Raw genomic sequence first — 72,089 nt, 5'->3', positions numbered from 1 at the left:
TTTACACTACTACCCTAAGGATGAAACAAGACACTGCTCCCCATCATTCTCTCTCTCTCTCTCCCTCTCTCTCTCTCTCTCTCTCTCTCTCTCTCTCGTCCCTTCCTTATCTCAGTCCTTCCACTAACCCCATCTTCCGTCTCAGGTTCAGCTCCACTTACTCTATGTCGCGTCCCATTCTTGTCTTGAGAGAGAGAGAGAGAGAGAGAGAGAGAGAGAGAGAGAGAGAGCGCGCGGACGATGAGGTCGAAAAAAGAGAAAATCCACTCGACATTTTCCAAACGTCTTTTCAGCTTGTCACGTTGAAGAGGCAACACATCAGACAAGCCTTGTACTCTAATGTGTGTGTGTGTGTGTGTGTGTGTGTGTGTGTGTGTGTGTGTATTTTCTAACACCGTCATCTAGAACTTCCTAGCCAAATATTTTTGTTGTTACCACGATGCCTAAGTAAACACGTTTGGCCGACGCTCAAAAGGTTACTTCATCTGAAATTCATCCCGGCCAGGAATAATATTATGTAGAGTTGAGGAGGTAAGGGATGTAAGGTAGGGTAGGCCTGGTTAGATTGTGGTGTAGAGCGACGCGAGAATTTCAGGCCTAATCAGAGTTGCTGTACGTATATAGAGGAGGGAAGTGGAGTGGGAAGGGGGTAAGGAGAGGGAGAGTGGAGAGGAATGGGGAAACCGGAAGAGGATTGGAAGAATCAAGGTGGAAGAGAGTTGAGGAAGAGGGCTATGTCGAGGAAGAGGGGATGAGTGGAGGAGGAGGGGGCGAGTGAAGAAGGGGAGGGAAAAGTGGAGGATGAGGAAGGGGGTGAGTGAAGGGAGGAAGAGGAAGTAGAGGGGAGCAATGGAGACTGTTGACAAAGAGAGCTGATTTCTCATGGGCTTTTGAGATGTAACAAACTTTCCTCTGCGTTTTATTTTGCACATTACACCTGAGTCTCCTTGCCGGTGATGAAAACTAGGCCTGTATCTATACTGAAAAGATATTAATGACATACACTGGGAGAATCAAAGTAAGCAGAACAAATCACTACGGAAAATGTGTTACGGTCTTTTTTTTTTTTTTTTAGTAGGTCTTAAGTGAATGGTGTGGGAACGATGGCGTGGATCATTTCATTGGGATGCTGTTGATAGCTCTCCTGTTTTAATGCTTTTGTCGTTTGATCCTACCTCGCCCCATCTTTTTCTAGGCGTAAATAAGGTTGTCGTGACGATGATAATGATGATGATGATGATGATGATATGCAGGGTGTCATAATACCCAGAGTACTACCTTTGCTGTGTATACCAGCTTTGTTTATATTGTCTGTGTACTCTGTTTTGAATACATAGGTAAGAAGGTCTGTGTGTGTGTGTGTGTGTGTGTGTGTGTGTGTGTGTGTGTGTGTGTGTGTGTGTGTGTGTGTGTGTGTGTGTGTGTGTGTGTGTGTGTGTGTGTGTGTGTGTGTGTGTGTGTGTGTGTGTGTGTGTGTGTGTGTGTGTGTGTGTGTGTGTGTGTGTGTGTGTGTGTGTGTGTGTGTGTGTGTGTGTGGGCGGGAGGGAGGGAGAAAGAGAGTGATAGACAGGGCAAGAATATTCACGGACATAAAATATTTGCACAAGAATTGCGTAAAATGCGGGGTGAGTCCGGGAAGAATACGGAATGGCGTGCTTCAAGTCTCTCTCAAACACTTCACAGTCCAAAGTCTTGTTTGTGTACCCTGACAGCTTTAGCCTTCTTTTCTGTCTGCCTTTTACCTTGCCTGCTTTTCTTTTATACCTGCTGCTTTTCGTCTTCTGTGCTTGCTGTTTTTTCTCCCGCTGCGTCTGTCTTCTTTCCTGTCGTTTTTTCTTTGCTTGCTTCTTTTCTCCCGCTATGTTCTTTTGTCTGCATGCCTGCCTGCTTGCTTGCTTGGTTTTCTTTATCTGTTTACGTCTCGTTTTGCTTGCCTGCCTGCCTGTCTTCCTTTCTGTTTCCCTTCCCTGTCTGAATGTCTTTCTACTTATGTCTCTTTCTTTCGTTTTTTTCCAGCTTCATGTACATTTTCTTTGTCAGTCTCTTTCTATGCCTGTCTGCCATTCTGTCTTCCACCTCGCCTGTCTTTCTTTCTTTTTTTTTTTTTCTCCTTTAATATCTGTCTCTAGTTTCTGTTGCTTGCCTGCCTTTTTTCCTGATGCCTGCCTTTCTCTGTGCCCATCTTCATCATTACCTGTGTCCTTCTCTGTCTTCCTTCTGTTTCCATCCCTTTCTCACTCAGTCCCTGCCTTCTTGCCTGCCTTTATGCCTTTATTGATTTTCTCTCAGAGCCTGTCTGCATCTTTTTCTACGTCCATGTCGGCCTACATCCCTTTCCCCTCCTCGCCCTTTCTACTTCTTTTCACTTTTCTTTATAGTACTACGTATTTCTCTTCCTTCCTCCCACTTATCTTTCTCCCTCCCTACTTAACTGATTCCCTGCCTACCTCTCTCCCTACCTATCTACCCGCTTACCCACCTACCTACCTACCTCCTTCCCTTTACTCTCTCCCATCCTCCCCTCCTGCCACCCACACTCACTGCCGTCTTCTGTCTCTTTATCCTCCTACCAACTTACCTACCTGCCTACCTACCTGCCTCCTCCTCTCCCTTACAGTTTCTCTCCCTTTGTCTCAGCTTACCTACCTACCGTGTTTGTTTGCTCTGAAAAAGCCAGGTATTGTGAGTAGTCTGTATGCTTGTCTACAGTCTCGTCCTTTCATCTTTATGTCTTCAGAACAAAGTCTCTTACTGGGTTAGGTAAAGTGCGTTGACCTGTGTGCACCGTTTTAAATGTTTTTTTGTGTTTTTTTTTTCTTGCAACCTCTAGATGAATTTGTTTGAGTTGAGGGGAGACTGCTATACTCTTTCTGTTTAAACTTGGTCTAAAATTGCTTAACCACCATCTTGAATACTCAGCTGTAACAGTAGATTAGCTCTATAATATGGTGCCAGTCACGAACAAGTACTGTGAAGAGGATGAATAACTGTAGAAGTTTTTGTCATTCACCAAGGTGAAGCAATGCACAAAGGACAAAATCTGGGTCAAGGCTTGTCTAGAATTTCACTCTTTTCCAAGTTATGTCACGGAACTCAGTAGAAAAAAAAAAAAAAACTCTACTTCTTTCTATGCGACGTTTTCGTAACTAGCAGTATATTCTAGTGTTAATCAATTGTTTCGACCCATCATTCAACATAGGAAGACAACACTTTTAGCCCAAGTTAAAGTAAAAAGTGGACATTATTTCAGTTAAAAAAAAAAAAAGGCTTTCCAGGTGAGCACTTGCATAACAGGATATCAGAATATAAAAAAAAAACAAGAGAGATTTAATCGCAGGCTATACTGGATAATACTTTTTTTCTCCAGAGTGATATTTACGGTTTGTTACGTGAACCTGTAGTCTGTTTTTCTCCCTTTAACATCCAATTTTTCAGTCGCCTCATCCACTGACAAGCAGATATGCAAACTAGTAGACAGAGACAGACAAATGGATCGATAGATAGACAGGTAGATAGACAAATATATAATAGAGAAATTAATGGAAAGCTGGACAAATAAAGAAAGTAAAATAGATAAAATTATATAATACCGCGGAAGAGCTGAATTTGAAGTGACAGTGTTGTATGTCGTGTCCTCGGTCAGTCCTACACCCACACCCACACCAGCCTACAGCAAATACCTCTCCCTGCCTTCCTGCTTCCCTTCCTCCCTGTCCTCCCCTGCCTACCTGCCTTCTTGCCTCGTTCCCTCCCTACCTGACTGCCTCCTTTCCTTCCCCCCTCCCTCCTTTCCTTCCTTCTTTCCTTCCTGCCTCCCTGCTCCCTTGTCTACGTACCTCCCTGCCTGCCTTGTTCTCTGCTTCCTCCCCTGCTTACTTGCCAGCCTGCCTACCTCCCTTCGTGCCTGCCTCTCTCCGTCCACCCACCTTACTCTCCCTCCCTCCCTCCCACGCTCCACGCCTACATGCATTTTTCCTGGCTGTTTCTTTATCTGGTTGTTGATACTTTCCTCTTCCCTCTCTCCTGTTAGACCCCCCCCCTTCCTTCTCTCCCTGCTTACCTCCTTCCCTACCTCCCCGCGTACCTCCTTCCCTACCTCCCCGCGTACCTCCTTCCCTACCTCCCCGCGTACCTCCTTCACTACCTCCCTGCAACCTTCTTTCTCTTCCCTCTTGTTCCTCCCGTCCACCCTCTTTCTCTGGCTGTATCTATCCTCCCTGTCAGCCTCTTCCCCCACTCTTCTCTCCCTGGTTGTCTCCTTACTCCCTTTCTTTCCTTCCTTCCTTTCCTCCATCTCCCTTTCAACGACCCTCTTTCGCTCCCGATTTTTATCTCTCCCTCCTGCCATTCCCGTCTCTTCTCACGATCCCTCCCTCCATGCCTCTCGCTCTTCCACCATCCCTCCTTCCCGCTTACTCCCTCTTCACCTCCATCCTTCCCTCTCTTTCCTGTCCTTTCTTTCCCTTTCCATCTCCCTCCCTGTCTTCCCTGCCTAACTTGCTTTACTATCCTTATCCTTCATCATGTAGAGTTAGTTCTCGTAGTCATAGTCTACTCTGTAACAAACAGCCTCGAAAGGACCATAAGGTCTGTTGCTGTTTGCTTTCCATTGTATTCCTTTGTACTTTGTACTCCCTCCCTCCTTCTCCCTCCCAGCTCCCTTTCCCTACCATCACCCATCCCTCCCTCCCTCCCTCCCTCCCTTCCCCTCTCCCTCCCTTCCCCTCTCCCTCCCTTCCCCTCTCCCTCCCTCTCTCCTTTCCCCTCTGCCTCTCTGCCTTTTGCCAGCCTCTCTCCCTGCACAAAACATTTTCTGGCTTCGTTGTCCTAGAGTTTGATCCAACATAGGAACGAAGGGCGGGGCCAGGCTTCACACGCAGCATGTTATTATTATTATTATTATTATTATTATTATTATTATTATTATTATTATTATTATTATTATTATTATTATACCTACTAACATTAAAGCCTTTGTACAATGATTCTCAAGCTCCCATGACGTACTTTGTTTATCTGTTTATTTTTTTGCAACCTCTTCAGTTCGTATAGCTTCGCACTCAGACTTCTATGACTCACGTATCTATTTTATTTACAGTGTGTGTGTATGTGTGTGTATATGTGTGTGTGTGTGTGTGTGTGTGTGTGTGTGTGTGTGTGTGTGTGTGTGTGTGTGTGTGTGTGTGTGTGTGTGTGTGTGTGTGTGTGTTTTATTAATTTGTGTGCTTGTGTTTGTGTTCTGGTTTTGGTGTTTCTTTTTTGCTTCTGGGCATACATTTTTTATAATTCTGGAAATGCTTTTGTGTCAGTTTCCATGTTTGTGTTTTTGCGCCTATTTGTCTTTGCATTCGTTTTGTTTATTTGCGTTGTGGTGTAGGTAGGGGGGGGGCAGGCGTGTGCACCTCTCCCTTCCAGCAATATTCTAATTCATTTGTTTCCCGTCTCTCTAAGCCAGACTGTTTCCATAAATAAATACATCCTGTTTGTTTTAGCCACACGGCACGAATTTGGATGCTCAGGAGTGTGTGTGTGTGGGGTTGGCGTGTGCGTGCGTGTGCCTGCGCGCGTGTTTTATCTAGAAGCACGGATTTAACACAAGATGATTACTGTACGAGTGTATGTGTACGCCTAGAGGGATTACAACGTATTAACAGTTTTAAGCTTCTATAACTCAGAAAAAAAAAAATACTCTAGCATTAGATGGAAAACACTTGAGTCCCGACCATGAAAAGATTTATGGTATTAGTATTAACTCCTTAGATGGGGTTCAGTCATATTGTACTGTAATCTTGCTACCCAAAGTCGAAAGGTTTTATATTGGAAGTGTTTAGGAGAGGTCCTGTATCTAACCCCTCCAAATTCATATATCACTTTAAGCTGACTAAAATCTTGTGGAAAAGGGACGTTCTCGGGCTGAAGGAATTAACACTTCGACTCAGCGTTTGGATGACCTGTTAGTGCGAGTAAGGTTGATGGAACCTTCTGTCCCACATGTTCAGTATAGTTGGTCCACTCTGAGAAAATCGTCTCGAGGCAGCAGGAAAAAATATACACGGTCGTCAATAGACCTAGTCCAAATAGGTAAGTCGAGATGGTTTGTAATTCCAGTAGCATCAGAGAATTTTTTCCTACTCTATAAAATCGTATGATGGTAGCAAGAATAAAAGTGAAAAAGAGGGGAGAGTAGCAGGGTAACAAAAAAATCGTGGCATTACTTTTTTTTATAATCGTCTGGAGTACAAAGACTAAAATGAGAGAGAGCGATGCGAGTAGCAGCACAAATGGCGCTGTTACTGTCGGAGTAAAATCATGTAAAGGTAACAAGAATAGAAATAAGAAAAAAGGGGGGGGGGGAAGTTGAGGGTGGCCGTTTAACAAAAAAAAAAAAATTGTTTTACTCCCGACCCGCTTGGCCCATTTTTGTCAATAAATGGGAAATTGCATGTGAAACCCTCTCTATCCCGTCTACTTTTAACAGACCACTCCCCTCAGCCTTCCCTTCACTCTCCCTTCCCCTTCCCCTGTTCTCTCCCTTCCTCTTACTCCCACTCTATCCCTCCCGTCTTCTACTGTAGTTGAGCCTTCCTCTTCCCTTCCTCTTCCCTTCCCTTCCTGTCTCATTCCTTTCCTCTCTTTGCTTCTCCCTCATAGCCATCGCTGACCTCCTCACCTCTCCCATTTTCTTAATTTCCTTCCTCCCATAATTCGACTTACTCCCATCCCTCCTCTCTTCTTCAACAATAAAGCAATAGACGCACTCCTTCCCTTTCCCTCACTCATAATCACTTCATCCCCATCTCTTCCCTCAGTTTTCTTCCCCTCTCTTTCCTCTCATCCCGACCCTTCCCTGACTTACCTTACCTCTCTCCATTCCCCCTAACATTCATTTCATCTTCTCATTTTCCTCCCCTTTCTACATTCTTCCCTCTTCCATCTTTTTTTCCTCCGTCTCCCTTCTCTCTCCCCTCTCCCTTTCCCTCCTCCCTCTCCTCTCTTCGCTACCTTCATCCCCTCCCTCTCTTCCCTCCTCTCTTCCCTCCTCTCTTTCCTCCCCTCTTCCCTCTCTTCTCCCCTCCTCCTTTCCCCTCCCCTCCCCTCATACCGTAACACAATAAACTCCCGTCTTTCTTTCCTTCAGTTCGCTCATTCTGTTCTTTACATTCCCTTCCTTCCCTCCCCCTTGCTCCTTTCCCTTCCCTTTCCTTCCCACTTCCCTTCCCTTTCCTTCACTTTCTTCACGATCCTTCTTTCCCGTCCTCTCCTTTTGTCTCCTCTCCCCCTCATCCTGCTTCCACTCTCCCCTCGCCTATCCACACCCTATTCCATTCCCTCTCCCTCTCACCGTGTCCGACTTTCCCTTCCCGCATTCTCCTCCCCTCCTTTCCCACTTCCTACACTTTCCTTCCTCTGTCCCCTTTGTCTCCCCTCCACTCTCATCACATCTTCTCTGACCTTTCCTATTTTCTTCTCATTTCCTCCCCTCCCCATCCCTTCCCTTCTTTTCTCCTCCCTTCGTCTCGCCCTCCTTCCCTTCTCCTCCTTATCCCCCTCCACCCTTCTGTCTCCCTTTCCCTATCCCATTGTTCCCTGTCTGTCCTTTCCTTTTTTCTCCCTTTCTCCCCTTTCTTTCCCCTTCCATCCCTTCCAACACACTCATCCCTTCCTTCTCTCCTCCCTTTTCCCCTCTCTCCCTTCCTCTCGCTCCGTAACGCAATAAACTGAGCCGTGTGTGTGTGCTTCCCCTCTTCATGGTTTTCCCGGCACTGTTGTTTAGTTGGACACGGCAGGGCAAGGTTTATGGAGACTGGCGTAGCGGTCATGAAAGCGACACGAGACGACGGATTGGCAGGGCTACACGAGATGCCTTGTTCCTGGGTGTGATGGGCTAGTATATTAATTAGGTTAGGCACTATTCGAGGTGGTATAGTAGGCTTCGTGGTACCTGTTCCTTTGCGATTTGTTTTGCATACTACACCTCCCTGTTCTCTTCCTATATATAGTTGTAATATCGAGGTAATTTGTATAAGAGACATATAAAAATATTGAAGTGTAACGGACAAAATAAATCGCTAAGGAAGAGATGCTACGGAGCTTCCTATGCCATCTACAAATAGCTGGTACAAGTCTGACATGCCTGCCATTTCACCTTCATGCTAAATACTAAAATAATATAACATGATGCCACTCTTGAATACCTCAATGAATATAGGTGTAAAGTTTTGATGATGAGATTTTCCCCGTATGAACTGAATAATTTGACATAGGGCAGAGTGTCATAGTTATCTCATGGAGCCCTTGGATGTTTGCTTCATTTTATTCCTGCCATCTCCGGACGATTTTATTCAGCTTATGAGTGGGTTATGTAACAGCCTTAATAAATCTCTTCAATGCAAAAGATCCATCCCAAGCTGAATAGAATCGTCTGGCAGCAGCAAGAATTAAAATGGCGTGTCGCTGATTCAAAGAGTTGAATATGACACCACTCCTGTCTGATTCAAGGGGAGAGGTAGGTGATACGGAGGAAGTAAAAGGAGTCATGACTCCCTGGCTCGTCTTTTCGTGGGTGAAGAAGGCTCCCTAACACTTGTTTCTTGTTTATTTTGGCATACAGCTGGTGTGATGTCCTTCTCTACAATATTTTATGCAAAGTATGTCGATATATGAATGATTTAAATAACACAGTTGATGTCAAGGTGTAATGTGCAAAATAAATGGCTAATGGACAAGTGTTGGAAATCCTCCGAGCCTCACCATTATACAACCTCCTGACTAAAACTCTCTGGATATATGTTGAGGTTGGAGCTGCATTAATGGAGCCACTGCTCGACCGCGATTACTTTGCTTGGCTCTTAAATAATTTCATGAAGCACAGGATAATACTTCGTGAATCATGAGGGTCATTATGTCAGTCATGGTGAATTTAGTGAATGTCGAAAGTTGTAAGTGATTTTTTGCAAGAACAATAGAACGTTTTTTCGTGAATATTAAAATTTATATCGTCAGCACCGGAATACCGTTTCGTAAAATATGATACTGAATTGTCAAAAGTTAGTGTCGTAAGTGGTTTACTGCTTAAACCATAGAACATTATATTAGATTTATACGTATTTCGTAAACAATAGAATAAAGCTGGTCAAATATGAGACTGAATTTCACGAATGTCCAGCCAGTCAGCGTGAATGGCACCGTAGTATTTCTGTGCAAGGCGTAAACTTAATTCACGAAAAATCAATCTCGCTCCAGCCAAGGTGGAGACAGGAACCCGGAGCGACTACATGGCCTTCGCAAATTTGCAATGGGAAAATGTTTTTGGGGGGAGGATTTCTAAAAATGCATTTTTCGTGTCGCACCCTGGCGTAAAAAATAGAGGCAGGCATGAGGTGTGAAAGCGACTACGGCGCGACGGACATATACCAACTATTATACATGCAGGAACTTTTAAAACTTGAAATTCATATGTAAGCTAACTTGTAAAAAATATAATTCTCTCTCTCTCTCTCTCTCTCTCTCTCTCTCTCTCTCTCTCTCTCTCTCTCTCTCTCTCTCGCCATGTAAAAAATGTATAGCCATATCATTTTTTTTCCTGCCACTGAGTTACGGAAAACAAGCTACGAAAGGACAACAATCTGGACCAGGTTAGAATGAAAAGGCAGAGTTGTTCCGATCATGAAAGGCATAAGCGTTTGGTGATGACCCATATAAGCCAGTTAAGTGCGTCCATAACAGCGGTAAAGAGCTAACTGACCTCATTATTACTTTATGTGTAGGGGGAGAGTGATGGACGGCCGGTGACAGGGTTGGGAAGCCATCATATTAGCCCATTAAAATTTCCCCCTCATCATTTTTCTACGCATTAATTCATCTGGTGATAGGCTCAGGGCGATAGTGTTAATCTGCTTAATATGGTGACCTATTTATCGTTTTATTTTTGTTATTTCTGACGATTTCTTTCAGCTTGAGTGATTCTTATTTTTCGAACGGGATGAGTTAGAAGCCAGTCTCCATTAGTCCTTTCACTACCAGATTCCCTGCATTCTAAAACAGAAAATCTTCTGGTTGCCGCAAGAGAGAGAGAGAGAGAGAGAGAGAGAGAGAGAGAGAGAGAGACAGGCAGAGAAAGAGAGAAATATGGAACCGTGGGCGTTAAAACCTAGAGCGCGAAGGTGTGGACAAGGCCCATTTTTTACGATAAATCCTGATGCATGTGATGATAATAGAGAACATGTGTGACCTCTTTGCATCGTTGCTGACTGCGCTGTGTAATGAGGGATGCAGGCTAATCACATCCAACAGTTGCAGATGTTTTGTAAATGACCGTCAAAAATTAGCGATTTACCCCTTCTCCCACGAAGCTCTTATAAAATGACCGTTTCTTCATTTCCCTTTTTTATAAATGAATACACACCTTTACCTATGTTCGCATTCATTATACATACTTATGCACATTCTGTTCGTTCTATAATCATACAGGCATCTTCCTCATGAGTTCCTAAATACTCAGTATGATAGGCCTTTTTTATAATGAGTAAAATTATTAGCCGGCACCAAGAAATAAATTTTAAAATATGTCCTTATAATTTAGGGATCGGTCAATGACTTGTAATAATAATAACTGCAATTTGTAAATAGAAGCTAAAATAATTCTGTGAATATTGCAAAGTATAACCAGAATTCTGATATGTAATCTTTAACAAAAGTACGGTAAATATTGCAAAAAATACCTAGAGTTATGATATGTAAATTGTAACGATTTATCATGTGAATATTGCCAAATGGACCTAGAAATAACGTAAACTGTATCAGAAATTATCCTGTGAGTATTGTGAAGTGTACACAGAATAGTTGTTATATGATTTTACATTGTGCTGTCTGTTCCTCAGGCAAACAGATCAAGAATTTAAGGTCACAGGTCATTGTTCCCTGAGAGACGAGAGTACGAAAAAAAAAAGGTTAGCGCTAGGGTTGCAGTAAAGCCTTAAAACTCGACATCAGCTAATGGAATTCGCTAGATTAGGAAGAAGCGCAAATTCAGCATATTCAGAAATCATGAAGCCGAGCGATCTATGTGAAGCTCTACTGGAAATTCTGGAGTAGGAGTAAAGTCTGTGGAAGCAGAAGTGCAAACCGAGAAATTTGGAGGCTTGACTGGTGAGCGAATGCAGAGAGTGGTGCTTTATACTAGGGCACTGTGGTAATGCTGTTCGTGGATTTTTATTATTATTATTATTATTATTATTATTATTATTATTATTTTATTGTTATTGGTGGTGCTGTTGTCGTCGTCTTCGTCGTTATTATGCCAACCCTTTGTACAATTCTGGCTTTACTCCTCCGATTGTCTCAATTGTCCCCAAAGTCCTGTTCATGGGAAACTTGCATCTTCCAAGAAACAGGTAACGAACTGTGGACGCTCTCAATGGCCTCTCAGCGAGGTGATGTTGCCCATGCATCTTTGTTGAGTGACGTTTGGATACAAGACCAATAGATGTTCAGTGTTGTCTGTGTGGTATTGATGTCGCTTGTATGCTGAGTTGTGTGTGTGTGTGTGTGTGTGTGTGTGTGTGTGTGTGTGTGTGTGTGTGTGTGTGTTAAAGAGGAGTGATGGAGGTCGGAGTGAAGTCTTGAACGTCACTCGTGTTGATATGGGGAATTAATTTCTTCCTGTATATGTCAGATACGATCCTGCTAAGAATGTTTCTGCCTGCTTAGGAGAGCTGACTGAGTAATGTGTGTGCGGATGTTTTTTTTTTTTCTGTGTGTATTATCGTAAGTTTATAGTAGGCTGTAGAATTGCTGGGAGTAGTTAGAGAGAGGATTTTTTTTTTTTTTTTCAGGCTGGATTTGATGGAACGGTACGTGGAATCTAATGCTTTTTGTGCACAATAGAGTTCCAGCCATATTCAGGCGATAAATAGTGGCCAGAGCTATGGTTTTTGCACGTAGATGACCTATACAGTATTTGTGGTCGGTGTACATGCTGTCGTAGTGCACAAGGCTTTATTTTGCGTGGTCAGTTTTGTTCTGTTGGGTATTTTAGTTGAGACACAAGCTGGAGAACGAGATTTTAGAAATATACAGTGGTTGATAAATGTGTGAATAAACTATATGCATATATTATTAAACACACCAATACCATTAAAATTGACGCAAAATCCATGAGGCAAGCGGCACCTCACAAAACACCCTCCCCACCCACACACACACACACGCACGCTAGCACCAACCACGAGGCCAACGACAGCATTATGAAACCCGACGAGGCAGATACATTTCGCCTCGTCACAAGCAAGCACTCCCCTCTCTCCACAAGCCGTCGAGGGGCAAGAATAGGTCTTGGAAGGGAGCTGTGGGTAGGTAGTCAAACTCCTTAATACGTCCATCAGCTTCTCCCGTGTCAACTTTTTTTTTTTTTTTTTTTTATGCGAGGAAGAAGGAACCAAAGGCCATGAGCCCGCAGTAACAGTTCCCTCCAAGAGAAAAACAAAATACAATATACAGCCAAATTCAAGATCCGATCATTTTGAGATGCCTGGACACACTGCGTTTGAAAGACTGGAGATCATAGGCAGCAGGAAATACAGACAGAGGGAGACAGTTCCAGAGTTGACCTGTTGCATAAATGAAGGACTGGGAGTAACGGTTAATTCTTGCATTAGAGAGTTGGACAGAAAAAGGATGAGAGTCTGCTGCCAGACGGGTGCTACGCGCCCGTCGTAGAGGTGGAGGAATGCAAGCAGACAGTTCAGAAGAGCAGTGACCATTAAAGTAGCGATAGAAAAGAGATAAAGATGCAACAGTACGGCGAAGAGACAGGGGTTGAAGGGAGTCAGTAAGAGGAGGAGAGTTAATGAGACGAAAAGCCTTTGACTCCACCCTATTGAGAAGAGCTGTATGAGGGGAGCCTCCACGCACATGAGAGATGTACTCCACACAGGGGCGGATAAAACCCCTGTATAGAGTCAACAATTGCGCAAGGGTAAAGAAAGAGCGGAGTCGGCTTAGCACACCCATTCTCTTGGAAGCAGATTTTACAAGAGATGTAATATGATCTTTCCAAGATAAGTCCCGAGTAAATGAAACCCCAAGCATGTTCAAGGATGATGTAGGATTAAGCTGAATATTATTAAACATTAGTGGGTATACCTGTGGAAGATTTTGTCGGGTTGAAAGGTGTAAGAACTGAGTCTTAGATGCATTAAAGACAACCATATTATTTTTACCCCAGTCAGAGATACGAGCCAAGTCAGACATTAGGTGTGCTATAGCCTCATCCCTTCTTTGTTGAAGTAACTGTTGAGATGGGCGTTGCGGGAACCGAATGGAAAGGTGAAGGGTGGAGTCATCAGCATATGAGTGGATAGGGTTAGATGTACAGCTTAGAAGATCATTGATGAATAAAAGGAAGAGAGTTGGTGATAGGACAGAGCCCTGAGGAACACCACTGTTGATAGATCTAGGAGAAGAACGATGGCCGTCTATAACAGCGGCTATAGAACGACCAGAAAGGAAGCTAGCGATGAAGGCACAGATAGAAGAATAGAAACCTTGAGAGGGCAGTTTGGAAATTAAAGATTTATGCCAGACTCGATCGAAAGCCTTTGAGATGTCAAGTGCAATGGCAAAGCTTTCGCCAAAGTCCCGAAAGGAGGATGACCAGGAGTCTGAAAGGTAGGTGAGAAGATCGCCAGTGGAGCGTCCCTGACGGAACCCGTACTGACGATCGGAAAGAAGGTTGTGATAGGAAAGATGCCTTAAAATTTTTCTATTAAGAATTGACTCGAAAACTTTTGAAATACAGGACGTTAAAGCAATTGGACGATAGTTGGAGGGTTGGGAGTGGTCACCCTTCTTTGGGACTGGCTGAATGAGAGCAAACTTCCAGCAAGAAGGAAAGGTACAAGTTGACAGACAAAGACGAAAGAATTTGCCTAGGCAGGGTGTAAGCACAGAAGCACAGTTCTTGAGAACAACAGGAGGGACCCCATCAGACCTATATGCCTTGTTAGTACTGAGGCCAGTGATGGCAGAAAATACATCAACTGAAGAAATTTTTATGTCAGCCATGAGGAAGTCAGAGGGGGGAAGTGATGGAGGAACAGCACCGGAATCGTCTAAGGTAGAATTGGAGGAGAAACTCTGTGCGAAGAGATCTGCTTTATCAGTAGAAGAAATAGCTACAGAACCATCAGAGTAGAAAAGAGGAGGGAAGGATGATGAGGTAAAGTTGTTAGAAAGATTTTTGGCAAGATGCCAGAACGAGCGGGAAGAATTCGAGTTGGAGAGTTGAGAGCATTTAGTACTGATGAAATTATTTTTAGTAGAGCGAAGAACAGACTTAGCACGATTCCGGGCAGAAACGTAAAGATGATGTGATTCAGGGGTGGGTTGGCTCCGGTACCTTTTGTAGGCCCTCTCCTTGTTGCGGACAGCATTAGAACAAGCGTGATTAAACCAAGGCTTTCTTGCATTAGTCAAAGGATATGAGAAAGGAATGTATGCTTCCATGCCCGAGAGAATAACCTCCGTAATGCACAAGGCACACTCAGATGGCTCCCGGCCATGGAAGCAATAATCATTCCAGGGAAAATCAAAGAAGTACTGCCTGAGGGCCTCCCAGTCTGCGGCTCCAAAATGCCACAGACGACGTTTCTCTGGAGGGTCCACAGGCCGTACCGGAGTGATAGGAAAGGTTAAGGTAATAAGGTTGTGATCGGAGGAGCCCAACGGAGAGAAAAGATTAACAGAGTAAGCAGAAGGATTAGTTGTGAGGAAGAGGTCAAGTATGTTGGAGCTCTCTCCAAGGCGGTCAGGGATACGGGTAGGGTGCTGTACAAGCTGCTCTAGGTCATTAAGGATAGAAAAGATGTAGGCTTGTTCACCAGGTGGATCCGTGAAAGGAGAGGAGAGCCAAAGGTGGTGGTGAACATTGAAATCTCCAAGAATGGAGATTTCAGAGAAAGGAGAAATGGATAGAATGTGTTCCATCGTAGAAGTAAGATAGTCGAAGAATTTTTGATAGTCAGTAGAATTAGGGGATAAGTAAACAGCACAGATATATTTAGTCAGAGAATGACAGGAAAGCCGAAGCCAGAGTGTGGAGAATTCAGAAGAATCAAGTTCAGGAACACGAGAGCAAGATAAGTCGTTGCGTATATATACACAACAGCCACCTTTGGCTTTGAAATGAGTATAGAGAAAGTAGGAGGATACAGAAAAGGGTTTGTTGTCAGTTGCCTCAGACAGCTGAGTCTCCGTTAGAAAAAGAAGGTGAGGTTTAGAGGAGGAGAGGTGGTGCTCAACAGAGCGAAAGTTAGAGGAAAGGCCGCGAATGTTGCAGAAATGAAGAAGAAGAGAGTCAGACAGTGGTTCCAGGCATCTTGAGTCATCACCGGGAGAGGGGCAGATGGTGGGGGCATTTATGGTCCCCCCCCCCTGGGGACTCCGAGGCTTGGTAAAACGACGCCATTTTGGGTAAATTTTGAATAGGATGTGTAGTGTGTACTGTGCATGTAGTTTGGTGAAGATAGTTAGAGAAATTTGTACTGGAGAGCATGCTGGCCTACTCTCTGTGTAACTGAGACACTGAAAACGTTCAGCAAAGGTGGATGGTCAGGAACTAGTCCTGAGGGCTGATGAAACGGGAGCTCCAGCACTCTCTGTCATCAGCTTTCCATCCACCTCGGGAGTACTGCCCTGCTCGACTGGTGCTACAGTCTACTCCTCTTGCGCTAGGATACCTCAAGATTCTGTCTCCTTTTCACTCTCCCTACTGCGTCGTTCCAAGTCGTCCTCTTCACCTATTTTCGGTCCCATCTGTGTCGTTTTAGGTTGTCCCTCTCCTTTTTAAAACCATCAGTGTCGTGTCAGGTTGTTTGCTCCCTTTTCAACTCCATCTCTGTCGCTTCAGGTCGTCCCTTTTTCAGTAACTCATTTTTCTGTATCTTGTTCTTAGTCATTCCTCTTTCGCTGCTTTAAGTCTAATCCCATTCTGTCTCTCGCTGTATCTCACCAGTCCCATGTCCCTCCCCATGTTGGTTCCACGTGTCCTTCTTGCAGGTGCAATAGTGTCCCCGTCCTCTTTTTCCATGTCGTTCGTCTAGTCATCTCAACCCCTCCGTGTCGTTCCAGGCCTTCCCTTACCCCTCTCCATCTAGGTTCAAGTCGACCCTCCGTCACTCTGCCCTCCTGCATCTCGTTCCAAGTCGTTCCGTCCGCCTGCATCTCGTTCCAGGTCGTTTCCCCGTAGCCTGTCACCCGCAACCTGAGAGAGGCGGGAGTTAAAAGTGCGACGACCCGAGAAATGTGGAGGGTATTGTGATTTGGAGAGTACCCGCCAATATTGTGCTCGGGAGATTGATTGCAGGCTTTCTCATTAGACCCCCCACCACCCACACTCCTCCAGACACACCCACACCCACACACACACCCACACACACACCCACACACACACACATACACACAACCTTTCCCTCTTTATCCCCTCTCCTCCCTTCTTCCCTCTCTCCTCCCTTCCTCCCCCCTCTCCCCTCCCTCTTCCTCCTCTCCCCCTCTCCTCTCCTTTCCTCCCCCTCTCCATTCCTTCCCCACCTTCATTTTTACCCCCTCCCTTCCCATCACACACACCCTTCCTTCCTTCCTATTCGCCTCACCCTTACCCTCTCTCCTCTCCCCGTTTGTCATTCCCACCCTCCTTTCACACAAGATCCTACCTTACACTACCCTATCCCCTTCCCCTCCACACTCCACTCTTCAGGGTAAAAGATATATGCGCTGGGAGAGAGAGTTCCACGTCCTAAGCGAAACCAGATTAAGGGAGACGAAGAAAGCACACACACACACACACGCACACACACACACACACACACACACACACACACACACACACACACACACACACACACACACACACACACACACACACACACACACACACACACACACACACACACACACACACACACACACACACACACACACACACACACACACACAATATCAGGAAGGCTGCAGTTTTTATCTATATTTGCGTTTGGCTGGGAAAGTGGAGCGACAGACAAATGTGCCTTAAGAGATTGCCTTTCTGTGATATGCATAACCAAGGAAATGGAATGGAATTTTGACGTTTCCTCTGACTCGGTTCACTTGAAACGAATATAAAAGTGAGGCATAATGATTTGGAGTACGCAGAATCGAGCCCCAAAACCGCTTTTCCAAGAACAATGTATTTATGGAATGCATCGGCTGAGGTATGTGTTTGTGTACATATGGAAGTATATCGGGGTTCCCAGTTGGAGTCGTAGCATCTTTATCTCCTCAGCTCTGTGTATATGTATCTCGTGTCTGGATCCTACCCACCTCAATTAAAATTCTTCCTAGAGCACTTCTTCATGACTAGGTTGATATTCGAGTGATAAATCTCTTCTTGAAGCAAGACATTGAGGATGGAGAGGTGGTAATTTTAGTTGAAGTTAAGGTGAAAAGGGCATAGTGTGATGAACAACAGAGTTGAGTGGTGAGTAAGGTTCCTTGTTACCGCACGTATGAGTGACAGCCTCATGATGTTTTCAGTGGCTTGCCCTCATTAGTGGATGCCACTTCAGATATCCCATTCTCTCTCTCTCTCTCTCTCTCTCTCTCTCTCTCTCTCTCTCTTCAGGCATTCCATCCCTCTTCATCTTGTTCTTTCACTTCCTTCCCCCATGCACGTAACATACCCCAGCTTGACCCCTTTCTCTCTATTACTCTTTCCAGTCATTCTGACCTTGTCTTACTCTTCCACTCACTCACTCACATCTCCTCAACTTCCCACTTTCCCTCTCTTTCTTCCCCTTCTCCTTCCCTCTCTTACTTTATACCAACACTCTCTCAATCTACTGTTATTCCTTCCCTTCTCGATCAGTCACCTGTTCCCTGTCATGGCGCCCACTCTATACACATCATCTTCCCTATGTTTTCATATGTCCTCCTTCTCCTTTCTCCCCTTCCCTCTTCTTCCCTTCGCTAGCTCTGTCCCTCTCTCCTACTTCTTATTCCCTCAGTTAAATCCTGTATCTTTTTTCTCTTCCCGTCCCTCATTTGCTCCCATTCTCTTACCTTACGAGTACCTCTTTTATCCCGTCCATCTTTTCCTCTCCTCTCCTCGCTCCTCCTTTCCTGTATGCTTCCCTTCCAATACCTCTCCCGTCCCTCCTCTTCCCTCCCTCTCCTCTTCTCTCTTCACCCCCTTCGACTCTCCTCTTCTTCCATCCCTTCCTTCCCCCTCCCTTCCTTCCCCCTCCCTCCTCTTCTCCCATCGCTTCCTTCCCCCTCCCTCCTCTTCTCCTCCCTTCTCCACCCTCTCCATCCTTCCAGCCTATCACCACCATCGATTCAGCTGTCGCTATGTCTCTTAAGCGCTTCGTGGTTATTCCTAATTACGTTTTTCCGAAGGCTGTGGAGATGAGGAGTAATGTGAGGAGGATTATTTGTTTTTCCTATTGCTGTGATTTGGATATTTATTTTATTATTACTGTTATTACTGTAATTGTTGTTGATGCTGCTGTTGTTTGTAGTTGTGGTAGTAAAGGTATTAGTATTAATATTTCTTATCGGCATCATTTTTATTATTATTATTATTATTATTATTACTATCATCATTACTTAGTGGATAATGTACCGGTAACTATGATTCAAGTAAAGAAACCAAAATACCTCTAAAATACCTGCAATGCACATAAAACACCAGAGATACATAATAAAGCAACCAGTATACAAATAAGCATCTATAGTAACTTGAATCCATAACAGAGTAATACAAATTCATATATATTATCTTGAATGGAAAACAGAGAATCTACAATGCGTTATACAGTAATTAGAAAGAAAGATTAATAAGTCAGAGAGGCAGGATGTCTTGTGAGGAGTTGAGAACCTTCCCAGAATTAATGGGCAACTTGGGAGGTGCTCGCGAAGAATAGGCAACTTTTGTGGGAGTAAGTTTGTTTTGAGTTTGTTTGGCATGTGAGAGTCGGTGTATCTGTGGACACACACACACACACACACACACACACACACACACACACACACACACACACACACACACACACACACACACACACACACACACACACACACACACACACACACACACACACACACACACACACACAAGCATAAAATAATCGACACAGCATCCGCACCAAGCCACATATAATTACACATGCAAACACTCTAATAACTTCCTCATACACTCACATGCTTTGGGCTATATTGCTTCCCGGTACATGCTCGCTCGGTGAATGCTGGATGCAATCGAACCCCCGGGATGATGGAAGGACGATTAAACGATCCTCCGCCTTGTGCCGACGCATCACTGGGGACTCTGAATGTGTGGATGGGATTTGGACGTTTGACTGGAGACATTGATTAGTATCTTGACCCCATTGTGCATGAAGCGCAAACTAATTGGCTTGGAAACAGATACCTATGTACATGGATACACATGCATATTCACACCTACAAATTCCATTTTCATTTATGCACACACACACACACACACACACACACACACACACACACACACACACACACACACACACACACACACACACACACACACACACACACACACACACACACACACACACACACACACAGCTGACAGGAGTGAAGTCAATGGCGTCCATCAGAGTATCGACAGAAAGCCAGTGTAGCCTATGTTGTGTCCTGCCGTTAGTGCACCCTGCTTTTCTCCATCACCCTGCCACACGCTGCTTCCAACACACCCTGCTTCCAACACACCCTGCTTCCAACACACCCTGCTTCCAACACACCCTGCTTCCAACACACCCTGCTTCCAACACACCCTGCTTTCAACACACCCTGCTTCTAGCATACCCTGCTTCCAACATACCCTGCTTCCAACATACCCTGCTTTCAACACACCCTGCTTTCAACACACCCTGCTTTCAACACACCCTGCTTTTCTGCACACCGTGACACACACACCATTTTTGTACCATGCATCACTCTGCATTTCATCACTTCTGCTAACCACATTGCTTATTGAGGTCTGTCACACATGTCTCCGATTACCCCTGCAAGCTACCTTGTTTAATAACCTCTCTGCCACACACCCTGCTTTCTACATACCGGTAACTCTCCCAGTCATCCTGCTTCCTTCACACCCTGCCACACACTTCTGCTTTACTTGCCCTGAAAACCACCCCGTTATATGCACACCCTGTCCTACACACACCATACAACACATTTTGCACCCCTTATCAAATATCATGGGTTTTGCACGTCCTCACACACACACACACACACACACACACACACACACACACACACACACACACACACACACACACACACACACACACACACACACACACTCTCTCTCTCTCTCTCTCTCTCTCTCTCTCTCTCTCTCTCTCTCTCTCTCTCTCTCTCCATAATCACAGACTGATGTGTACACTGTCACTCACATCCACTCCACATCCTCACCACATATCATCCACATTTTGCCATCATTTCCACAACCTAACATACCTCCACACAAAGCCACCATTCTCTCTCAATACCTTTCCACATATCCCACGAACTCTAATTTGTTATTCAGCTACATTTAGGGAGGTGGATGAAAGCGAGCCACAGATAGGCAGGGTGAGAATAATTCACTTTGATGAGAGAGAGAGAGAGAGAGAGAGAGAATGAGAGAGAGTGGAGGGACAAGGCTGGTGGAATTAGTATAGCAGGTGTTACTAAGGCCCGAACCGTGCCGGCACTAGTGGCCATCACATAAATGAGCTTGTTCGATAGCAAGAGAGAGAGAGAGAGAGAGAGAGGTAATACCCGCTATCACTTTTCACCTGGCCATCATAAGGCCATTAACAGGTGGCACTACTCTCGCCAGGCACCTAATTAGAGGGGGAGGGTAATTACTGTGCTTGTTTCACAGTGATTAATGAAGGGTCAGAATGGAGGTGAGAGGGGAGGGAATGGGGAAGGGGGAGGGAATGGGAGTGAAACAGGGGGAAAGGAAATAGGGGATGGAGGAGGGTGAAGGTAGGGGAGGGAGGGGAGGTGAGGAGAGAGAGAGGGGGTGAAGAAATGGGAAGGGAAGAGGGAATGGGGGAGGCGGAAAGAATGGGTTGGGGAGGGAGAAGGGAATGGGGAAGGAGCGAAAATGAAGAGGAGGAGGCTGTATGGGGGACACAGGAGACATTGGAGAAGGTAGGGAATAGAGGAGGGGAAGGAGTGGACGGACAGGAAATAATAGAGTAGGGTAGGGAATGCGGAACGAAGGGAGAGGGAAATGATGTTAATGGAGAGGGCATAAGGTAGACTCGTTGTCTTTGTTTCTGAGAGAGAGAGAGAGAGAGAGAGAGAGAGAGAGAGACCATATATCTAAAGAAATTAGTTTGTTCTTGTATTATTTTTCTCGTTTTCCCAAATTGCCTTAGCGTATCATTCTCTCTCTCTCTCTCTCTCTCTCTCTCTGTCCTGGTAACACCGAACTAGTTTATGTATCTGTGACTCAATAATAATAGTAATAATAATAATAATAGTAATAGTAATAATAAAACTACTTTCACTGGGAACTGCTTGGCTCTCTCAGGGTGATTGCAGATTTAAATATTGGATCTGACCGAGTAAATATCAGTCACCCTTGATTGATATTCCACGAAGGCGTAATGAACGACTAATTAAGCTGCTTTTGTTGTTGCTGTTCTTGTCGTCATTGTTGTTGTTGCTGCTGTTGTTTTCATGACGTAGAGCCTGTCTGTTCTGGACGTGTGCTGGTGGTGAAAAAGTGGTGTGTAGGTGGGTGAGTATTTTGCAGTTGTGTGTGTGTGTGTGTGTGTGTGTGTGTGTGTGTGTGTGTGTGTGTGTGTGTGTGTGTGGTGCGCTATGTTTTTGTTGTTGTTATCGAAGCTCTGGTATGGTGTTGGTCAGTAATGTCAAAGGAAAGGTTGCAGGGGTGCCGGGAAAGGTCAATCGTGTAGTTATTTTTGTGATTGTGTTCTGAAGGCTTAACTGTATTCTATTGAGTTTTGTATTCTTTCTGATCCCATAGTATTTCAAGAGGTGAAAAGTTGCAGAGTTAGTGTTAGATGATGATTGTATAGTTGTATTGCAGTCGTGATTGTGTTTTGTGGACTGAACGTATGGTGTGATGCAACTAAATCTTCTGTAAATATCTACATTGTTGATGCCGTATCTGTATTGCTGCTGTATTTGAGCGTTGTGTCAGTGTACGGGTATTATAACCTTTTTCACTTGACGGAACTGGACCACTCCCACAACTTGGTGGATACTTGAATTCTTGAACTTAAAGTTGTGAGTTCATGAACTCGACGTGTAACATCCACTCTCCAGTCTGACTACACTTGGCTATCAACTGAGCTGAAGGGGTAAGGGATCTTCGTCAGGCTAGACCAAACGCTCTATTTTCTCTCCTGCATCTGGTGTAATTGTCTCTTGTGTTGCCTTTGTGTTGTCCTTGTAGTCAAGCATTGTGTATCGTGTCTCATGCCATAATTGTCTCTTGTTTTGGCGCTGAATCTATGTTGTTCTGCACCCGAGTGTTATGTTCCTGTAATAACTGTGCTGCTTCGTGTTTCTATTGTAGCTTTCATGTACCAATTGTAATGAGTTACTGAATTACCATTATATCTGCATCCTTGCTGTAACGCTGCATATTGCTTTTCTACACTAATATTATACTGTGTTGATGAGTTAGTAGAAGGGTGACCTCAAACCCAGTGTACCCAGGTCTAAAGGCCGCTTGAAGCAGGGAACAGTTTAAGGATTTGAATTTCGTTAAAGTAGACTTTACTCATCTATCTGAAGACCTACCGCCATGTAAAAAGACCCCCCTCTAATACCAGTGCATCAGTCCTGAATGAGACACCCCTAGCATGTATTCAGTATGGACGGTGGGTGTTAGCGCCGAAATAGTAACGTGTGGGGATGTAGATAGGAGGACTACTTGACCTCAGGGAACGGATTGTAAAGCCAATGTAAAGAGTCGGACAAAAAAAAAAAAATGTATCATGTATCTCCTGACGTATCCTTGTATAGTCATCGTTCCCGTGTCCTCACCCTATCCATATACCGTATATCATGTGTCTAAGCCAATTATATCTTACGATGCAGCTGTATCGAGTCTTCTATAATCATCCTTGCATCAGGACTGTATCATGTATCACTTATAATTTTGCTTGTACCTGCATCCCTGCTAGAACACCTTGTATCATTGCTGTAAAATGTGTCCCCTGTAATCATCCTTGCATCTCCGCTATCAAGTGTCACCTGTAATTACCCTGTTACTTGTATTTCCTATAATTATCCTCGGCTCACCGCTATATTATGAATCTCCTATAATTACCCCTTTCCCCGCTGTAACCTAACGCTGTGTTGTTTGCGGGTTTGGCAGTAAAGGATGGGTGTGATGGTGGGCTTAAAGATGCAGCACTGAAGCAAACCCACCTGAGGGAACATTCATCACACACACACACACACACACACACACACACACACACACACACACGCAAGCACGCACACGCAAGCACGCACACACACACACACACACACACACACACACACACACACACACACACACACACACACACACACATCTTCACATGATATCTACTCTCTTTCTTCTATCTCTCCTCGTGTGTGTGTGTGTGTGTGTGTGTGTGTGTGTGTGTGTGTATTAAAGTAGAAATGCTGCTAACACCACAGAAATCTCGCGGCTCGAGTGTCTGACTCTGAGCAGAGCTGCCTCATGGGAACGACATGCGGGAAAAAAAGAAATATTACGCTTGGTGCAAAACTAATTATATATATATATATATATATATATATATATATATATATATATATATATATATATATATATATATATATATATACATATATATATATATATATATATATATATATATATATATATATATATATATATATATATATATTTATGTCACGAGTTGGCGCGATTATTTGAATAAACTCGTGACATTAACTTTGGTGGGAAACCGCGAATTCTAGTGGAATCCCAGTATTTATCACTCAGTTTAACCGCCACGTATTCACCCGATCGGGAGTGTTTTGCAGGACATTTTTCACTATTTCATAACTGATTGTCCTTGTGCGCGATGTTAGCACCTTCACTGAGTGAATTGCGGGTGTGTATCGCTCACACTCGTTGGCCGTTAGCAAGTGCGGCCACGACACTCACCTCTCTCCCACAATTTGAATCAGTCAAGATTCGAGCGCCGTGGAAGCAGGTAGTGTGTGTGGCAGCATCCTTCCTCAGCAACTACGCCCAGTTCCCGCCGTCGCCATATTCCCACCTAGCGTGATTGGCGAGAGGCTCAGCATGTGCAGCGTCCTTCCTCAGCAACGACGCCCAGTCATCTGCTTTGTCCACTTTTCTGACCAGTATTTCTTTTCGTTTTTCCTAGGTTTAAGAGTTAGTTCTTGAGTGAGCGAGTGAGTGCGATCTCCTTATTTGAATTAATCTTTAGACTCATGTAACATTAATTTATTTTACTGTAATCAATAAATTAACAGTTGTTTTCCTTGAGCTTAATGTAATGTAAATTATTGTTTTATTTTGCCACGAGCTTATTTCACTTATAGCTCCTAGTTTGCATAAACGCTTTGTATTATTCATAACTGGTATTTAGGCCAGTCTTTTTTATTAAGTAAAATCCGTTGTGCCATCTAGGAGTTAATTGCACCAGCAAGAACTTGTTTATCATTAATAGCATTATTGATTGTCAGGGGTGGAGTCACTTTCTCCAGAGGCCAACAGTACTAATAAACAGCATTTATGAGTAATTAGACTCTCCTGTGTACTGTTGAGAAAGTTTATAAATTCTCGTCCTTTGAGAATCGGCGAAGTAAGCCGGCATAAAGTAATCATTGCTTGATTTTCACAAGACAGTTAATTGTCCTGTTCTCAGTATTATTGAATATTATTCTTTAATATTGTATATTCTTAGAAACCCCGTGACAATATATATATATATATATATATATATATATATATATATATATATATATATATATATATATATATATATTGTCACGGGGTTTCTAAGAATATACAATATTAAAGAATAATATTCAATAATACTGAGAACAGGACAATTAACTGTCTTGTGAAAATCAAGCAATGATTACTTTATGCCGGCTTACTTCGCTGCTTCTCAAAGGACGAGAATTTATAAACTTTCTCAACAGTATATATAAAACCAGAGGAAAGAATTATTTATACAAATTTTACAAAACCGATTAAATTTCTTTAAAAATATGTGAAAAGCTGCAGAAAGCGGACATGAGCAAGCAAAAACTAATAGAGTTAAGTCTGTTTATGTAGGGTCTGTTGTCTCGCACGTTGGTCTTAAACTCGAGCTACTCTCTCTTAAGCCCCTGGTCGAGAGTGGGACAATGGTGGAATTGTAGGACCACAATACCGGTCTAGTGGTCGTCCTTCCAAGACAGCTGCAATACAGGGAAAGGGCAGGTTGGTGAGAAGGAATGGGAGGAAATAGATGGGTAGGAAGAGGACAGGTAGACAAGGAGATAAAACGTGGATAGTGAGAGACGTGATGACGATAGGTGACAAGGAAATAAAGATGGGTGAGGTACAGGCACAATACGAAGAGGCAGGAAGGTGCGGGAGGGCGGGTGAACAGAGAGAAAACAGATGGATAGGGAAGTGAAGGTAAGATGGGTCCTGGTGGATAGGAACAAATTTTAAAGGTGTAGAGAAAGAGCATGTGGATAGGAAGAAAAGATGGATAAGGAAAGCTGATGGGTAGATGGTTATGATGTATGGACAGGGAGGGAAAGTGGCTGGGCGTCGGGTCTGGTGGATAGGTATGGGATTCAAGTGCATCGGGAGAGGCAGGGGCAGGAAGGAAGGATGTTGTTCTCGCACAAGTATATTAATTAAAGAGGTCGTGTTTGGCGCAGTACAGAAAAATAAATGAGGAACAGCTGCGGTACTTGCAGACATAAATAACTATACTTCATAACGATAAAAACAAACAAACAAGACTCTGAAAAATGACCATCGAAACTATCAGAACCCAACATGATTCTCAAAATATTATCCTCGAGTTTCGTACTAGTTGGACGAAAATGTGGAACGATTTTACTGTTCGCAATTGTACATGTATGATACAGGAAAATGAGGAGAGAGAGGTTCGACAAGACAGGACACGGAAGGACAGGTGTGGCACAGGCAGGTAGACAACAGACGGTTTAGGGGAGGCGTTTCCAGGATGTCTTCTCTGGCGTAAGATAAGCTTTGGCCATAATTATGTCCTCCGAATTTTGCGCACCTTCAAGCTTTTGTTGGTTCTCCATTTTTTCACGATAACGTGTGGTAATGACTTATGCCCACGCTTTAAGCACAATGGTTTGAGTCCGTAAGAGGTGACATGATGTTTTTTCTCTCTTATAGAGTATTGCTAGGAAATTATGTTGGTCTCCTGCCACTAAACGTTCTGAATTATGTTGCTTCTGGCCCGCTGTGCCCAGAAAGGAGCTAAATAGAATTGCGTGTTAATTTAATTATTTTTTTTTTTAACACACTGCATATAGTCGGCCATAGATACCCTACGCTGGAAAACACGGATATCAACATTATTATTTAAGGAGTGAACTCCATGCTGTATGTTGGAATACACGGGATCCGGATATTTTAGAAAGTTTTCAGCTTCATGTTGAGCTTATGTTCAGCACTAGACTGTAGTTATAATAAACGCCATATTTAGCCTCTAAATAGTATCTGTAATGAGGTGCCAGGGTGAGAGTCTTTATAAATGTTACATATAGGGCGCTACCGTTGTTCTTGTAAACTTTAGGAGGTTTTTAGCACCTTCTCCTTACTGATTTACTTTGCAAAGTGCTTTTCGCTGTTTTCTTGTATAGGGTAAACTCTCCAGTAGCCTCAGCACACGGAAGTGGAAATCTAAGGAGCTGTAGTGTCTGAGTCGTGTATAAGATAAATATTTCAGCACAGAAAATTACAAACTAAGGTGTAGATGCTCACGGTAGATACCTAAGGAGTTGTAGTTTTTGTTTAAGATATGTAAATATCTTTGCTTAAGATATGTAAATAATTGACACAAAAAATTGACAGTTAAGGAGCTGTAGATTCTGAGTCTTCTGTGAGCATGGAAATGTGCACCGGTGTCTCACCAACTAGTTCTTTGTAATTAGCTTTTTCTTGCGCTGGTCGTTCGCAGTTCCACAAAACATAGTGTAATTGGCTTCGACCTCCCCCCGAGTGTGACGAGTGATGGTTATCCCGTAAATGTCTACCCGACCAACACGTGGGAGGGAGCCAGGTGTCAGGGTGCGGCGGGAAACGAAAAACTGTGGTCATTTATAGGAATGATCTGATAACTTCGAAGCACTTAAAATGATAAAGGGAATATGAGGAAAGAACTGTAAGTGTATGTGTGTGTGTGTGTGTGTGTGTGTGTGTGTGTGTGTGTGTGTGTGTGTGTGTGTGTGTGTGTGTGTGTGTGTGTGTGTGTGTGTGTAGGAACTGACAGTATTAGATGTGGCAGTGTGAGGTACCTACAGCGAGGTGTGTGTGTGTGTGTGTGTGTGTGTGTGTGTGTGTGTGTCTAGGAACTGACAGTATTAGATGTGGCAGTGTGAGGTACCTACAGCGAGGTGTGTGTGTGTGTGTGTGTGTGTGTGTGTGTGTGTGTGTGTGTGTGTGTGTGTGTCTAGGAAATGACAGTATTAGATGTGGCAGTGTGAGGTACCTACAGCGAGGTGTGTGTGTGTGTGTGTGTGTGTGTGTGCGTGTGTGTGTGTGTGTGTGTGTGTGTGTGTGTGGGGGATGGCAGTGTGAGATAAGAGGTGTGTTAGCGCGATGTGTCTGTGTGTGGCAATGTGAGGTGTTCAAGAGTGAAACAAGGCAGTGTGATGTGTGGAAGTGTGAAATGTAGCTCTGAAGTGTGGCAGTATGAAATGTGGCAGTGTGGAAGTTTTAGCACAAGATTTTTCTCACTCCGTATATCTCAAGATACTTTTCCCCTTCCTCTTCTTTCTTTCTACCTCTTTACTTTTCTTTACCATTTTTTCTCCCTCCTTTCCTTTCTTTTTCCTTGCTTACTCATCCTTAGACATTCTTTTACTTTTTCTATCCTTTTGCCTATTGTTCTTTTCTGTATATTCTTCTCTCTCTCTCTCTCTCTCTCTCTTCCCTCCTCCTCCTCCTCCTCCTCCTCCTCCTTTGCTTCATTCTTCATCTTTGCTCGTATCATTCTTAGTTTCCTACGCGTACCTTTCTTCTTGTTCTCTCCGTATTTCTCGTGTCTCCTCTTCATTTGTCTTCCATTTTTTTCTGATTTTCTTTTGTATTTTCATTTTCTCATCTCTCCAGTTTTCTTCTTTTTTCTCGTGTGCGTGTCTTTTTTCTCTCCTTTCTTCGCAGTTTTCGTTTAATCTCTTATCGTCCTCTCATTTCTCCCTTCTGTTCGTCTGTTTCATTATTTTCCATTATGTTCTATTGCTCCATCTACTACATCCCCCTTCTACTCTTATCCCTATTTTCTCTTTTCTTCAATATTTCCTCTTCTCCTCCCTTTTCTTTTCTTTTCTTTTCTTCTCATCTCATCTCTTCTCTTCTCACCATTGAACTGAGCTTCCATTTTCACTTCACTGTATAATCACATCATTATTGAAAAAAAAAAATTATAATTATAAAGAACGTAATATCTTCAACAGTTTCCAATAAAAGATGAAGCACTAATTTATATATACTGTACATTTCATTCATACTTTAAGAAATTTGATTCATTTATACATTCATACAAATAATTCATACATTCATACATTTCATTCATACTGTTGACTTCTTGCATACGCGTCTTTTGCAGTCTGTTTGGGCATGATCGTAAACATTCTTCCGGAAACTAGGCCAAAGCATGAATGCATAAGGCAGCCTCAAATGCGGAGAGAAAGAGAGGGGGGGGGAGGGGGAAAAATGAAGTGTGTGTAATTCACCGGGTCGGTCAGGATCACTTGATGGTCGTGATCGTCAGCTTTTTACCCTCCCGGAAGGGAGCTGAGTGCTCATATAGTCCGATCTAAGGGCAAGGCTGTGACCTTCACACAAGCACACACCTGTCCCCTTGCTCAAGGGGGACAGTAACCACCCACTTCGTCAGTGAAACTTTTCGCAACCTGACCGACCCGGTGTGTGTGTGTGTGTGTGTGTGTGTGTGTGTGTGTGTGTGTGTGTGTGTGTGTGTGTGTGTGTGTGTGTGTGTGTGTGTGTGTGTGTGTGTGTGTGTGTGTGTGTGTGTGTGTGTGTGTGTGTGTGTGTGTGTGTGTGTGTGTGTGTGTTGTCACTGGCGTAGTTACCCCAGTAGCGAATGGGTGAAATAGAAACAGGATGATAGTGAAAGGAGAGAGAAGCGAGCCGTTAAGAAAACATTAAATCTTTTCACTTATCAGTTTTGCTGCCTGTAAGGGTATAACCAAGCGGTCACTTTTGCCTTCTCAACTGATAAGACAACAGATGGTTTTCTCACAATTTACGCAGAAAGTTCCTCTTGTCCTTGAACTGTGGGTGTGACATAATATGGGAGGAGCAAAAGTAAGGATGTTTGCCAGTTAGAGGCCTAAATGGCGCTTTCGTCACGTTCTCGATGGCACGCAATTGGTTCTGTCTGAAGTGTATGAGGCCCTCATTGGTAGCAGGTAGCTCTGTTGTTTCTGTATGGACAGAGATTATTTTTAAGACAGCTTAGTGGTTAATTAGCTGAGAAAGGCGGAGTAAGTAACCTTTATAAGCTCCAGGAAAGTGTGAAGAGACTGATTTTTATCTCATTTTGTACACACACCCCTGTACACATTTTGTCATTTGTACACATTTGTACACTTTTACTGTCACGTTACACTTTTGTCACAATGTGTTGCACTTTTCCCTAACACTATTCAGTACGTGACTTTGATTACAAAACACACTGTTTGTGTACAATTTCCCATTTTTGGTTCACTCCTCCATTTACACTAGTGTGTGATTTATATCTGGATTTAACCTTCGAAGTCTCCACGTTTCCTCGAGCTTTGTGAGTACTTAGCTTCCACTGAGTGTATTCTGGTTAGGTAAGAAATAATTTTTTATATTTTGTATTCTGAGGCCTATATGAATCCTCCCTTTTGTAAAACGAACCCTGGTTTCTTCTTTGGTTGTGTATGTTATAGTGTACAGTAAAGTTAAGTTAGTTTTCTTAAACTTTATCTTATCCCTTTTGGTGCTTAATTAAGGGTTAAGAGTGCACCGTAATATACATCCCCATAACAGTGTGTACACACACACACACACACACACACACACACCGTCTCTTCTCCGTCTCACCAACTTCACACGCTTTTCAGTTTCTTGAAGCAGCTGTACGAGTATAATTCAGGGAGACGCCAGCAGGACACATGCCCCCTCCCTCTGTTTTTTAGCTCCTCCTTCCTCCCAAGTCCTTCTCCCCTCCGCTCCTTTCCCTCCATCCTTCTCTTCCTTACCTCTTCATTTTCTTCTTTCTTTATTCCTCGCTTCCTCCTTCAACTTTCCCTTTCTCCCTCCGTTTCACTCTCCATCTCACCCTCTCTCCCTGTCATCCCCCTCCCCCTTCTCTCACGTTTTCACTTTCATATCCCTCCCCCTCCTTGCTCCTTCTTGCTTCACCTCCCCAGTTTCTCCCTTTCCTTTCCCCTCTCCGCGTGTTTTTCTGACATTTTGCTTCCTCCTCCTTTTTCTTTCTTCATTATATCCTCTCTCCTCTTTCTTCACCCCACTGTCACTCCCTCCCTCCCCACTCCCTCTGTCACTTCTTCCATCCTTTTTCTTCTTTAATCCTCCCCCTTCCTCCATCCTCCTCCTCCTCCTCCATCTTCCTCCTCCACCTCCATCTTCCCCCGCTCTTCTCTATCTTTTTCTTTCTCCTCCCTATCTTTCCTCTTCCTTTCAGTCCTAAAATGTTCTTCTTTCCACCCTTCCCTCCCCTTCCCTCCTCCCCGTCTCTCTTCCTCCTTTCCCTGTCTTCTTCTCCCTTATTCAGACATCATCCCTCCACTCTTCTGTTCTCCCCTTCCACCCCTTTTTTTCTTCTTATCCCTCTCCTCCTCGCTCTCCCTCCTTCCTACTACTCCCTTCCCTCTTCTCTCCTCTCTCCTACTTGCTTTCCTCGCTTTTCCCTCCCTTTCCAATCTTTCTCGACACACCGACACCCCAACCTCCTCCACCCAGCACCAGGAAAAGAAAATCTTCAATATTTTACCCCCGGCGAAATGAAACACCGTCTCGAACTGGTTTTCCCGGATTAGACGTCATTCCATGCAAACTTATGTCCTATCCGGGGCAACAGTTTCCACGCAGTTCTGGGATTCTGGGCAAATGAAGCAAAATTACACTCCAGTTAATAAGAGTGAATTAGTTTGTTCCCTGTAATCCGATGACGAACTTTGTATTTTATCAGTTTTTCTGCTTTATTCTTCCTCCCTAGCACTTTCAGTTTGGTGCCATTCCTTCTTGTCTTTACCAGTTCACTTCAAACATGGTACAGTTATTCCTCAGGCAAATAACCCAGGACATCATCTTCCCTTCGCCCTCCTCTTTATTTTTATTTTTTTTATTATTTTACTAAGGTCCTGTTAAAGGTTTTATGGGGTCAAAGGTCAAATCATGCACACACGTATATCGTGAAATGTGGCAACACGAATCCAGGGGGTTTATTAACTTTTACAAGCAGAAATGCTGACAATCATCTGTTTGTATTTTTTTTTTTTTTACCCTACTGTATTCTCTTGAGGATGTTGGCAGCCTTTACTAAAATTTTATTGTTGATACTACCAGACGATTTTATTCAGCCAAGAAAGGCCATTATTAGTGAAGGTGTTGAAGATTACATCTAACCCAGCGATTTCAGAAAGTTTTTCCTTAGCAGAGTAAGGTCGTCTGAAGGTAGCGAGAATAAAAAATACGTCCTCAGAGGGAAGAAGTTGAATATTTATTACTATCCTGTTCGAACGTCTTAATTCCCTAAAACCAAAAGGAATAATCTGGTTATATGCGTACTAACCAACTTAATAAATGGTATCCTGATTTACATGAAACCATTTGGTGTGTCACAAATGTAGAGTCACCCAAAGGCAGCTCTACATCTAATCAGTGAATGATGGGCGCCCCCCCCCCACCTACCACTCAAAAATTTTAATCTTTTTGGTTAACACTAATTAGTTTATCAAGATCTCCCTAGGTCTAGACGTGACTGGCTTTCCTCACAAATGAAACACAGTCGTAACCCACTTGACTGGTAATAGCTTTTTAATAAGATATAAATAGAAATCACGTAGTGTAAGATAAACCCATACACTAAGAAGAGTCCTTTAATACATTCTTTTTACAAAAAACAGGCATTTAACTCAGATGATTATTCCTATTGCTAAAGAATGTAACATTTATATCTGATCCTTCAGATAAAAAAGTTACAGCAGAAAAATTAATAAAATTGTATGGAGACAGTAAAAGTAACAAGCCACCATTCTTAAACAAAAAATATATACACCGAGGAAGATATTCTGACATATTTCTGTAAGCCTTTCAGTCCACTCGAGGCGAAGTATTTCAAAAAATTAGACTTGCAAATTGGTAAAAACAGCCCTTGCGTTGTTGTGAAGCGGATTTGCATTTAACATAAGGCCAGCGGAGATTTTTAGCTGAAGTGGTGGTCAGGAGAGGGGCTTTGTTAGTCTGTCTGTGGTGTGGTGGTGCGGTTGATGGTGATGGCGTGTATGGAAGTATTGTGTGTTGGGTGGGAAGGAGAGGGAGTAGTCAGATTGTGTGTGTGTGTGTGTGTGTGTGTGTGTGTGTGTGTGTGTGTGTGTGTGTGTGTGTGTGTGTGTGTGTGTGTTGTTGTTGGGGGTTCGAGAATAAGAGTAAGAGGGAGGGTTCTGTCTTCTGTTTATGGATGTTTAGGTTGGAAAGAGGGAGGGAGCGGCTTAGTAAATTTGTGTTTATTAGATTATGTAGCCTAAGTTACGTATGTGGTTACGAGAAAGATGGATGTGTGTGTGTGTGTGTGTGTGTGTGTGTGTGTGTGTGTGTGTGTGTGTGTGTGTGTGTGTGTGTGTGTGTGTGTGTGTGTGTGTGTGTGAGTGTGTGTGTGTGTGCCGAATAATGCACTTGATCTAATAATTCGTTCCTTTTGTTAGTCCAGCCATTCATATAATAATAACACTAAATCCGATTGGGTCTCACTCTTAAACAGGTTTCTAAAGCTTCTACAAGACTACGTAAAGAAAACATCTAACGATGAGGGAAGTTGATAGTGGGTAGCCTTGCTGTGTTTCTTTTGGGGATCCTTGAATGTGAAATATTGTTGAGGAAATTAATTTGGGTGAATGGTGACCGCTGTGCAGGGATGAATGTGGGTAATGTTAGTTATGTAAGAGAGAGAGAGGGGAGGGGAGGGATCTGGAATAGAAGTGTAATCCTCAGTCTGACGTAGGAGGAATACTGAGCGATACTGTTCATGATGATGATGATAATGATGATACAAAAAATAATAATAATAATGATGGACGACAAAGTTATTAACAGACGACAGCAAAATAGTGCACAGGTGTAAAATGGAGGCTACACCTACACCAGCTCATTTCATAATATCCCCAGGGGCTAATTTGCTGTTAGAAGCGCCCCCCTAATATATGAGTATCATTAGCAATATTAACTCCAGCTAATTGTGAGTGCTGTGGGGTTAACGCGATGACGCCAGCGCGAAGGGGATTAACGCGATGACGCCAGCGCAAAGGGGAGGCAGGACACCAACCCCTGAGGACATTTTTTCTGGACATCTTTATTACGGACATATCATATTTAAGGTCTCACTGTGTTTAATTGGGAACTCTAGCTCTGGGGATTAATATTAGTTTCTTTGGGCAAGACTGGAATGAGAGAGAGAGAGAGAGAGAGAGAAAGAGAAAGAGAGAGAGAGAGAGGGGGGGGGATTGTTTTTATGGGTGTGGGAATAGTGATTTTCTGAAAGACCCTGACATTTGGTGTAACATATTTCTTTAATATCTCTCGAGCTTTAACCTAAGTGGTAACTTTATATCTTTTTCATAATTTATAGTAATAATGGGGAAAGTTTTCATTCCTGTTTACGGGTGAATGGGGATATTAAAGTATTTGGCCTAAATACAGAACATCTTTTGTGTCTTGCCGCATTCTAACTAGTAGTAATTGCAAACTCTGTATATGATTGTGCCCGATGTGTAGATATTGTTTGAGGCACCATTTTTTTTTTTTTTTTTTTTAAGGAATAGACAAAACCACGGCTCTTCAGTCGTCATAGCACTTCTCCATGAGTAGCATCATTTTCTAGTCTTATTCTGTTGTTTCAAATTAGCAGTCAAGACAAAGGGATGGCAATTTTAGACCAAACAAAAGTACAGTGAGTTTAGGATGTGGTAAGAGGAACCGTATTTGCATTTGTGACCACCCTGGGCTGACATACGAACAACACTTGACTCTACTTTGGGGAAATTTAGGATTATTTTTAATTGACTCTCAGGAATTTAATTAGTAGCTATTATTCACTGAAGGGTCGGACTTTTGTGGTGTGTGTGTGTGTGTGTGTGTGTAATTCACCGGGTCGGTCAGAATCACTTGATGATCGTGATCGTCAGCATTTTACCCTCCCGGAAGGGAGCTGAGAGCTCATATAGTCCGATCTAAGGGCAAGGCTGTGACCTTCACACACCTACACACCCGTCCCCTTGCTCAAGGGGGACAGTAACCACTCACTTCGTCAGTGAAACTTTTCGCAACCTGAGCGAGGCGCGAATTCCCGTCTACCAGATGGCAAGCGAGAACGTTACCACTGCACCAGCGAGCGGGGTGTGTGTGTGTGTGTGTGTGTGTGTGTGTGTGTGTGTGTGCGTGCGTGCTGCCATGTATAGTATTTGATAAACATGTGACCGACGCTGTAAAATTTGTGTTATTTGTTTCCCCCACCAGCCAACTGTACTTTCCAAAATTCATTAACATTTTTTACATGGAGTTGAGCAAATATTTCATCTTAGTAACTGGATACTTTGTCATGGAAAGAAACAGAATCATAGTATTACGTGACAAGTATCACTACAATTTAATTATATAATATCTTGCCCATAACCTGGCTGTATTAAATCGTCTGGAGATAGCATGATTAAAACAAGACTTCGTGGTTCAAAAGTAGGGGTAGATTTATGTAATCCAGCCTCCGAAAATCTTCTAAGTTAAGTAAAATCGATTTGTGATTGAAAGAACACAGAAATAAAGATGTCATGATAGTAAAAGACGGCAAGACGTATGTAATTTAACTTCTCAGGAGTCTTCTTTAATTTTAATAAACAGAAGTATTTAATAAATTACAAAATCTCTCATAAGTTACATGAAAACGTCCGATGGTAGCAAGAACAAAAATAATTAATATGTTTTTTTAAAAATCTCATGTTCATAAAGTCATTTAGCCATTGCAAGAATCATATCGATTACACAGATGTCCAGCATTCCAGTATCCCCCGCCCTCTGGTGTTTATTAGATCCCCAGCCGCCAGATCCCCAGCTTTAAGGAGCATAAATCAGTGACACTGTGCAGCTGGAGGGCACTGGGGCTGCTGGTGGTGGTGAAGGGGCTTGTGAGAGTAGGGAAACAGCTGGCCCCATCTGTCATACAAATTACGGGCACAGGCAGGCCGTGGTAGGTAGGGTAGGCGGGTATCTAAGTAAGGCAAGGACGTTGGTGCTGTGTCTGGTATGTGCTGGTATTTTGTGTGTTTGTAAGTGTTGGTGCTTGATGGTATACCTCTGGTCATGGGACGGATAGTTTAAAGGCTGTTATTCGACAACATTTTTATTTTCTCCGACAAATCATACCGATGGCAAGAAGACAGCCTGTTGGTACAATACTCTAGAGATATTGCCTCAGCAAGGAATGCCACACAATATGTCACTATTAGGTTGTATGGTGGTTGTATGATCGGGGATACAGTGTACATCAATATCAATACATCTGCTGTCAATACTACCGTCTAGTCTTCCTTTGTATGAGAGTAATCAGAGGGGGTGTTCACAGCATAGTGTAGTTAGAACCACTTTGTCTACCTTTAGATTGTGTTTCTCAATTGGATATGGGTGGGAATTTCTCTCCTAGAGGGGAGTTAGGTCCCTGACTGTTGAGTTAGGTCCGTGGCTGCTGATTGTGTATTTTGGTTATTTGATTGTGTAGTACTTACATCAGCTTGCAGGTCCTACGTGTTAAATGTTTCTATAAAATAATTTGGGACTCACCACATAAGTACTCTCCAGTTGAATGAAGTAGTTAGTTTTTTATTACAACCGGTCTTGCTGATTTCCTCAAAAGTACAAACACCTTGGTTTTTCAGTTCATCAGCTTCATTACCTGTTCTTACTGATTCCTCAAAGGGGGAAAATCTGTAACCATTAACAACTTTATCAGATATATTATGTGTATCATGTGCTGCGACTTCCTCAACAGGTGGAAAATATCAAACGATTATTTTACTGTGTTTATGATGTATAAAACACACACACACACACACACACACACACAGACACACACACACACACACACACACACACACACACACACACACACACACACACACACACACACACACACACACACACACACACACACACACACACACACACACACACACACACACATTTATAAAACACCTGCAGCATCACAATTTCTGCTTCTTGTGTATTTAACATGTGATGTGGGTGCATGACAACAAAAGCTTAACCTCAGATCCAAATGACCCACAGGACTCTGCTCTCTGGGGGGTATGGAGGGGGGAGTAAAGAGAGATTGTGGAGGAAACAGTGGAGACGAGAGTGAGAGGAAAGAGAGGAGATTAGAGTGAAAGGATAGAGGGGACAAGGGATGGAGGGAAGGAGGAACCGAGGAGAGAGGGAACAGTAGGAATGAGGATGGATAGAATGAGAGGAAGGAGTGATGTACATGACATGGAAAGGAGAGGGAGAGGGAGGGGCGATGAAAGGAGGTAAAAATATATATGAAGGCAGTAGAATGAGAAGAGGCGAGAAACTGAATGGAAACGAGGAAGTAAGGAAGAAGAGGGGAAAGGGGTGAATAAAGCGGGAAGGGGAACAGCGAGGGAGAGGGATAGGAGAGGAGCAAAACAGAGAGAGAGAGAGAGAGAGAGAGAGCAGCCGTCACCTCCAAGTTCTCCATCACACAGATTGCACCACCAACAAACCATTCCAGCACCTCTGTAATATTGGTAAACGCTCGGGCGCGCGCACACACACACACACACACACACACACACACACACACACACACACACACACACACATACACACACATTTAACAATAAAGACGTCCTTGTTTTCGTGTGAGTAATGTGGATTTTTTAAAGTATCTTCAGTGGCAGAGTTTTTTCATAAGCTCAGCAAAATCGTCTGGCAGCAGCATAAATAATAAACAAAAGACGTTCTGGTTTTCAGTGGCTTAATACCATTTCTGAGACAATGTAGCCAATACGAAGTACAAAGGCAACTGTTCGCCTACTCTTCCACTGTTTCTACTTGATACGTAGGGCTCGTTCGTTGCTTTCCCCCTTGACCCATAATTTCAGAAAGCATCATCTGTATGTGGAGAAACATTCCAAGCCTCTCTCATGTTAAGAATTATAGCCACCGGAGGAGAGTGAGCAACAGAAGAGGTGAAATATTAGGCAAACTATTGTCTATGGGCAAAGAATAATATAATATTTCCTCATCAAAGGAATATTAGCCAACAGTGGAAAGCAAGAATACGAGATGAAATATTAAGCGAATATTTGTTTACGGGAACAGAAGCAGTTCGTCTTTCTCGGGAGTATTATGCATCAGAGGAAAATGAGAAAAAGAATAGGTGAAATGTTAGGCGAACATTGTCTGTGGGCAGAGAATCATACCAAACCTCTATCAGCAGCAGAGAAAAGCGAAAAACAGGAGACGTAAAATAATAGGAAAACATTTATGCCCAAGTGTACAGGAATTAGCCGATTTACGAGATCTATCGAGGATGTACTTAACAGCAGATGAACTCAAGGACAGAGAACAATACAAGAATATTTATGAGAGAATATGGGACGGGGTTAAATCTTAAAACAATGTGGAAAAAGAGTGATGAAAGACTGGGTTAGGGGCGGGGGCGGTGAGGAACTGCTCGGGTTATTGACTTTGATGTGATAGAGGTGAGGGCCATTTATGTGGTGATTCCCGGAGGATAATAGTGGTCGTGAGTGATTGTGATTGTGATATATGGCCCATTTCCCCTTGGAACCCCTGACGGACTTCTCGTACGCCGGACCGAGTTGGACTGTCAGCACATTGATTAAATGTACAGGTTTGTTTATTATTCATATCTCTCTGTTTGTTGGAGGTCGTTTGGTAATAATGTTGCCTTATTGAGAGCGAAATTGATTCGGCCAGTGCCAGGAGTAGCTCGTGGTAAGGGAAGGATGAATTGCTAGTGACATCTGCTGGTGAAACATATTATCAAACCTTATCTCAAGAATTTTTCTCATTATCATTTTCACTAAACTGTTTATTATTTCAGTGTCACTGTCAGCAACTCCATTTGCATTACTTTGTCCCTAGATAAATGAACCACGAATAGGACAGAGACATGGACGTACAGATGCATCATCACAATCATCCTCATTGTCAGTATCTCAACCCCGTTGCCACTACTGTACCGTAGATGATGTAGGCAGGATCCAGAATCAGAAAAAACATTCGCGAAAGGTAACTAAGGCAGTATTCTCTTGTTATTGTAGGTAAAACAAGATATCCCTCTTTCTGCCCAACTTTCTAATACAAGAACTAACTGATTGTTTTATTAATTCATGTATACAACAGGTCAACTCGGGAACCGTCTTCTCCAATCTGTATTTCCCTCTGCCTATGACCCAGACAAAGTGTCCATGCATCTTGAATTGAATGGATCTTGATCTTTTCTATTTTTTATTCAATTGTTATTTTGGAAAGGGCGACTTTTTTCGGGCTTTGGTCTTTGGTTCTTTCTTTCTTGAACAAAAATAGAGATGATGAGAAAGCTTTACACTCACCCCACCCAGTTCTTCCGGCTGAAACAACTCTGCTGCAACAAGGAACCGATCATATGTCTGTTGTGAATCTGTGTCCTACGCCTTAATTATCAACTTCTCCCCGACACCCGAGATACCTGAAACTTGCAGACGACAGGTAGCAACACTCCCAAACTATACAATGGCTCGCCTCAACACCTGTCAAAATGTTACTGGCTTCCATCATCATGTAGATAATTGGTATCTCAGTCGTCCTATCTCCAGACGATTTTATTTAACTGAGGAAGGACATTTCGAAATGGAGGAGTTAATTATAGACAGTTTAGACGTTCTTGCTATATCTAGAAAATTTCTTCAGCTTCATGTCACGCTCAGTCGATTTTACTCAGCTGGGATAGGATTTTCTAACTGGAAGACCACATATATATAGTCAACAGTTTATTCAGTGTTCAGACGATTTTATTCAGTTGAGTAGAGACTTTGCACGGTAAGGTTACATGTTACCTTCATTAAACTTAATCTTTCCACTTGTGAATAAAGTTTTTCTGCTATCTCTAGAGGGTTATATAAGTAGGTTGTATGGGCGTTGGTGGCAATAGTGGTGGCAGTGTTAGTAGTGAACGGGGACAGAAATAGTGGTAGTCTAGGCGATGGGGGTAATGTTGGTTGATTTGCCGATAATGATGATGAGACTGGTAGTGACGCAGTGACGCAGCTCTATCAGTGAGGGTGGTAGGAATGGTGGTTGTCACAGTGATATGGTAATGTTAGTTTTACCTATTGATGGCAGTAATGTTGGTAAGGAATGGTGGTAAAAATAGTGGTTGTTTCGGTGATGGTCTTAGGAATGGTAATTGTCAAAGTGGTGGTGGTAATATTGGTAGGGTGAGTGATGGTGGTAATGGTAATGGTGGGGATATCGAGGTACAAGCGTCAGTCCCATGTCAAATTAGAGCAATCAGCAAAATTATTATGGGTGGCAGGAGGAAACATTATCTGATATCATTAGAAAGGTCAGGTGAGAGGCAAGGCTTCAGTGTTAATGTGTTTAGCTTAGGTTAACATAGACTAGGGTAGGGTAGGGGAAAGAATAGGGAGCATTATTACATCCATAGTGAATCACATGTGGGTCTCTCTCTCTCTCTCTCCAGTTTATTCATTCATTCATTTATTTGTGTGTGTGTGTGTGTGTGTGTGTGTGTGTGTGTGTGTGTGTGTGCCTAGATAGACAGATGTACTAGCCTCAGCCTCCTGTCGCTCCAGATGGCCGAACCACCAACGCCATCAAGGCATTTTTCTCCATATATCGTACTTAATCTCATTCCTCAGTCCTCCCATATTGTCGACACTCCCTCGAGTATATCCCTATGTTTTCCCCACTAACTCTTCCTCTGTATCACCACACTCTCCACGAATCCTTTCACTTGTGCATCTGTCCCTCCACGTCATTCCATAGCCATGTCTGGGGTAACTTGTTTCGACAGTTTTCACTCTTGATTTATATCCCTCTTCACTTCCTCTCCACCAGACGTCAGCAGCCTCCACAACATTTTCACAGTCTGTCCTTCACTACAGATTATCCCGTGTTGTTTCAGTATTTGTTCTGTTCAACATTCATTAGGGATTTCTCTGTCTGCCTTTCTATCCATCTGCCTTTCTGTGTCTCTATCTGTCTTCCTTTCTTTGCATTTCTTTCCCTTGCTTTTCCACCCTTGGATAGTTTTAATTTACCCCTTTCATCTTGGTTATTACTTCTGTTTTTTTCTATTTCATCATTTTTACATTTGTGCCGATGGTTCACACTTTCATTGTTCTGCATTTTCTTCTTAACTCTCCTACATTCTTATAACGCATTGTATTTTCAAAGTATTCAGATTACCACCAATCGATTCTATACAACGCCGTAAAAACCTCTCGTACTGCAATCGTTAATGAAGGCTATATATTATACCTGGTTCAGTTCAGTTCAGAAAATCTCTAAAAATGTCAGGAGATAGCGAAGATGAAATTTAAAAGCACTTCATCGTATTAAAGGGACTGAGGGCTTTCTGTTTCACCAGCTTAGCGCCCTTCCTCCCCGTCTTCTTTCTCCTGGGTAGTCATCATCTTCCTATATTACTTCAACATTTTTTTTCACTTAAGGAAATGATTGGCGAATTAATTTCTTTATGGTGATGAACTGTCAGAGCAGAGCAACTTAAGCCTGCAGTCCACCGGATTCACATTTCGGATACGACGGCAACAAAAACACATCCTTTTCCCTAAACTACTACGAACTCTACCACCTTTCCGCCTTCCTCTTCCTCTTCCTCTCTTGCTCTTATCGTTTAGTTTATTGACCCCATTATCGCCCCTTTTCGTCCTTCTTGCCACTTTCCCTCCTGCATTTTCTCTTCTTCTCCCCCTTATAATTTTCTCTCAAGTAGCCTGCATCTCCATCACGGTCTCCTTGATTCTCCTCCTCCTCCTCCTCCTGCTCTTCCTCCTCCTCGTTTCCTTTGGTTCTTCATGTCTTTTAATGTTTTTCTTTCCTCTTTTCTGCCTGGTTTCTTGTTTTTCACCCTCTCTGGTGTTTCTATCCTCTTCCTCTTCTTTCTAATTATCCCTTTAATTCACAGTAGGCCTTTCTCTTCCCGCCTACTCTCTTCTCTCGCATCTCTCTCCACACCATCTCTCCATCTGAATCTCTCTGTCTCTCCAGCCCTCACTTTCTTCATTGACCCTCTCCATGTCATCTTAACTGCTTTTTCTTCCTTCATTCCCAATACATGTCCGAAAAAGTGCAGTCTCCCCTCTTTCACCTTGTCAGCTATACATATCACTCCATCCCTTCTCACTTGTTTATTTCATACGTTAGGATCGGTTGGGGTAGGGTAGGTTGGGGTGGGGTACGGTAGGGAAGGGGAGGGGAGGGAATGGAAGAGAAGGGAATGGTAGGGTAGATTAGATAAACTGACGTGTCTATTATTCATCTCAACATTCATATTTTTTGTCCATTCTGATATACCTCTTTGTTTTCAGTGCCTTATCAGCCATCTTACAATTCTTATGTCCTTTCGCTGTCTTGTTCTGTCTCCTTTCCTTCCCTCTCATAATCCATACTGACTTAGGATACTCCGTCACACACCTTCCTTAGCAATTTATTCTGTACTTTGCACCTAAATATCCTGTTTTTGATAATATTACAGCGATATCAGTAACTTCCAGAAGAATATTTTAAGTGTAGTATGCAAAACAAATCGCTAAAGATGTGTTTCGAGGCCTCTTATGCCACCTAGAGTACCAGCTTTACTCCACCTCCACTGCCTTCTCCCCCACGATGCCCTTCCATCCATCACCTTGCCCCACTCTTAAGATTTTCCTGCATCACTCATTCATTTTTCACCCAGCATATTTTTACATTCCTCCTTCTCTTCCCTGACTCTATCCTTTTCCTTGCTCCCTCCCCAGCCTTGTTCCCTCACGTACCTCCCTCCCATCCCTGCCTCCCTCCCTCCTTTCTCTGTCGCTCTCCCACCCCTGTCTTCCTGCCATCCTTCCCTTCCTCCTTAACGGGCATGCCGGCCTACCCCTACTTCACTCACGAATTCCTCTTTGTTGGATATATAAATTTCCGACCGTCCTGCCTTCCTTTCTGCTTTATAATTTGGGCCATTTGACTGTTTGATTACCCATCTATCCAATATATTATCTATTTAGTATTCCCTGCCTCTCTGTCTTCCCACCTCTCTCATACACAGTCCCTCATCCACCTTTCAGTCTCTCTCTACCCACATATCGTTATCCACACTTTCCTTTCCTACATCCCCATTTTCTACTCCTGCAGTCTCATTCATATTTCTTCTCACTTCCACGATCCCCACCATCTTCCCTCATTACATTCACCTTTCATTTTAATCCCACCGTCAGTCTTCTTTACATATCCTTTGCTTTCCCACTCAGTTATTACTCGTTCCATCCCTCACTTCTACCTCACTTTCCACACCCCCTCCCCCTCCCTTTCAACCTCACTCATCCGTACTTCCCTTTCATACCTCCCGCACTCTCCTTCGCACCTCCCTCGCTATCCCCTCCCTCTAATCCCTCGTTCCATCCCTCGCAAATCTCACCTAAAGGGTCGGCCTCCCTCAAGTCTCCCTGCGTGGCACTAATGACAACATTTGTCAGCGGAGCGCGGGGGGAATCAGACGCATAAACTTGTCTGCATCAACACACGACACGAGGAGCTTCAGCCGTCGTAATGGACCCCGGATATAACTGGACCACCCCCTAAGAGATGACTGGACCGGAATGTAATTGGACCGGAATGTGATTGGACCAGAATTTGACAGGACCGGAATTTGACAGGTCTGGAAATTGACTGGACCGGAATTTGATTGGACCGGAATTTGACTGGACCGGAATTTGACTGGACCCGGAGAGAGAGAGAGAGAGAGAGAGAGAGAGAGAGAGAGAGAAAGAGAGAGAGAGAGAGAGAGTGAGAGAGAGACAAAGAGAGAGAGAGAGTGAGAGAGAGAGAGAGAGAGAGAGAGAGAGAGACAAAGAGAGAGAGAGAGAGAGAGAAACATGTAATCGCAAAAAGACAAAAACATGATCCCCCCACCAGCGAAGACGAATGGCAATAAATTATACCCTGAATTAACGCACTTAGGCGAGGGATTGTGCAGCTGATCCGAAGGGGAGGCTCTGAGGCAACGGGGAAGGAGGGCGACGAGAAGGGTAATGCGTGAAAATCTGGAAGTAAATCGCTTTAGTGGGCTTCCATTCACCTGACAGAACTGGGCCACTTACACAGTTTGGGTATTACGTCGTAGCTGCATGAAATTTGATGATTTTTGGTTATGAAGTTGAAATGAGTCTCCTTGGTTACTAGTCAACTGGACCCTCCAGTTTGATTACACTTGGACACCAACCGAGTGGAAAGAGGTTAGGAATCCATGTCAAGTTAGAGCAAACGTACTATAGGGAGGTAATGATATGATTTCCCATCCAGCACAACTTACTCTCATTTTTTTTTTAAATTTCTCAGCGAGTAGTTATAAGAGGAAGGATAAAATTAAGGTAAATGGCAACAAAAATCTCCACCAGCGTAAATATGTAGCTAAGAACATAGGTACTCACCATACGATATGATTACTCAGTCAACAGTAGTAAACAAAAAATAGTGCCAGTGACGTAAATATGGGGAAAACATGTAGTCCATTGCAATCAGTGAGATGGTAGTATTTGTAACGCGAATTATAAGGATCAAACTGAACATAGGCTTCGACACCAAGGAATCATGTGACGTCTTCGTAGTGAAAGAATTCATCCCAGGACTTTGTATTGCAAAAGATTGACACTTCCTTTTCCATCACATTTCTTTCGTGCAGCTACAGTAAACAGTAAAAGCAAAGCCTCATCTCTCGCCTCGTATTTCGACATGAAGATTATTCCCTATGGAGCAACGATGAGAGAGACAGCGAGGTGTGTGTGTGTGTGTGTGTGTGTGTGTGTGTGTGTGTGTGTGTGTGTGTGTGTGTGTGTGTGTGTGTTTCATAAGAGGATGATGATAGAGCTGATTTTCTCCTTGTTGGTAGATTGATTGTCTTTCCCGATTTGATATTCTCTTTCTCTCTCTCTCTCTCTCTCTCTCTCACCCCGGATATCTTGAAAGGTTTTACCCATTACCACCCTTTTTCCGGTCCTCTCAAACTCCAGATAATTACTCCCTCTGTCCTCGGGACGATTTCTGTCGCTCATATTTTCCCGTCTGTCGCTCGGAACCCTGTGAACATCTGAGGCCTTATAAAGTTCCTAAAGTTGTGGTAAAAATTATTTCATTTTACTTTTATCTTTACGCATACAGGTACTGAACGTCTCACACCCACATTAGAGTGAATAGTCTTTAGCCTAAGATATGTTTTTGTATGCAAAGAAAGAAAGAAGCAAAGGCCAAATAAAAAAAAAAAAAAAAATTGTTCTCTCGAAGGAGAAAAAAACGAGAGCCAAATTCACAGGTAGTTTTAAAATACTTCTCCGTGCACTCACATACCTTACAATGATCTCATACTCAAACCGGTATAATTATATTGGAGTTAAAATTATGCATAAGATTTCATGTTCATAATCCTGTATTCACTTTTACTTCAGTTGATCATAATTCCTTTGTAAAATTAGTTGTCCATACTTTTATATTCATTCATACAGCGGTCAGGTATTTCACAGCAAAAACAGAGTAAATATAATAATGTATTTTACGACGAAAGAAAAGTATTCCTGGTAATAGTGATCTGATATGGAGACTTGATTATAATAAAAACTGGCTAAGATTCTGCCATGGGAGAGAGAGAGAGAGAGGGAGAGAGAGAGAGAGAGAGAGAGAGAGAGAGAGAGAGAGAGAGAGAGAGAGAGAGAGAGAGGTATTTTTTATTTCTACTCCGCTGCCTTCAGACCCTTTTTTTAAGTTAAAGGGAAACTTTTCGAATTGGAGGGGTTAGATACAGCCTTCATTAACCCTTCCAGTACGCGTGATCTTTCAGTTGCTTAATAACAGCGTCTGGGAATAGCAAAAATAAAGTGGAATTAAGTAGTCGAATTGGAAGGGTTATGGGACAGTGACCACAGATTAAAAAAAGGGGGGTACGAACTCTCTGAGCGCCCCTTCCCCTCTTCCGGATCCGCTGCAGGGTATAAATGATGATGATGGTGGGAGTTGGGCAAAGGTTGATAGATGAGATGATTGACAGGGAGAGAGGGAGAGAGGAGGAGGAGGAGGTAAAAATACAGAGAGGGAGAGGGTTAAGGAAGGAGGGAATGAGGAGGTTAAAAATAAACAGAGAGGAGAGGGTGAAGGAAGGAAGGAAGAAAGGAAGGGTGGTGATGAATGATTGAAGGAACGATTGAACAAACGAAGAAAAGAAACGAAGGATGGATAATTGGTGAGATTAAGGAAACAAATGAGACTGTGAAGAAGGAAGAGGAGGTGCAAATAATAACTGAAAAGAAGGGTTGAAGGAAGGAAGTAGAAAACATACTGATATAAGTTGAAGGATGGATGGATGGATGGGTGGATAGATAGATGGATGGCTAGACAGAGGAGGTAAATAATAAACAAAGAAGTTGAATAGGAGGAAGGGGGCAGAATCAAGGAAGGAAAATAATGAATATAAGAAAATAAAAATTGTTGAGAGAGATGAGAGGGTGATGGAAGGAATGAAGACGGGAAGGAAAGAAGGGAGCAGGGAAGGAGACAAAATATACAGAAAGAAGCTGAAGGAGGAAGGTGAAGGAAGAGGACAGAGTCGAGAAAGGAGGATAAGGAGTTAAAAAGTATAAACAAGAGACTCGAGCGAGAGGAGAGGGTAAAGGAAGGCAGGAAGGGTGGTGACTAATGAAGGAGGCAAAGGAGGACGCGAGGGTAAGGTGAACATGAAACAATTAAGCAAGGGCTTCCACTTCTTCAGAGGCTTCGTGTGTGTCATGCGTGAAGGGGAAGGTTGTCAGTCGCTCCCCAGAGAGAGATGAAAGACGCTCTACTTAGACTGACCAGGACCCAACCCCTCACCTGTCCAATTAGTTTCAACCCAAGGACGTCTCTTAAATTCTATTCTTGTCACCTGCTTAGTGGCTCATAAGGGTTACGTCGAAGAAGGTGTTAATGTTCGTCTCCGTTAGTTGTTGATTTGGGTATATTGGCGGATCGTAGTAGTTTACATCCATGAAGATTATCGGATATACTGCTCACGTATTGACAATAAGGGAAGAATGACTGATAACTCTGACCTTTTGTGTCTGGACTGAGAAGCATAGCCCTGGACACCTACACTCCTGATTTGGTAATAAGGGAATAGATGAAGGGCAGATAGATAGGTCTCGCCAGACTATTATAATCAATTTTGGATTGTGTTTTTGAACAACAGGGGGTAGATACAGCCCTCATTAATTCAGTCACTGTATGGTGATCTTCTAATCTGAAGAAATTACCTTTAAATAACATCAGTAAAGTAATAATTATGTTCCCAGGCTCCAGGGATTAATTTTCCTCAGATATCGAGACTGAGACACTAGTAAATAGAGCGCTGATTTTTTTTTCTAATACAAACTTTACATCCCTGTCCCTAAATCCCGGCAGCCCTCCTAGGTGTCTTACACCCTAACATGTTACCACTTCCTGTCTCATTCAGTAGTGGCGTCATGATATTAGCGGCTGTGTTTTATGGCATGTCGGTGGGTCGTGTGAAAGATCAGTAGAATTTGGGAGAATTTAGCCCTCACTGTGTTGAAGTATTGTTAATTGTAATAGTGTTAGTTGTTTTTGTTACCGGTACTGTTGCTTTAGTGGTTGTTGTTGGTATACTGGTGGTAGTGGTGATGGTGGTCCCATGAATCTTCTAGGACGTGAACCCAGTGGACTGCAGTCTGAAGCTGTTGTCCTGCAGTCCACCAGCCCCCTTCCTTAGGATACAGATGGCATTGAGGAACGTTTGTAAAGCCCAGCAATTAAGATGTTTGGTTATATATGTGCCCCCGCGCGAAGGCATCTGTTTCCAGCACCAGGAAGACTTGTTTATTGGGGAGACACAGGAGTTTCCACCTGACCTGGACCCACTTCAGCAATTCACGGGACTTTAATAATTGTCAAGACACATAAGTGAAGTTTGTTTTAGCGAAATTCTTACTGTTCTCTGTCTCGAAAAGAGTGCCAAGGAGGACAAAGGAAAGCAAACAGCAACAATCTGTTGCTTCTTTCAAGGCTGTTTGCAATAGGGTTGGCTATAATTAGGCAACTCATCAATGTGTCAAAGATAAGGCTAGAGAAGCAGACCAAACTCGCGGCCTTTCGAACCAGCAGCCAGATTCTCGGACCACTTGACTACCCCCTACTCTTGGCGTACTCGCCTCGGGTGTTTCATTACGCCACATTCATCGTCTTGGCAGTCTCAGTTCTTCACTTTTATGAGACGCCATGAATCAGATTGTTACCGAGTCGTATTCTTCCTTGTGATTTTTTTTTTAAATTTAATACTGCGGGCACTGATGACAGGTACTAACGTTCGCTCAGCTTTTGCCCGTGAAAGTAGTCTTAGGTGCGTTATACATATTTCGGCTGTTAAGTTACCTCCCTGATACATAAATACTGGCTCCCTGATACATAAATACTGGACACAGTTATCCGAACGTAGGGCAAGATAGTGATTCTTTTTTTTTTTTAATGGGCAAATGGTACACTTGGAAAAAGAAAATCCTTCATCCTCTGGGGTCAGACGACCGATTATATACAAAAATACTAGATCCAGGAGCTTCAGGGGCCTTCGGTTAATGCCCTTGGTGTGGTGTGGTTTGGTAAGGTGTGGTGTGTGATGTGTGGTGTGGTGTGGGGTTGATGTGTGGTGTGGTGTGGGGTGTGATGTATGATATGGTGTGGTGTGGTGTGGTGTGTTTCTTCCCTAAAGCTGCTAAAGTCAATGAGAGTGAAACACATAACGTCCGAAATTAGACAACAAATATGTATACTGTAGAAATTGGATCTACTGGGCAAGCTGAACTAGTAGCCACACAAAACCGAAAATCTGTACGAAAAATTTGTATTATATATATAAAAAAAAAAAATATCTATATAGAACAGAGTAATTCTCATTGTGAACAGGTTGAAAGGTATCATCGAAAGATTATATTTTCCGAGGAGAGTGACTAATTTCGCCGGTGAGAAAGAAAAAACGCAGTAGAATTAATATCATTTTCCGTAAATATATACCCTTCAGTAGTAAAACAACACCAAATATTTTCACCCAAAGATTAATTCAATTCTGACAGAGGAGAGGGAGAAAAAGATACGAATCGATAGCAAGACACTTCCAAGGAGACATCTTCGTCGCTCTCCAAACTTGTCTCTCTCAGAAGTGACCAAAGTTGAGGTGCGGTGATGACTCTTCTTTCCGAACTTACCTGAGGGTCAGCCTACGATCTGGGGATGGAGGGGAGGCAGTGGAGGAGGAGGGGATAGAGGGGAAGAGGGAGGGAAGGAGGGAGGGAGGGACTTATGGTAGGGGGAGAAAGGAAAGAGGGTCAGGGATAAGGAAAAGGTGGAAAGGTGAAAAGTCATGCAACCTATTTACTATTCCACCTTTTGTACCTTCTCCCAGCAACGCTCCCCACCGTTGGGAAACAATAATAATGGTAATAATATTAATAATAATCGTGAGTATCTTTGTCTTTTGTCTGTCTCTGTCTATCTGTCCATCCGTCCTTCTGTCTGTCTGTCAAGCTCTCATCAACACACACTGCGAAGATGGGCCTTAAGACCTAGGCCTGTCACACACACACACACACACACACAAAGGTAAAAAAAAATGCCAACCCACGCCGTGTTCGTGACAGGTAAGTAAGGCATATGGAACTCTACCAAAAGGATTTTCCCTCTGAGTGAATCGTCAAAGAAACGGTGGGTCTGCACTGTAAACAGTCCTGATATGGTCAATGGTCCCTTTACCCTTCTGTGATTTCGAACTAATGGAGGGGATTCCAGTCCGCTTGGGTGTTACTGATAGACTTCATAAGGTTACATAAGGTTTTGATGGAGTTTTATGTAAGTTTTAAAGAATAACCGCCCCCGACTGTATATTACAACCACCTCAAGACTTTACTGCCTTCACAGAGTCATTCAAAAATCCTTACAAAATCGTTGAAGGTAGCCTGAGTTAAGTGAAAAATGTCATTGGATTCAGGGGGTTAACCTAAGCTGGAAAAGTGCAGAAAACTTATACCAACAGAAAATAAACAAATAAATAATTAAATTGGGAGATTATGTCCTTTAGATCCCTCACTTCTTTGGCGTGTATTTCAGCTTTGCTATCTCGAGACGGTTATATGTAGCTTTGGAGAGGCTCGTGGTCCTGCAGGAGTTAGATATAGGTTCGTATTCTTCTCGATCCCTAGCACCTCTTCCTTAACTACTTATTTTTAGATATGGCTGATTAACATCCTTTGTACGTTGTTTATACTGAATTCTGCAATATTGGAAGTATTTACGCGTATGTAACACGGAAGAGGGTAGTAAGGTGCAATGAATAAAAATAAGTCCCTTAGGAATAGATGTTAAGGAGCTTCATCGAACTGAATAAGGCACACCAAAGTGCATTCACAGCAAAGAAAACCTTATGCCAAGACACATTTCAAGCAGAGATAAAGAACAATACAAACTTAAACCAAGGAGGGTGAGAGAAGATGGAAGATTCTGAGGACTGCAGTGAGGGAAAGGACAAAAGAGGTCAAAGAAGGGGACAAAGGAGGAGGAGGAGAATGAAAGGGAGACAAAAAAGGGTACAGGGGAAGATGAAAAGCAAACCGATCAAGAGGTAACACTGGGATTCAGAAGACAGGAGTGCGAGAAATAAAGAAGATAGACGATTGAGCAACTGCAGTGAGAAAGAGGACAATGCAGAGGCGCTGAGAATGCAGGTGGAGATAAAGTGGGCGTGATGGCTCCAGGGGGAAGCTAAAAGGCGGGATTTATTGAGGGGATGTGAGGACGCCATTGTGTAAGATGAAGACCAGGCGGGAGGGAATGGCCGTAGAGAAAATATTAGCTTTATATAGACAGATGCCGTGGAAATTTGCAAAGAAGAAAATATACACAGAGGAAAATATGCAGTTTCTAATGTGATTCGGAATAGCAGTTTTATCGAGAATAATGTGGAAGAGTGCAAGGATGAATATATTGTTTAGTTAAGAATGTGATCCGGAAATTAAGATGGAGACTAGAAGGGATGGGATGGCGAGAGAGAAAATAACAGCTTTGGCGAGAATGATGCCGTGGAAATTATGCAAAGGCGAAAAAATGTAAAGGCAATAATGAGATACAGAAAAGGACGCCATTGTGTAAGATGAAGTCCGTCGTATCCAGATATTCGAAAACATTCAATATTTCTCGCTTAAAGGCCGCCTTCGGCAGCCTCCGCTTGATGTCAGTTCCTATTTTCATTCGAAAGATTAACAGAAATTTGAGTTACTTATGTCGTGTGCGAGACGGAGCGAGGAATTTTCCCCTTTTTAAAATCCTGTTGGGGACACCCGCTGAGGGGAGAGAGAGAGAGAGGGGGGGGGGAATAACAGTGTTTGAAATTATATTAAATTATACTATAGCATTATAATGTACAATTTTAGGAGTATAAGGAGGGAGGAAAGAGAGGCGAGAGAGTGATAATACAACAAACACGTCACTCTTCTCTCTTCTGTCATGCTGGTTCAATGCAGGACCAAGAACGAATTCATCCCCCTCACTAAAACCAAATACTAGATTTGAAGCAAAAGGCCAGAATTGAGTCATAACTCGGGAACCGGTAGCCCGATTGGACTAGAAATTGTTTTATTCTTCAAGGTGGAGATTTTAACTGTACTGGACCTTGCTCGAACAAATATTGCGCTACCTTACGCCGTTTTTACTGTGGTCCGGTAACAGACGAACAAACCTACAGAAATCGGATCATTATAGTATAGATTATTATTATTATTATTATTATTATTATTATTATTATTTGATAAGTGTATGCATATCGCGTTGCCAAAACAAAATATCATTTGCTTTATCTCTCATTTCATCTTCCTGAATTTCAGTTTCACAAAAAACACCTTGTGGCTTTTCAGTGCTTTTCCAGATGCAACGAATTTCCCGGAAAAAAAAAAAAATATGGAACATATTTTATATATACAGATCGGCGAATATGTAAAACCTAAATTTCGCTTCAGACTCCACGACTTTAAATTAAACGCACTGATTTTTTTTTTTTTAGACTCTTTAGATATAACTCATATAAAAAAACGGAAATTTACATATACTGTACACATCGTAAAATCGAAGTCTGTGTACGTTTACTTCTCATCTCGGCGTCCTGGATTATATATTTCACTTTCTGCGTCTGATATTCCAAGGCTTCATTAAACATAACACTCAGTAGAACACACACACACACACACACACACACACACACACACACACACACACACACACACACACACACACACACACACACACACACACACACACACACACACACACACATATACACACAGAGTTTCACTGTATATTTGTTCAATTCATCTTTATGGCTTTAGAATTCAGTAACAGATTCTGATTTTCTGAGGCTTCTCCGGATACAACAAAACTCTAGGGGCTAGGATGTCAATAAAGTGACTTGCTTCAGTGACTCTCCAGCACACTTCCTCATCCAGTTCCCATGGCGCTCCATGCAATTCACTACCCTCACCTCACCTTACCTTACTTCCCCTCACTTCACCCGCCCTATATATATTCCATTTCCCTCACCCCACCTAACCTCCCCTCCCCTCCCCTTCTCTCCCCTCCCTCATCTCATCTCCCTTCCCCGTATCTCCCCTCACCTCACTTTACCTCTTCGTACCTTCTCTCAGCTCCCCATGTCACCCCTTAGATCGCCTCCCCTCTTCCTCTTACTTTCCCTTCCCTCCCGTCGCCTTCCCTCCCCTCGCCTCCCCTCACCTGTCCTATATATTCCATTCCCTTCTCCCCTCGCCTCCCCTTCGCTCTGTTCCCTTCCCTTGCTGAGAGAGATCCATATTTTTGTTTAGGCCTGGACGCTCCTCTCGTCCTCCTCCTCTCGCCTTTCCTTCTTTGATTTGTTGTTATTCCTCCCTCTGTCGTGTGCATCCACCAAACACCATTATCCTGAGCCTTTCTGCTTTTGTTCTGTGCCTTTCTCTTTTCTGCACAGTATATCTGCACATTACAACAAGGTTCTTTAAAATATTTTACGTTTACTCTCAAACTTTTGTATTGTTTTCATAGTTTTCATTTCGATTTGGCGGAGATTGTGGTCTTTTTGCAGTTTATTTTCTGTAGCTCAGTTACAAAAGAAAACGGTACAATGGCTGTATATTTTTTTCATAGCACATCTTCATGATTAGCACCATATTTTTACTCTCTTGCCACAGCACAGCGTTTACGATATGGAGATGTCAATTTTACCTCGAGTTGTAGTGAACAGAGTATGCTTTTCAGCTCTACATTATGCTTTGACTTGTCTGTTTTTACACAAGGATTACAGGCATCTGTATATATGCTGAATCATATTTATCACCGTGGGAACAGAAATGATGATGATAACCCACCCTTCCCTCTTCTATCTGTTGATTTTCCTTTCCCCCTCCCACCCCTCCACCCGTCATGTGCCTCTACCAACATCTTTATCCCGCGACTCTCATCTTACACTGTGCCCTCCTCCTCCTTCCTATACTGTATATCTGTACGTAACAACAAGCCACTTTTTAATTATTATACACATCCTCTCAGGTATCTATTGGTTCCTTGACTGTTTTTGAACTTCCTCCATGTACACCTGCTCCTTCTCACGGTATATGTCACCTCACCTGCACCCTCCTACCACATCTGAACCCTGCCACCACACCTGCACCCTGCCTCCACACCTACACCCTGTTACCACACCTGTATCCTGTCACCGCACCTACACCTTGCCATCACGCCTTCCACCACACCTGCACCCTCGTACCTTAGCCTGACCCTGCCACTACGGCTGCACCCTACCACCCTTCCATACCTAACCACCACACCACCTGTACCCTGCCACCTTGCAACCACTCTGCCGCTACGTGTGCTGATGATAAGGATGACAAGTGTGCTCTAAGGCGACCATATGTCAACGTGAGGTGTGGGGGTCGCGAGGTAAGCCACACATTAGCCTAAGATCCTACAGACACCTCACTCTGGTCTTACACACGCTGATATTACACTCTGAATTTACATGCCGATATTACACACACTTAATATTACACGCGCTGATGCTATACACAGTTTGACATTACATAGTGTTCTTACCCACTGTCACGGGGTTTTTAAAGGTAAGCAATATTAAAGGATGATTTTTAATAGTGCTGATAGCAGGGACAATGAATTGTTTTGCTAAAAATCAAGCAATGATTACTTTATGCTGGCTTGCTTCGCCGATTCTCTCAGGACGAGAATTTATAAACTTTCTCAACAGTACACAGCAGAGACTAATTACTCACAAATGCTGTTTATTAGTACTGTTGGCCTCTGGAGAAAGTGACTTCACCCCTGACAATAACTAATACTATTAATGATATCAGGTTCTTGCTGATGCATTAACTCCTAGATGGCACAACGGATTTTAAGCTCGATACAACAAGACTGGCCTAAGTACCAGTTATGAATAGCAAAGCGTTTATGCAAGCTAGGAGCTATAAGGGGAATAAGCTTGGTATGGAGAAATGAAACACGAGTTTACATTACATTAAGCTCAAAGAAAAAGAACTGTTAAATTTATTGATTACGTTACATTTCAAAGTTAATTCAAATAAGGAGATCGCACTCACTCGCTCACTCAAAAGCTAAACTCTTAAACCTAGGAAAACAAAAAGAAATACTGGTCAAAGAGTGGACTAAGTGGATGACTGGGCGTCGTTACTGGAAGGACACTGCACTCGCTTAAGTCTCTCATCTATCACACTGTGGAAATACAGGAACGACGGCACTACGCTCTGGCCCAACCTGCTTTCGTGGCACTCAAACCTCAACTGACTAAATCGTGGGAAAGAGGGGAGCGCTGTGGCCGCATTACTAACGGCTGGAATGAGCGAAACATGCCCAAAACAAATCGCTCAGTGGAAGCGCCAATGTCTTGCACAAAGAGGATCACTTATGACAGTGAAAAGTTGTTTTGAAAACACTCCTGACCGGGTGAGCGGTTAACTGAACGATAACACTGGGATTCCACTAGAGTTCGCGGTTTCCCACCAAATGATGTCACGAGCCGACTCGTGACATTACACCCCATCAAAAGTTGAAATTTTTTTCCAGGAAAAAAAAATTCAATATACATACATATAAACCCTAACTCAGTCACACAAGATTCACACTGTGGTCTGTGTGTGCTATCCTGCTACAGGAGAAAGTCACAGACGCCAGTGAGCGAAAAAAAAAAATCGTATTTATGTTAATAGGAGCAAGCTTGAGGGAAAAACTCTGTGACGACGGTGAAAAATCCTGTACTCAGGTCAAACTGAGCAAAAAGTTCGCTACATTTATGTTAACAACTAATTGTTATGTACTGTAATGTATGTAATACATGGCGTAGGTGTGACAGTTGTGGTGTAACTGTACCTACGTGTGAAATCATGTAGTACAAATTCATAGTAAATAATGACGACAAGGCAGAAGAGAAGGGGCGGCAGCATGCGACAGGGACGACCAGCTAATCTGCATGGCAATGCTGCACCCACCAGCTGCACCTGCGAAAGGAATTAAGGTGGAGCATCAAAAGTGTCATTTCTCTTTCTCTGCCTAGCAATCAGTACTTATGTTACAAAAAGTACACTATTTACATTATTAACCAGGAAACGTAGTCAAAGCGTTTGTGCAGGACATCAAACGCTGACCCAGTTTACTGGTTAAACCCTAACTTAATTAGTGAAAAGACTGGGCGTTTGTGCAGGACATCAAACGCTGCAATTCGCTAAATTAACCAGGGAATGTGGTCATGAGTGAAAAGACTGGGCTTCTGTGCAGGACATCAAACACTGCGATTCGCTAATGGAACCTGGTTTACTGGTTAAACCCTATACCTAATTAGCAAAAGGACTGGGCATTTGTGCAGGACATCAAATGCTGCAATTTGCTAATTTAACCAGGGAACGTGGTCATGAGCGAAAAGACTGGGCGTCTGTGCAGGACATCAAACACTGCGATTCGCTAACGGAACCCAGTTTACTGGTTAACTAACTCTATGCTTACGATTAAAGACAGGAAGCTGAGAATCGCTACGCAATCTCGGGCAGGTCACGTTTTAACACCCACCATGGGTGTGAACTCTCGTGTGGATATTGTGCATTCTGCGGGAATCCTCAGAGAGGCCCACAGCTCGAGACGTTCCACAAGGTAATTCATACACAGCCTCGGACTGTCTCTGCAGGGTTCTCAAACTTCCCCCCCCTACATTACATAGGTATGAACAGGCCCTGGACATTCTGTGTCCTGTGAGGCCAACAGGTGAGACGTCAGGTCTGCACCCACTTCACCATTACCCTGTCTCTCAACTGACTCAGAGATTATGGGTGTGGTTACAAACGGCGCAGGAAGGACATGTCCCTGATCAGTGGTATGTGGACACACATTGCAGGAATGCACAAAACTATCTATGTCTCGTCCCATCCCTGGCCAGAAAAAGTCAGCTCGGATATTGCCGTAGGTCTTCCTTTTGCCCAGGTGACCTCCTGAGGCTGAACAATGACCCCATTCTAACACTGCTAGGCGGTACTTAGCGGGAACAACAAACTACAATCAAACCTCGCCCTCGGGTGTTCGTGATTCACGGCAGAGCCGTCCCTGCTTGCGAAGGAATTTGGCTTGACCTCCCCGTGAATACTTTATCACTCTACCCTTTTGTTTTTTTTTCGCACGGCAGCAAGTGTTGGGTCAGAATGTTGTTCTTGAACAACAACTTGGCTACACATCAGATCTTGCGACGATTCAATGGTCACCGGGGTGACACAGTCTGAAGCCTCAGCCATGGCTCATGTTACTGTAGCTGAAGTCTGAGTAGCGTCATCTTCGGTGCAACTATCCTTGGCACCGGGAATATTGCCTATGATAAGGTCAAATAAAGGTTCTGGCATGACAACTGCGACTGTCATACCAGTGTAAAATGGAGATTCCACCTGGATACGTGCCTCAGGGAACAATCTCACTGATCCATCAATAAGGTTAGCTTGGATCTGTCGACCTGTGTACTGCTCAGGCCAAACTAGACTCTGCCTGACAGAGCAACCTGAGAAACCATTGTCTCTCAGGACCTTCACAGGAATGTCTCCCACAAACCCTGGCTGAACAAGGAAGGCACTGTCACCTGTGGGAGGGCCTGTGGAGGAAGCAGCTAGCCACTGATTAGGCAGCTGAATAAATGACGCGGCAACATGGTGCCCGAGAATTTGATACTTGAGGGGTCGTACTCACTGCCTGGGTAGATGGAGCATTGGCCATCTGTGGAGGGGGATTCACTGTCGCTATGGGACAAGAGAACTGTGGGGGAGTACCTGTACTAGTAGGGACGTGACCACCGCGCTGCTGCTGAGGAATGAAGGCTGCATTCGCCTCCTGCCTCCTATTCACTTGAGCTGGTGGTGAAAAGGACAGTCCCAACGGTCGGTTGCGTGGCTGATACTGCTGATGGTTAGGGTACTTCTTGTACTTTTTCCACTCAGGTTTCTGAGTGTTTTGCCCCTGGTCCTTCCGCTGCGGTTTTGGACGTTGGCCATTATTCTGAGAATGACCTTGTTGCTGGGGTTCAGTCTGAGATGGTTTCCCAGATTTATCAGGTTTCCTGTTCCAGGTATGCTGCTTGCGAGTTTGATACCCGAATGCAGTAAAGAATGCGTCAGCCTTCTCCATCATTTGGCTGGCATCTCTTACCTGGCAGATCTTAAGCTGAGCCATAAGTTCAGTATGCCACGACTTTTCTAGCTGCGTGCGCAGCATAAGATCAATTATCTCCTCACGTGTGGAAGGAGTTTCATCTTTCTCCATCCACTCATCTAAGTAAGCAGTAACCCGGTCAAGAAACTGAACGGCAGTCTCTTTATCTTGTAAACGCGCCCTCATGAACTGACTCTTGGCGTTGTCAACTGTGAGACCATACGCTTTGACAAGTACGGCCTTCATCATCTCATACGTGGAATTGTCTCCACGAATTCTGTGGAGAATATCGAGGGCAGGGCCCTCAAACAGGCTAAGAAACTGAAGCCGCTTAGCTGCATCATCCAGCTGGTACAGTTGAGCCATGTCTTCAAAACGAGCTATGTATGGCTTGATTCACTCGCCATCTTTGTCTGGGGGAAGCTTGATGTGTGGGGTCGCCATAACATGTGCAGGGCGAACGCTCGTGGAGCTTGGACCAACTGCACCAAACATGTCTGAAGCCAAGGAATCTCGCTTGAGCTTCAACATTTCAAATTCGTGTTTTTCGCATGCTTCTCGCTCAGCACATTCATGTTCTTGTTGTTCATGCTCGTATTCACTTTCTCTCTCACGTTGTTCTAACTCGTGTTGATGTTCCCTCTTGCGTTGTTCTAACTCGTGTTGACGTTCTCTCTCGCGTTGTTCTAACTCGCGTTGATGTTGTCGCTCTTGTTCTAACTCAAGTTCGTGTTGTTTCCGCTCGTGTTCGCGCTGTTTTCGTGTTCCTCACGCTGAATTCGACGCTCTTCACGAGCATCATTCTCGCGCTGCTGTTCGTAATTAAACCGAGAGAGGACGAACTCCTTAATTTCAGTTGGGTCCTTAAGACCAATATCTTTGGCTTCCTGTACATAGACGCTGGTGGACATGATGCTAACTCAATCTAAATATCTAGCGACTCAGTACTGACTGCAATTTTTTCAGAGAAAGATGTCAATAATCGAGAATAAAGAATATAGGCACAGGTTAGTGGTGACCAGTTTTATCTAATTAAACTGGTAAAGAAAGAAAATTAAACAAACAACTGACCGTGAAAATTATTAAGTAAAAACCCGCCCCGACCCGTCGACATATGGGTACGTTGCAACATTTTGCATTTGCCAGTCCTGGCGACGTACTGGTATGTCGTGCAATTGCAAGGTCCCTAATTTGCACAATTTTCAATTTTCGCAAGTGATTTTTCGTACGTATACACGGGACACCTTCCTCTATTCCTCTTCAAGATGCCAAGCAGGGACAATGCCTTACACCCCATAACCTCCCCCCTCCCCCCCTCACACCATTGTCTTGGCAATTCACCTGTTACCAGTGACCTGACCAGTAAAGATATTCAGGGCCAGAGTGATTCCCCAATCGATGACAATGTGGAGGACAAAGTTTACATAGCATTAGAAAAAGAAACAGTCAGAAATAATGATCAGGTAATGTGGCAAAAAAAGGTCAGGTATGGTGATTAGTTAGTGAGTGAAACAATGCTTATAATGCCTATATTACTGCTTGAAAACCAACATACTCTCATACTACATATAAATTCGTACCAAGTAAATAAATAAATACCGTTTATGGGTGGTGTGAAATAGTTACCCTCCCATAGAACTCGTTTTCTTTGGTGCCAGCATGTTAGAAAACCCAGTCAGGTAAGGAGGAACTCCTACCTGGATAGAGTATTTTAAACCTCAGGTGAGCGATTTCTCTATGAATTTTCGATGTTTCTTACCAAAAGTGGAGGTCTTAGCCAAAAAAAAATTTTCGAAAATACCTCACGATTGGGGGATGTCGGAGGTGCGGAAAATCTCGGGACGTGACGGGTTAATAAAAATGAATCAATAATCACCAGTAAGGTAGTGCCTATAGACTTTAATGATAAATACCTAAGTATGAACGAGTGAGTATTATCTCGTGAATAGCTTTAGAGCTAGGAGTTAATATCCTGGAATGAGGTCGCCAATTGTCACGGGGTTTTTAAGATAAATGCAATATTAAAGGATAATGTTCAGTAATAACGAAGAGCAGGGACAATGAATTGTCTTGCTAAAAATCAAGCAGTGATTACTTTATGCTGGCTTGCTTTGCCGATTCTCTCATGACGAGAGTTTATAAACTTTCTCAACAGTACACGGCAGAGACTAATTACTCACAAATGCTGTTTATTAGTACTGTTGGCCTCTGGAGAAAGTGACTTCACCCCTGACAATAACTAATACTATTAATGATATCAGGTTCTTGCTGATGCATTAACTCCTAGATGGCATAACGGATTTTAAGCTTAATACAACAAGACTGGCCTAAGTACCAGTTATGAATAGCAAAGCGTTTATGCAAGCTAGGAGCTATAAGGGGAATAAGCTTAGTATGGAGAAATGAAACACGAGTTTACATAACATTAAGCTCAAAGAAAAAGAACTGTTAAATTTATTGATTACAAAGGAATAAATTTACGTTACATTTCAAAGTGAATTCAAATAAGGAGATCGCACTCACTCGCTCACTCAAAAGCTAAACTCTTAAACCTAGGAAAACAAAAAGAAATACTGGTCAAAGAGTGGACTAAGCGGATGACTGGGTGTCGTTACTGGAAGGACACTGCACTCGCTTAAGTCTCTCGCCTATCACACTATGTGGAAATACAGGAACGGCGGCACTACACTCTGGCCCAACCTGCTTTTGTGGCGCTCAAACCTTGACTGACTAAATTGTGGGAAAGAGGGGAGCACTGTGGCCACATTACTAACGGCTAGAATGAGTGAAACATGCCCAAAACAAATCGCTCAGTGGAAGTGCCAATGTCTTGCACAAAGAGGATCACTTATGACACTGAAAAGTTGTTTTGAAAACACCCCCTTTCCGGGTGAGCAGTTAACTGAACAATAACACTGGGATTCCACTTGAGTTCGCAGTTTCCCACCAAATGATGTCACGAGCCGACTCGTGACACCCACATACTGTTATTACGCACATTTTGATATTACACACAATCTGCTGTCTGATATTACACACAGTCTGCTGTTACACACACACGCGCGCAATATTGATGGTGTCATGGTGTTGGTGTGTTGAACTGCTAGTGCTGGTATGATGTGGAAGTGTGGTTGTGGTGGTGTGGATGATGGGTTGGATAGTGCTGGTGTGGTATGGTGGTGAGGTGGAGTGACATTAGTAATGTGCATCGTGTTGGACTGAAAGGCTCGTGTGGTGGTGGTGTGGTGGTGGTGTGGTGGAGGGTGTGTTGATGGAGAGAGCAGACCCTACCCGTCAACCCACACCATCATCAAGTAGCCAATTCTTGTTTCTTTTCTAACTCACAGTCATTAGTAATTTGGCTCACAATAGATAACTAATATTCCCGACAGTGAAGGATTCATGACTGTACAAAGAAGAAAGCGTATAGTAGAAGAAGAAATATATAATAGATGGCCAGGGTTGTGTAACTAGAATTACATGGCAACTGTAGCGCGTGAGGGGCAGTGGAGCGCGGGCCGCGGCTTACCTTGCACTTCCCTTAACAGTTCTCTCAGCATCTGATTTACCTACCCTCAGTTATTTGCCATTCAACAAGTAGTCGGTTGCAGATCAATTGCCCTTGCACATGAGAACATTTGGATTAGGTATGTTTTGTCTAACATCAAAATAGGTATGTTTTTACTCTAGCACCAAAACTACTCTCTTTCAAATTCGAAGCACTGTATGTTCATGAGCCAGCTAGCCCACAGATATTCCAACAACTCAATATTTGTAGTCTTTCTTTCATAAATTATTCCAGTTTATCCCCTGTAATTGGACACTCATCAAAATTAATGCTACCAACAGTCTGTTATAAGAATGGAAGAGAAAAACACTTAATTTAGCTATGTTGTGTGTACGTAGAGCCAAAAAATTACGATGCGTCAACTCGAGATGTTGTTGTGTGGAGCACCGGCAGAGTATGCGTTACTGTCAGAGTGGCCGGCCTCTCTGCGTGTGCTCCATCGTCGCTGTTATCGTTTCTTGGCGTCGTCGATTTGCGTGTCGCGTAACAGTGACTGAAGCTTCCGCAGCGATTTACCTGTGAAGTCTTCTGTGCAGCCCAGTTGAGAGGCTTGAGGACAAGGACAAGTTGATGCAGCAAAGACAAGTGTGTTGGTGTTGGTGCAGTGGTGCAAGTGAGGTCTTGTCTTATCTGTTGCTGTCCTGAAATGCGTTTAAGTATTGTTTCTTTCTAAGTTTGTTGTTCTATTTATTTTTCGATTTGTCTGTGTATATACGTATATCTCGATGGATGGGTGGCTGGATTTATGAATGATTCAATGGATGGATGGATCAAGTAGCTGAAGCCATTGCTCAATATTTTATGCACGGTGATCACAAGTACTCGGTAGACTTCAGAATTACTCTTCTCACATGTATCTCCGACTCCATTTGTTATACACACTGCGAAGAAAAATGAAATATTTGTTACGCTTAGGGCCGCATTCAAGGTGCCATAAGAAGCTGCATAGCACCTTTTCCTTAGTAGTCTTTGCCTACTGCATGTTAATAATCCATTGTATCTTTTTTATATCTTTTTAATATCAATTTACTGTGCATTAGTGACATACACGGGAGTACGGAGTTGAAATTTGTAAAATAAATCGCTAAGGAAGAGAGAGTTACAAAGCGTCCAAAGCCACTTAGACCACGTGGGCTGCTCCCACACCGGCTTTATGTCCTCTCGCAACCCTCGCCCACTCCTCTCAGTCATTCACTCATTCATTCTTTCAAACATTTTTGTTCTTTCATTCCTTCTTTCATCCAAGGTGTTGTGATTTGTTGGTCTTGTAATTATCAGTTAGAGAACGCAGGTACATTTTAGATGCTGAAAAGCATCTGAACATCTCATTAAGTATACAAGGGATTGACTTGTATAGATGGAAAGCAGTAGGTATTAATTCGCATGCTTAAACAGTTTTAATTCAGTTTGAACATCACATGGTTAAAGGTTTGAGGGTCAGCAAAGAGACTGACATAAAACTGTACCTGCAATCTTACGCACGTGGAATTTAGGTGAATCTATTGTATAGTGCCCCTAGACAACGGTAGCCGAGCGTAGGGTTCAAAGGGATATATGAAGGGATATGATCGTTTTTTGTTGGAAAAACCTGTTCTTTTGCCTAACCCCCACACGATGGAAGATCACTGCTACGTTAAATGTAATCGCCAAGAAGTAACACGAGGAAAAAATAGAATATATCATCGTACGAAACTGGAGTACGTATTGCTATAACACAAACAGGCTCCATTTGAAGCTTACCCTCCAATAAAAAAAGACGAAAAACTATTTGTAATGCTCGTAAATATTTATAAATTTTTAACATAAAGCTTGCTGATATACCGAACGCTGGTTGTTGCGAGGCTGGTCCTTATATATTGTAAAAGAATGTGTGCACAAAGTAGGCGGCGGGCTCCACCAAACTGTGCTCTCTTGTGCCCTGTGTACATTTTCATAAGCAAGTTGGTTTATAGCGCGATAAATATTTTCTTTTGCATCGTTAGCAAATTTTTGTATATTCAGTAGCAGCAGAATCATCAATACAATATCCTGTTGCCAGATTGGACTCTGCTACATATTTCAGAATATTATTTTTGAAACTGTGCGCAATATATTTAGGAATATATACATAAATGCATGTAATTACTGTGTGCGTGTGTGTGTGTGTGTGTGTGTGTGTGTGTGTGTGTGTGTGTGTGTGTGTGTCTAAGTATGCAGGTGTGCATAGAAATAAAGTAGGTTAATGGTGAAGGTGGAAATGGGAAAAAAAATTGTAGAAATATTAATTGCATGCGCGAGCGCACACACACACACACACACACACACACACACACACACACACACACACACACACACACACACACACACACACACACACACAAATGTTAGACCTTTGGTGTAGGACACAGGTACAGTCAACATTTTAGTAACTTTATAGTGATGAAATTTGGTATTAATGCCCATGTGGTGCCATGTGAAGGATGTTGGAGGTCCCGAATCGGTGAGAGAGAGAGAGAGAGAGAGAGAGAGAGAGAGTTCTAAAGGAGTTAATGAAATCTATAGCCAATCCCTCCAGTTCGAAGACTTTCCAAAGCTAAATAAAGTCGAGAGCGAATGAAAATAATCTTTGCGAGGCTTATGAATGCATTTTTTTCCCCTTATCTAACCCCTGTAATTCGAAGAGTTTTCCCTGACCTAACTAAAGTCGACAGGAGAAAGCAAAATGAAGTTAAAAAAAAAAATCGTCGATCATAAGGGTTCACTATGCGTTCTTTTGCTTTTTAAGAGGTTGCAATTCCAAGTCTGCGTGCCAAGATCTCCTTTGCCCTTAACCGGTCAGTTTTCTCCAAGACAGGTGTTCCGTTCACACAACAAGGCTCGTTAGACGTGGGGGGTTGCAGGTAGAGGCGTACAAGGTTTTGGTTTTTCACGGTGAAGAAAATTTTTTTTTTTTTTTTTCCTCCTACAGTGGATACGCAGACTCTTGGTGCCTGTGTGATGGTTTTGAGGGAAGATGCTAAGGACAGGCCATCACTTAATCTTCTGCTTAGGTGTTAACGCTTCGAGATGGTTTTTTAATACATGGAGAGAGAGAGAGAGAGAGAGAGAGAGAGAGAGAGAGAGAGAGAGAGAGAGAGAGAGAGAGTATTTTATTCTTGATACGTACCAGCAGTATATATTCCACTGAAGGGAGACCTCTAGTATTAAGGAAGTTAATCAAGGCTTTATCTAATTCCTCCAGTTTGTAAAGTCCATTCTTACCTGAATGAGATCTTCAGGTGGTTACTCCAGGGGAACAGGTACAAGCAAATAGGGTTTGGGTTTTGCACGGGGGAGAGGAAGGATTTTGTGTGTGTGTGTGTGTGTGTGTGTGTGTGTGTGTGTGTGTGTGTGTGTGTGTGTGTTGGTGTGTTAGAGAGACAGACATACAGACAGACAGACAGACAGATGGTTATAATATATATATATATATATATATATATATTATTTTCTCTCTCTCTCTCTCTCTCTCTCTCTCTCTCTCTCTCCCCTGTTACACAACTCCACCCTGTTTCTCCCATAACACTTTAGTAACTTCATCCCTACCTAGGCCCTTGCAGAGATCACATACCCTGCTGTAATAAGGTGTTTGTTTGTGTGTGTGTGTGTGTGTGTGTGTGTGTGTGTGTGTGTGTGTGTGTGTGTGTGTGTGTGTAACGGAGTATGTGTAGTAAAGCCTTTATGAGAGTGTACATGTGTAAGATTGTGATTATGTGCGGATCCGCGTCTGTATATATATTAGTTTAACTTCCGTGTCTCTCGTGTTCCTCTCCGTGAAAACAAAACTCCGACTACCAGGAAAATACAGTTATCCGAGCCAGTCAAATAAAACAGACAGAAAAATTAACAGGAGCAGAAAAAGGGTGAGAGACCACTTACCGACCTAGCATCATGCTTGCCAGTGTAAAAACTACAGTGGAGGGTAGAGGCTGGAGAGAGAGAGAGAGAGAGAGAGAGAGAGAGAGAGAGAGAGAGAGAGAGAGAGAGAGAGAGGTATCATATATGGAAAGAAAATTAGGAAAGTAGGAGATTTTTAAGGGAAATAAAGATGGGTATTTGGGACACTAAAAAATGGAGAAGTGAGATGGTTCAAGTGGAACTGAGATAGAGATTTGGAAAATTAAAGAAAAAAAAAAGCGAGGATAATTGGGAAAGTAAGTCTTTAGAATTAACTGGGATGGGTACTTGGGATAATGCAAATTGGAAAAACAAAGTGGAAGGCTTTAGAGAAAATGAATGGGGGATTTGGGATATCAAAGAGAGAGAAAGGGAAGGAAGAAATAATACTAGGATAAGGGAGAAGGACGGTAGAGCTGGATATAGAGGTGGAGGAAGAGGAATAGCAGAGGGGGTGGAAGACAGGAGGAGTGTTACAAAAATAATCAAAACAAACAAATGGTGTGGAATTTCTCTTCACTTACAAGGAACCCCGATAGTGTAAAGGGAGTACTGACTGGGACTGTACCATTCCAGCCGGCAAGTAGCTACATATTACTTTTTCACACACTTGCAATTTTTTTTCACCCTTATATTGCTGCTCATCTGCACCTTGCCTACCTCCCCCATAGCTGCTGTCCCCTGCTTCATTTCTCCATTTCATTTTCTTTCTTTTTTTTACTACTTCCCTCCTCCTTCTCCCCGCTCCCTGCATTCCCTATCCTCCCCCGCTTTCTTCATACCTTTCCTCCCCTTTTTCATTCCCTTTTTCACTCCCTCTCCCCTGCCCCTTTCCTTCCCTAAACTCTTCCTCTCCTGCACCCTGCTCCTGCCCCCCCTCGCTAGCATTTTTCCTCTACTGACCCCACCCTTACAATCCTCCCCTTCCTCTTCACACTGTCTCTATTGCTTCTTTTCTCCTTTACACCCTTTCCTTTCCTTCTCCCTCTCCTCACATGCACTCTCCCTCCCCCGTCATCTTCCCCTCTCTTTCTTCCTACTGGCCTTCTTTCCTCCCTTGTACTCTCCCTTCCTTTCACCTTCCCTCCCCCATCATCCTTCCTCTCCATCCTCTTTTTCTCTCTAGCATACTCACTAAACACTTTTTAGCAGTGCTGAGGGTGAGGTACATTGAAAGAAAATATATATCGTTACTCCTGTATTTTGCATTGGGAAACAGAGGAGGAAATGTTGTCGAATACTGTGCTGTGTGTGCCTTGTTTCTGTAATTGGATACTGTGTTGTGTTATCCCTGTCATACTAGTATAATGTAATACTTTGACAGCAACTGAAATCTATTTTTTCACTGAGTTACTAGATCCACCAGTAGATATATGGATAGATAGATAGATGGATAGATGGGCAGATGATCACTGGATATATAGATGATTAGACGGACAGACAAACAAAGTGATGGAAAAAAATAGACAGACAGACACAGATAGATAGATAGAGCGACATACAACAAGTCAATCATCTTTGTGTGTGTGTGTGTGTGTGTGTGTGTGTGTGTGTGTGTGTGTGTGTGTGTGTGTGTGTTCGTCTAGTGTACTAATGAAACGGAATGCTTCCTAAAAAATTAGATTAAATTTTACAGTAATGGTCTGCAATTAGACGCTATGATGTTAAAAGTAGAGACAAAAATAGATTCGAAAATGCTCGTGTACACATTCAGTAGTAATTAACTCCACTGTGAGAGATCAGTCCTAAGCTCAGTTTAATCATCTGGACGTGGAAAGAATTTAATAAAAAGAAAATCGTCGTTCTGGAATAATTAATTGTAAAGTTTGTTCTTCCCGTCACATGATTTTTTTTTTTCACCTCATGGAAGGTGTCTTGACTAAAAGCGTTTATGAAGACTATATTTATCCTTAACGCAGCGGCTGATGTTCTGTATTAGTTTATTCAAGCTAACACCAGACGATTTTTTTCTTCACCTGAGAGGAATCCTACCAGTCGCAGACTACTTCATGTAACCCCTGCTCTGTCACTAGTACGCCTAGGTATTTAATTTAAGCTAAAGAGAGACGATTTAGTTCAGTAGAGAAGAAGTCCACGCCAAAGGATTTACCTCCTCAGCTAGAAAGCTCTATCGAACTAGGAAAAATATCGTCTGTCGGTATAGAAAAAGTAAAAAGCATCGTTGTACTGAAAGGGTTTATGAAAACTTGGGTGGAATTATGACATTTTTGCGATCGTTTCTAACTTGGATTTTTTTTTTTTTTTCAATAACTATATTCATGGTAAAATTTTGAATGTTCCTCTCCATATTTTAATGTTCCTTTCAAGTCCTTCCAGCAGAAAACAATCATAACCTACGATAAGTTTTCCTCTTGTAGATTAGAGAGTCCCGTGGACATAAAAAGTGAATGAAGGCTATAATTAACCCCTCCAGTTCGGTAATCTATCTTGAGATACATAAGTCGTCTGAAAAGAGCAAGAACTGGATAGAAAATATGTAATCGGATTGAAAGGTGTAATATAATCATCAGTCGTTGGCCAGAGTAAAATAAAAATTCACCAGAGACATGAATCCTCCTGACACTCGTGCAACATACACATAACCTCCGTGTGACGCAAATTGTAACAGTCCATTACAGCGTGAAGTATTGTGACGTTTATTGTATTACTTGTACAGTTAAAAACAAGTTTGCCTAATAGTTCACCACCTCTGCTTGTAACTCTCCTCTGCTAACTAATATCCCTTAGCTGTGAAAGGCTTGGCATGCTTCGTTGCCCATAGATAATTCTCTGTTATGATGCTTCAGGGTGGCTAGTGACAGACATTCCTTTAATTGTGACGCAAACTTAGTGAAACAGCAGCCTAACTTTTGCGCCTTTTGTGTCGTGGTGATTGTTTATCTTTCAAACATGAGTTATAGGAATTGTAGAGTACTTTTTCAAGCATTGTGTGTGTGTGTGTGTGTGTGTGTGTGTGTGTGTGTGTGTGTGTGTGTGTGTGTGTGTGTGTGTGTGTGTGTGTTTCTTGATATGATGACGTCTGTTCAAGATATTCATCTTCTTTTAAAGAGTATTAGTGACTGCTTTCAAACACACACACACACACACACACACACACACACACACACACACACACACACACACACACACACACACACACACACACAGTCGTTGAAAAGGCATTCTTTGTGTTACGTATACTCTCATACTACGGCACTTCCAGACGATTTGGTTCAGCTGAAGAAAAAAAACCTATTCAGGGGATTAATGAAAACTATAATCTCCATTTATAAAAAAATAAACCTTCTAAGCTGAATAAAAGCGTCTGAAGGTAGGATGAATATAACAGGAAAGATAGTGAATCGGTTACTGTATATGTGATGTCATCAAAACTTCATTAAAATCTCTATAATAGTAACAACCAAGCTGTAACAAGCGATTTTTTTTTCCTCCCTCTCTCTATTGATGTGAAATAACGCCAATTTTTCGTATTTGCTAGACATTATGATCAGAACATTGAAAAACACTTGAAATATTGATCATAACTTTTCCCAACCGAAGCTTGCACCCGGCTATATATTGGAAGGTCGCAGTCAAAAATACCATCATAAGTCTGGGGCCCCGAATTAATGAAGCGAGATTACAACTCGTTTGATGACTGTTGAATAGTTTATCCATATTTCATCAGTTGTTGACAGGCATTACATTTCTGACGTTCCGCGTGAATGAAGTGGGACTGCAGCTCAGTTTATTTTAGATTATTAGACCAGTGGGCCTTCGTGCTGTGTAGTTATACAATGCATTAGCCCTGTCGCCCCCAGTTATTTTTTATTTATTTATATATTATTTTTCTTTTGTCGGCCAGTGGTCTACTGGGTTACAGCTCTCCAACCTATGAGGCCTTTAAGGACTTACTTCCGAGGAATGGTGTGGCTTTATTGCTTACATAATGCCACTCAGGTGCGATCGAGGCTGGTCACCCTTGCCTTCATTGTCGGGACTTAGTAGCCCAACTTCGTACCTTCTTCTGAGGGGAAACAAAATGATACATTTATTTAGTGTGGTCATGTTAGGTTTTGATATTGGTTTGAGGTGGTGTAAATGAGCAACAACTGAGAAAAGGAGTAAAGTAATAGATTGGTTAGGAGTAGAATAGGACAGATACAAGACACAGACGGTGAAACAAAGGTAGCGGCAGTAGGCAGTGGTAATGTGCAGGTTTGGGTGTCTGGTTGTATGAATCCGTCACTTGATGAACCCTTTGTCAACAGAGGAATTGATGGTTTACGGGCCATATTCTTGATGCGACAGGAGACTCATGAGTTTTTTTTTTCTTTGTGATCCAGTGTACATATTACACCTTTATATTATCTTATCGGTTATTGGTATATTTCCTTTATGGAAATAGTTTGCCTTAGTAACGGACAAGAGAGGAAAAAGGTACAATATGCAGTCTCCAGTGCTACCTAAAATATGGACCTCAGTCGTAGTACATCAGCTTTGGGCGGTAAGACAGGTTGGGAGGAATTATGCACAAGGCATGGTTGACACATGTCCAATGATTTCGAACTTCATCGTTGCGTGTAATTAATGGAGCGGAGCCACTCAGCGCCTGAATACACTCAGCCATCTGGTGAGCCATTCATATACTAAACTTTTGCGCAAAATTCGGTGCAACTAATAACATTACGCTGACTCACCAATTAATGTGCGTTGGCGCTCACGTGATGTCGCTTCAGTGGATGCTACCCGATGTTAAGTTGTTAAATCACTCAGAAAATCTCACCACTGTTTCAGTGAACGCCAGGTCAAAGAAAAAAAAAGTGGCAATATCACCTCCTTGATAATTAGTTGGTCGCCTTAAAGCTGGAAGGAGTGGGCACAAATGAACCCTCTCCATGTTATTCTGTCTCTCCCCATGAGTATGCCTACTCTCCAGCTCACACTCAGCTCTTTCTGGATTTTCACATATACCCTGTTTCCACACTAGTATATTCTCAAGCACCGGAACCCTGTCCCTGTGGTATGCGGTGCGTCATGGAGGATCTGTGTGTGGTTTTGACGCCGTGGCCGCCTCTCTCTCAGTGCCTGGCCTAGTGTGATGCGGCGTGCTGGGATCATCAGCTGACACAACACTGGCCGCGTCCCTCACAGGCACACCGGCATTAACCCTAGATAGGTAACGTGGGGTATCAGAAACCCCAGTCCCCGAAATTTAATTTTTAAAAATATGAGTACAAGGTCTACAGATCAGTCCGTCTCATTACCTTCCTGCCTAGTGATGCTCTTCATGAGAATGATGGGGTCATAGCTGTACCTAGCTCTGATTTTGCTCTATAGAGCCATTGGGATATGTCATATCCCAGGTTACCTATAATGTAACCTCAGTTGAGCCCTCTTGTGATTTTTTTATTTTAATTTTTCTGTGTTTCTCCTTTTCTATACAGAAGGTCCCAACATCGGTCTACTGCAGGCCACCCAAGGAATCATGATATTAGTTTTCAGTTTTCCAAGATTTATTTTTAAAATTTGTATACCTAAAATTTAATAATTTTTGTACTGGTATAAATTTTAAAAATTATATACTGTATATTTTTCAATTAAACTTCATTTTCTCTGGCTTTATTTAAAGATAATGGGTTGAATTATTTGTGTATTGAATCATTTTGAAATATCTCAAACGGAAGTATTTTTACTTTTTTTTCCGTGGGGTATGTCATACCCCACGTTACCTAATATAGTAACAAAAAACGGTTACCTATCCAGGATTAACATCCACCACTGCCACCAATATGCAGGAAATCACAAGCGTCCGCCGTTTACTTGGTGGAGTGGTGCGGTGAGGGAAATGGGCGGGTTGGTAATGAAGTGGGCGGGTTGGGTTTGAAGTGGTGGGTTGGTGGATGACGGGGCGAGTTTGTTGGTGGACTGGACGAGTTGGTGGGACGCTGGGCGGGTTGATGGATGTGCAGGGAGAGTTGGTGGGTACACTGGACGAGTTGGTGGATGGATTGGTTGGGTTGGTGGGTGGGTAAATTGACTGGGTTGGTGGTTGATGGTGGGTTGGGCTGATTAGTGGGTGGGCTGGGCAAATTGGTGAGTAGAATGAGCGAGTTTGTTGATGCACTAGGCGTTTTTTTTTTTCCTTTTTTTTTTTTTCTTCACTGGTCGGGTTAATAGATGGACTGGGGTGGCTGGTGGGTGAAGTGGGCGGCGTTCCTGCATAAAGTGGGCGAGTATTTGGTGGTGTGAGAAAAGTTTACTGAAGCTCGGCTAATCTAGAGTGATGACCCCGCCTCCTGGCCCCTACGGAACATTGTTTAACATCCCTCCACACGTGTGATTTATGTTAGAAAAATGGAAATTACCTTTATGTAAAAATGGTATTATGCGTGAAAACCATATATTGAGGTTATGGAATTTTTTTTTTCCATTAATGGAGGAGGAATAGTATAACAAAAAATGAAACTCCACTAGCGCACGCGCACGCACGCTCGCGCGCAAATACACACACACACACACACACACACACACACACACACACACACACACACACACACACACACACACACACACACACACACACACACACACACACACACACACACACACACACACACACACACACACACACACACACACACACACACACACACACACACACACACACACACACACACACACACACACACACACACACACACACTTTATACAGGGGAATGTGCAAGGCATATACGGGAGAAAAATGTAACAATAAACTCTTTTGATTCTCAGAACACTGGGACCATGTGACAATATATGCACAGAGATTATATTCTGTCTCCGAATTAACGCACGCTTTACATTGAATATTCAGCAGTACCTCGTAAACGTGCTCATGGTGTCGTCGGCAAAACAAGACTTGCCGACAGTTTTCTGTGTAGTTCATATGTTTATACACAGCTTCAACTTGTGTTTTCAGTAATAGGCCACAGATGCATTGCTGTCGGT

This window comes from Coenobita brevimanus, chromosome 74, assembly GCF_032717465.1.
Source record: "Coenobita brevimanus isolate Jiangsu-jjx chromosome 74, ASM3271746v2, whole genome shotgun sequence".
NCBI lineage: Eukaryota > Metazoa > Arthropoda > Malacostraca > Decapoda > Coenobitidae > Coenobita > Coenobita brevimanus.
The sequence above is the reverse complement of the archived record's forward strand: the minus strand, read 5'-3'. Positions refer to the sequence as shown.